Here is a 72089-nt window from a genome sequence, read left to right as displayed (position 1 = left end):
TGGATAGAATGTGGAGTGGGCTAGGCTGCTGGCAGGCTAGCTATAAACGACCTTGATGGTGAGAATGCCTTCCCCCTTTGTGTTCCTTAAAGATGACTGGCACTGCAGCTGCGAGATAAGAGGTAGGGAGGTTTTTGCTGACTGGGAAAGTGTTCTGGGAACCAACTAGCAGGAAAGTAAGAAGGTATTTAAAAACCAGGCTTTGTATTCATTAAAGAGCTGGCAGTGCTGGCAGTTGTTGGTGCAAATGCTCCTCGTCTGGGTGTGTTTATTGCAAGTGGCCGTGGGCACTGGGTTGGGGGGAGAAGCCTACAAAGAGCTCCCGAGAAGCCCAGCCGGATTTGTGGGGGTCGGCAACAGCCTACAACATATGGTGACCCTGACATGCACCGACTTGCCATTGAATATTACCCCTATGCGGCAGAAGACCCGCGGACCAGACCCTGACCGACAGCAGAACCCTGGGTGGAAAACGAGCTTTGGTGCTTTCGAAAGCAGACTCTTCTGCTCTGCAGTAAACTGATAACCCCTACGGGGTGTGACGACGGCAACACATGCAGTGGCTGGAGCTTGGTTTGGAACTCAGATTCCCCCCCCCCCCCCCCCCGCAGGGCGCTCCCAGGCCCTTCCTCTTTCGGGCCAAGGAGTAAGAATATTGTTTCAGTGGATCCATGCACCTGAGGAGCAGGTGTTAGCGACGGTTACAGTCACAGTGAATTCCACAGGAGTGAATTCAACAAATCCAGTGGTTTCAGTTGGCCATTAATATTAAAATGTGTTGGTGGCAGTGTCAGTCACAGTGAGTTCCATGGAATCTAGAGTTTTTCACTGGTCATTGATATTAAAATAGGTGTTGGCAGCGGTTCCAGTCGCAGTGAATGTCCCGGGATCCAGCGTTTTTTATCTGGTAATTAATATTAATACAGGTGTTCGCGGTGGTGTCAGTCACGGTGGAATTCACGGGGTCAGCGGTGTCAGCTGCCCATTACTATTAAGATAAGAAATTGATGTGAACAGTCAAAGTGAATCTCACAGATCTGTGCTTTCAGCCAAAAGAATCTGGATTCTAAAAGCCTCAGTACTCTGACAAGGTGAGCTGTCACGTATGGGATGATGGGGGCGCAGACCTCCGCAGGGGAGAAGTCAAGTCTGTCTGCATTCGTACACATACTCAAGAAGCGCAGCGTTAAGTTTGAGGAGCTGGCTTTACGTCTCTTGCTCATTTGGTGTAAGAAAAATGGGGTACCAGCCAATGCGTGGACTGCTTTTTTTGTGGAAACCTGGGAGGAAGCAGGAAAGGGTCTCTTTGATGCCGCAACGCAGGGAGATGTGCTTGCCACTTCAGCTCTTACACCTTGGCATTCAGTAATTGACTCATTATGGCAGCTTAAGGTGCATACAGCGGTCGCCGCATTGGCCGCAGCAGCAATAGAACCTTTGGAGGTGGTTCAAAAGGATCAATTACCCTTAGAGCCGCTGTCATCTCTTCTCTTTGAAGTTTGCCTGCTGTCTTCAAACAACAATTTCACAGACTTTAGCGACCCCGTACCACCCTCTGCACCTCCAATAGACCCTATGGTCAGCTCCTGCAAGCCTATAACACCTGCTGCCCCTCCGATGAACTCTCCGATTAGTCCCCACTAACCTATCACACCCCCCACACCCTCGCTAGACCCTACAGTTTGACCCCCAAGAGAGCAGTGCGGAGGCACTGCTCATTGATTTATTTTCCCCACAAACTGTAGGTGGCAGGTATGACCCATCTGGAACCGTTGCTCAGAATTTGTCACTTGTAGAACCTGCCACAGTATCGACCCAAGACCCCAGCCTAGCTAAAATTTGGAAAAAGATAAAGGATCAGGCACTCCAAGAAGGAGACATGGACTTATCCACATCTATCCTTGCCTGCCCAGTGATCCGGCACCCTGACCAGCCAGCTGAGTGGACTCCGATCCCATGGACTGTAATGCGTCATCTTAGAATGCAACATGGGTTCGGCTAGGCCCTGAAGTGGTGTTGCCAGTCACAGCAGTGGCGGGCAGGCAGCAGCTTTCTGTGGCTTTCCTACACCAAGCCACAGCAGTTTGCCAACCTTGGAGTTCTTCAAAGAAATGCCACTGTTTTTTCCTCACCAGGAAATTAGTGAAACAGCATGCAAACAAAACCTCCATTCTCAGACTTGAAAATCTGCACATTTCTGAAGACAACAGCTTGCGAACAACAGGAAAAAGTGCCTTTTCTACTGCTGTTTGCCTTTCCCCCCCTTTTTTTCTCAGTCCCTTGTTTGCAGCCATTTATGGTCTGTAAGAACCTGTGTTCCGCTTTTAGAGTAACAGTGTTATGTTTTGTTAGGAAAGGTATTTCACTGTCTTGTGAACGCAAACATATATATATATTGCTTTTGTCATTGTTTCTGATTGTGAGGGATTTTGGAAATTTATTGTTTTAATGTTTGCAATCGTGTTCTCACCGTAGGCATAATGATTGAGTGCTTGTAAGACGTGGTGTTTGCGGTAAGGTATGTTAGGTGACACGTAGGAATGTTAAGCTATAGGTAACATTGTAATAAATAAAAATGGAATTATTTGTTAATCATATGATGTTAAGTTTAAATGATGTTAGATTAATAATTATCTTTTATAAAAGCTTAATAGTGGAATGTAGGTTGCTTTGCTTATTTGCCAAGACCTTGTAACTAAACTACAATAGACAGCTTTGTGTATCTGTCAGGGTCCTGTATCTTAACCACAATATTCTGTTTTGAACGGTTCGTGCTGAACCTAAGCTTAACAGTTACTAGGCAGAAGATTGAGTAATTTGCCCTATATTAACTGAGCATGTGCAGAAGTCGGGGTCAGGTAAAAGACACCTGAGGAAGACTTTGAACCCTCATCCCAGAAGATTCCTAAGCCGGATCCATGACTCCTTACCGGATATCTACGCATATGCAGAATGATAAACTGGCTCCGAGTATGCAGAACAAGAGATAAGGAACTGAAACAATGCAAAGAGACTGAGATAATGCTGAGTGGCTAAACTCCTACCCTATAAAAGGAAGCTATAAGATCCTGTTAGTTGCGAGCCATTGATGGAACAGGAGATTCCCCGGCCGCCCAGCGCTGCTTTTGCTCACTTACCAAATAAAACTTTAAATTTAACCACATAGAATTGGAGTGGTCATTTTGTCAATTACAACATGACTGTTTATAAGTCTTTAGTGATTGTGTTAAGGTATGTTCCCTAATGCATGAGCAAAATACCGTGTGAGTGCTACTGAGTACTGGAATAAGCTGTTTCACGAATTCATAGATCAAGGCTTTTTCCTTCTTCTTTCTGGTTCTAACCTCCTTTTTTTTCTTTTTTTTTTTGATACAGAGGTTTACCCTAGGGAAAAGCAAAGGCTAGGAAAGGGATTCATCTTTTCCTCCTTACAGGTTTTCGTGATGCCAGCATGGCAGAGCCTACCCATGTCATGAGCTGACCATGCAGAAGTCAATGCACAGGCAGATCACCACACTCAAATGAAGGGAACAGCGCCCTTAGTTCATATCAATTAATTCCAAGGGATAGCAGAGTATCTGGTTAACACTGTTCCATGCATTAAATCAAACCCGGAACTTAAGTGCCTATCAGAATTGAATTATAGCATGATGGTAAGGTATTTCGGGAATTGGGATATATAAGATAATGATTTGCTGTTTGCTTTACCATAGCTTTAAGCATTGAATATTTAGGCTGATAAAGTTTTATAATCTTAGGTACACTCTGCTTTCAAGCCACATTAGCTTGCCTAACAGCTGAATGCAATAATGCTGTAGAATGGTGGAATAAAGCTGAATGAATAGCAATTAGTATAATCTTGCTTTACATTGCTACAATAAAGCATTAACTCTGCTAAGTGAGCTGACATGTTAAACGAGATAAGACATCCAAGAATCGTTTCGCTGTTAATTCATAGTCCTGGTTATAAAACACCATTGATGTAACTTGCAAACTTGAGTCACCATTTTGAGATCTATGTATGAGACTATTGCAAAGGGGCAGCTGTTGTTTATTGTAGAAATCTGGACCCTGACAGTGCAGCATCACCCTAACCGCGAAGGGCCCCCGCGGTGGAGATGACACTGTGTCTTGTTTTGAAAAGAAAAGGGGGAGGTGTGGATAGAATGTGGAGTGGGCTAGGCTGCTGGCAGGCTAGCTATAAACGACCTTGATGGTGAGAATGCCTCCCCCCTTCTTTGCAGCTGCGAGATAAGAGGTAAGAGGTTTTTTCTGACTGGGAAAGTGTTCTGGGAACCAACTAGCAGGAAAGTAAGAAGGCATTTAAAAACCAGGCTTTGTATTCACTAAAGAGCAGGCAGTTGCTAGCAGTTGTTGGTGCAAATGCTCCTCGTCTCGGTGTTTTTATTGCAAACGGTCGCGGGCACCGGCTTGGGGGGAGAAGCCTACGAAGAGCTCCCGAGAAACCCGGCCGGATTCTCGGGGGTCGGCAACAGCCTACAACAGTAGGGGTCAGCGAGCACCCATCCCTACATCTACGTCTGCATCCTCCTCTTCACCAGAATCAGCTCTCTGTCTTTTCCATGCATTATCCTTTCTCCTAGTGGTTGCGATGTGTACTATTTCAGGAGAAGCAGCCACGGCAGGAGCCACTGCCAAGCTAGTGCCGCTTGCACATGCTGCGGCCGGGCTGGGGCCGATCGCCGACGTCTAATCAGCAGGGGCATGAAAAACCGTGGCAGGACTGCTACGGCTTGCCCTTGCCACCATCGGGCTGGTGCCGCTTGCCCCAGGCTCACTGCCAACAGATACTGTGGGCGCACGTGCGACGCTTGCACGGGGGGGGGGGGGGAGCGACCGAACGAGGCATAGTCGCATCTGGTTGCATCATCAGCCCTGCGCCAGTAGGGGGAGTGGCTACGCAAAGCGCAGGTGCCCCGCAGTGGGCGCAAACCGCTTCCATAATCAGCGGCGTGCCGAGGGAGGGCTAATTTCACCGGGCACCATTGCAGAAATGATCAGGGCTGCTTCCGCTGCTTCTGGGACCACGCTGGGAGTGGTGGGAGCTGTTTCACTGCCAAAAATAGACGGTGTGGCAGACGCCGCTCTGCCTACAGCTACCACCTCAGCCCATGCTCGCTGCCACCACCCACTTCTGCGTGTAAAGCTGCTTTTCCAGCAGCAGCCGCCACCCCATCCCGGGACGCCCTAATCACAGCGCTGTTTCCCAAATCGGTAGGGATCGCCGCTCCAGCTTCCTCACCCACCCCCTCCTCTTCGCCCAAACTGCGGTGGCGGTGCCGCAGCCGTCACCAAGGGGACGGGGATGGATTTAAAGCAAATGTGCAGTGTTTCACTTTGTGCCAAGCAAATGCAAACGTACAAGTTGTCCCTATAAAACGCGTATGTAGGCATATCAAAACAAGTAAATAGCTCCAGCCTTCTCACCAATCAACTTCCCATGGGAGAGCAAGCTAGGAAGATATCTTATTGGAGAATGAAGTAAAATTCCCTTTCCCCTCGGGGCCAAAACCCATAAAATAGTCCAACACTCGTCCTGGTAAGTTTTCAAACCACTTAAGCACTGCATTCCACACCCGCTTAAGCAATACCTCCAACACGAGACAGAAGAGATGGTAAAACAACTAATTTGAGAGAATTACCCCCCAAAATAAAATTGCCAGACTAGCTCAGTGGAAGCAAATGAAGCTATATTTACAAGCAAACTAAAATCTACAATTATGAAATGCAATGAATATGTACAAAATATACAATATTTACATATATTGACAACTCATAAACAACACAAGAACCCCCCCCCCCCGGGCAAAACCAAGGGGGTTACCAACAGCTTCCCCCTCTCGACAGCCCCTCCCTAGCCTAGGTAGCCTAGGCGTTTGGCTCAGATCTGCCTTGCTCAGATCCGCCTCGCTCAGATCCGCCTCGCTCAAATCTGCTGCGGTACTTGGGTCCCTGATAGTCAAGGCACAGGACCAATTCGCAATTTATGAAAATAAAATTCAGATTCTGGAAAAGGAATTAAGAGACGAAAAGGCTTGAAACCAAAATCTGTGGGACAGTATGACCACGCAAATTAAAAGTCTTACAGAAGCCTTAAAAGCACAGGCAGAAGTGAGAGCCATGCTAGGATTAGCCCGGACAAACAACCGGCCATTGGCACCCCCCTCTGTGCACGAGTTTAGAGATTTGGAACTGCGGGAACAGGAACAGTTTTTCGCGTCAGATAATTCTGGGGAGGAGGACCCTGGTGAATCAGACTCTGTTGTTGTTACCAAGGTCCCTGCAGTGTCTGCCCCCACAATGCAGAAGCCTAGAAATAAGCCACGGAAGAAGTCCAAGTCCCAACCAGAGAGGAACTTCCCCCTTCCCGTGGCGTGCAGTGGGGAAAGTTCTGACGAGGAGGACTTTATTGGACACAAAAGCGTGTGCCCAGTGACCAAAACAGAGGTCACAGACTGCAGCAGCAAACGCGGTGCTGTGACTACCACACGGAGATACACCAGTGCACAGCTCGCTGACTTTCAAAACCAGTATGCGAGGGAGCCAGATGAATCCGTGGCAGATTACATCTATCAGGTGTCCCGTACTGGTGGGGATAAAATTTTTCTAGATTCGGAAGAAGCAGCCGGAGACTGGGGCGAGGACGTTTTCTTAACATGCGAGCCTGTGTCGGTGTGAGCTGAAATTCCCCCCCCACCAACAATAACCAGGCTAGCTCAGTCTGGAAGCAAATGAAAAGCTGTATTTACAAGCAGAGTCTAAAATCTACAATGAAATGCAATGAATATATACAAATATACAAAATTCACAACATTCACAAATATATACAATCAACAGAAAGAGCACAATCGATCTCCCTTTGCTTCCCCCCAAGGGGACCCTCCCAAAGGGGCCTCCCTCTCCCAGGAGCTTCCCCCCCAGACCCCCCTGGACAGAGAAGCAGAGTTAGTTAAGCAGAAAGTTGTTAACTTAGCTGCCAAGGTCAGTACGTGTTATCTTCAGCCAGAAGAGAAGAAGAAACAGCAGCCAGACAACCCAGCAACTGCCCCCACTGCCGAACGCAGAATGTGCAGAGTGCCTACTTTGTTTTGGGTAATAGTTCTTAAACATTTCTATCTATCCAATGGAAGTGTTTAGAACAATCGTTATTTTGCTTTCTTACACCCAATAGTGACTTATTTACATTCTTTCACTTTCTCTGTACTGAACTTTGCAAGGAAAAATTAAAAAGACAGTTTCAAACCATCACAGTCCACCCCTTCTAAACAATTCCATTGGCTGCTACTATCATTTATCTAATCTAAAATAATATCTACAACACTAGGTGAATAAAGACCATAGTCCATTCCGGCTATTTCAGATGTAGATGATTCAAAAGAGTCAAATCACAGGAAAAACAGCAAACAGCTTGTTTCCTCACAGATGGAGCGAAGAAAGGAACAGGGACTCTCAGGTGACTCAGGGCTCTCAGGGTTCGTGCACCGTAGATCTCATGAACTCTCCTCTTGGGCGCGATGCTGTATCTGCGCAACACTCTGAATTTAACCTCTCTCAGCCAAAGTTAGATTTCTTTGTGGAATACACTGAATTTCACCATTTTCTTGCATCACCCAATAGGTGTGACCAGGACCTTCAGCAGAAACGACCCCTCGGACAGGTTTGGCCTCTCCTGAAGGAGAAAATACCCAAACAGTTTTGCCTAACAGATTCTTTTCTCTGATAACAGGAACTCTATCACCTTCTTCCTTTCGCAACAAATCTGATTGGGCAGGTCCAGCTCAATTCACTGAACCTCTACTATTCACCAACCAGGTTGCTTGTGCTAAGTGCTTCTCCCAGTTTTTCAAAGATCCACCCCCCATGGCTTTGAGAGTGGTTTTCAGCAAACCGTTGTAGCGTTCGATCTTCCCTGCAGCTGGTGCCTAGTAGGGAATGTGGAATATCCACTCGATGCCGTGCTCTTTGGCCCAGTTTTTTACAAGATTGTTCTTGAAGTGAGTTCCGTTGTCTGACTCAATCCTCTCTGGAGTTCCGTGTCTCCACAGGATTTGTCTTTCCAGACCAAGAATGGTGTTACGTGCAGTTGCATGAGGAACTGGATAAGTTTCCAGCCATCCAGTGCTCGCCTCTACCATAGTCAGCACATACTGCTTATCAGATGGAGAAGGAGGTAGAGTGATGTAGTCAATCTGCCAGGCTTCACCATACTTGTACTTGGACCATTGGTCACCGTACCACAAGGGCTTGATCCGCTTTGCCTGCTTAATAGCAGCACAAATGTCACAGTCATGGATGACTTGTGTGATAGCATCCATGGAAATGTCAATGGATCTGTCACGAGCCCATCGGTAGGTTGCATCTCTGCCTTGATGTCCTGACGAGTCATGGGCCCACCGAGCTAAGAACAGCTCACCTCGGTGTTTCCAGTCAAGATCAGGATCAGGATCAGAGTTTGTGTCCACCTGGGAAACTCTTGCAGCTAGATCTGCCTGATGGTTGTGGTGTTGTTCCTCAGTAGCTTTGCTCTTAGGAATGTGAGCATCGATGTGTCTCACTTTCACTGGGATTCTCTCAATGCGAGCAGCAATGTCTTGCCACAGATCTGCAGCCCAGATTGGCTTTCCTTTCCTCTGCCAGCCATTCTTCTTCCAGTCTTTCAGCCAACCCCACAAGGCATTGGCTACCATCCACGAGTCGGTGTAGAGATAAAGCTTTGGCCATCTCTCACGTTCAGCTATGTTAAGAGCTAGCTGGACAGCTTTTACCTCTGCGAATTGACTGGATTCTCCCTCTCCATCTCTCGCTTCTGCAACTCTGCGCGTTGGGCTCCACACTGCAGATTTCCATCTCCGCTTGTTCCCAACCAGACGACAGGAACCGTCTGTGAACAAAGCATATCTCTTTTCATCATCAGACAGATCACTGTAAGGAGGAGCTTCCTCAGCACGAGTTACTCTCTCCTCTGGAGGTTTAGCACAGCTTGTGCCTTCTGGCCAGTTTGTGATCACCTCCACCAAACCAGGCCTTTCGAGATTTCCCATTCGAGCTCTCTGTGTTATCACAGCCATCCACTTAGACCAGGTAGCATCTGTTGCATGATGTGGTGAAGAACCTTTGCCTTTGAACATCCAATTCAGAACTGGCAATCTAGGAGCTAGAAGAAGTTGTGACTCAGTTCCGATCACTTCAGAAGCAGCTTTCACTCCTTCATAAGCAGCTAAAATCTCTTTCTCTGTTGGAGTGTAGTTTGCCTCTGAGCCTCTGTAGCCACGACCCCAGAAACCAAGAGGACGTCCTCGTGTCTCCCCTGGAGCTCTTTGCCATAAGCACCAGGTTGGACCATTGTCACTCGCGGCCGTGTACAGAATGTTCTTAATGTCTGGACCAGTTCGGACAGGTCCCAGACCCATCGCTTGGACTACCTCTCGCTTGATCTGGTCAAAGGCTGCTTGTTGCTCAGGACCCCATTGGAAACTGTTTCTCTTTCGAGTCACATCATAGAGAGGTTTCACAATCTGACTGTATCCAGGAATGTGCAGTCTCCAAAATCCCACTATGCCTAAGAAACGCAGAGTTTCTTTCTTGTTGATGGGATTTGCCATGGTGGAGACTCTGTTTATCACATCCATTGGGATGTGACGGCGACCGTCTTGCCACCGCACTCCCAGAAACTGGATTTCTCTGGCAGGTCCTTTCACCTTGTCTCGCTTGATAGCAAAACCAGCTTGCAAGAGAATGTCAAGGATTTTATTACCTTTCTCGAAGACTTCTTCAGCAGTCTCACCCCAGACGATGATGTCATCGATGAACTGAATGTGTTCTGGAGCTCCACCTTTCTCCAAAGCATCATGGACCACTGCATGGCAGATGGTTGAACTGTGAATCCACCCCTGGGGCAAACGATTGAATGTGTACTGAATGCCTCTCCAGGTGAAAGCAAACTGAGGCCTGCATTCCTCTGCTATGGGAATAGAGAAGAAAGCATTAGCAATGTCTATGGTAGCATACCATTTGGCCTGCTTGGATTCCAGCTCATATTGGAGTTCCATCATGTCTGGTACAGCTGCACTCATGGGTGGAGTTACTTCATTCAAGGCACGGAAATCAACTGTCAGACGCCACTCTCCATTCTGCTTTCGCACAGGCCAGATTGGACTGTTGAAAGGTGAATGAGTTTTGCTGATGACCTTCTGACTCTCCAACTGACGAATCAAGTTTTGAATGGGCACCAAAGAGTCACGGTTGGTTCTGTATTGTCTGTGATGCACAGTTTGAGAAGCAACCGGCAGCTTTACATCCTCTATCTCATGTTGTCCCACAACTGCAGATTCATCTGAAAGCTCAGGTCTGATAGACAACTTCAATTTTCCTCCATCAATTTCTACAGTTGCTATTCCAAAAGCCCATTTGTAACCCTTAGGGTCTTTAAAACGCCCTTCTCTCAGAAAGTCAATTCCCAAAATACAAGGTGCATTAGGTCCTGTTACAATAGTATGTTTCTTCCACTGCTTCCCAGTTAAACTTATATCAACCTCTATCTTAAACAACTCTTGAGATCCACCAGTGACTCCCTGAATAGTTATAGATTCTCCCCCTTGATAATTTGATGGTATTATGGTGCACTGAGCTCCTGTGTCAACCAAGGCCCTGTACTTCTGAAATTTTGAAGTGCCAGGCCACTGGATGTACACATCCCAATAGATTCTGTTATCTCCATTATCCCTTACCTCCCCCTGGCGGAAGGCAGGGCACCCCTAATGGTGGGGATTACCTCCACATGTACAGCTGGCACAACGTCCAGCACCAGAATTAGGATCACTGTTGGAGCTATCAGAGTTGTTCTGCGAAACTGAGGAAGCGACAGCTACCCTCCTGGTATTGCTACCTCGGGATCTGCCCCTCTGCAGCTCCCATAACCTCTTGAAAAGATCAGAAGTTGGTTGACCATCCCATCTGTTCATGTTCTCACCAAACTGATCACGCAGAGTTATCCAGATACTGCCACGTGATTGCCTCTGCTGTCTGTTTTGGTTTGGCCTGTTTTGGAATGGCCTTCTTGGAGCACGTCTGTTCCTAACAGCTGAAACTTGTATCCATCTGGAGGAAGAGGAATTAGAATCATCCCCCTTCATCAAGTTGGATATGGAGGTTTTAAGTTCCTCCTTCAGCTCTTTCATGCAATTCTCCATCTTTCCAGACAGAGTTTCAATGGCTGAAACCAAAGAAGTACGTGCAAGACTATCCTCCAATTGCCTCATTTGGTCAGTGAAATGGCCAACAGTAGGAGGTGCTCCACCATAATTTCTTGCCACAATCCTGCTTGCCAGAATAGTAGCATAATTAGGAGGAGCAAGCTTAATGAGCTTTTTGGCAAGGCCTGTTCCAACAGGAATTTCATCAGGATTCAGAGTCTTATGATCTCCATACATTACTTCTCTCACAGCAAACTCTCTCAGACGCTTGATTCCCTCAGCTATTGTGGTCCAAGGCTTAGGGTTCCATGGTAAATCATCTCTGCTGGGGTACCTCAGCGAGACTGCCAGTAGGAGGCGTGCCCACAGAGAAACTTTACCAATGCACTTGCCTAGGTGCCTGTCTATGCCTGTATCCTTTGAGAGCATCCCCAACTGAGAGGCCGACTTGTCGCCTACCACCAATGCTGGGGCTCCCATAACAAAACACCTGGCTAGCCAAGACAGGACTGGCTCATTATCTCCTCTGATGTAATCCTTCCTCACATGTCTAATTTCCTGTCTGGGTGCATTAGCTGACTGTATGTCATCCTCATCATCATCATCATCATCATCATCCTGAGGTCGCTGTCCCCATAATCCTATTTTAATCCTCCGTTGAATTTCTTTGAGTTCAGAGGCACTACCAGCAGTTGCTAATCTACCAGGGTCTACATCCTGACCTACATCTCCATCATCCATGTGGGGTCTCAAGAGGTCTACCAGAGTTTTAAGGCTAACCCTCTCTTCCTCATCAGAAGGATCTTTCTTAACAGAGGGACCCTGAGTAGAAGGACCCTCATCTCCATCTGCACCATCTCCTGCAGCATCTGCATCTCCTCCTGCAGCTCCTTTACGCTTTCTGGTTACAGTGGCCACCAAATTTACTGGCTTGGTTTTCACATTCACAGCAGAGTTGGAAGAGCAAGTAGCCTTATGTCTTTCTTGATACAGTGCTATCAGTAGCCATATGATTATTCCAAGAAGCAACAAAATTAAGATTAAGGCTAGTACAAGATATCTAGGGTACCACTGGTTACAAAGACCCTCTGTAGTTGTAAGAGGAGTAACAAACTCATATGTGTCTGCTAGCAGATCCATAGTTGAGTTACCATAGCTTCTTAGCCCAATAAGACCATAACAGAATTCACCAACATTCAGTAACTTGTTCTTAACCCAAAGAAACGACTTATATGCCACATATCTCACAATCTTGTCTATCATGCAAGAAATGGCCCATCTGTAAACAATCACACCAATAATAGATGAAATAAAATTACTCAAAATCCAAAACAGCTTCATTTTGCTTCCTAATCTGAGCAGAAATAAATCAAACAAGCAATCGAGCCCCACGTTGGGCGCCAAAAATAAAAAGTGTGTCGGTGTGAGCTGAAATTCCCCCCCCACCAACAATAAGAAGGTTCACACAGCCTGACCGCGCGGCTAGCATACTGGGCTAGCGGATTTCGTCTGGTTTACAGAGGAGGACCACTTGAATTGGAGGTCACCAGTTCCTCCGAACTCACCAGGGCACTCCGGAGGCTTGCCTGTGTGCAGGCAATTTATGATAAGGGGAAATACGAATCCCCATTAAGTGCACCAGTGGACCCTGATCGGCTATATCCTCTGATGCGTGGCCTTCCCCCAGTCTGCAGGGACGTGCCTCAGAAAGGATGGAGGCCACAATTTACCAGCCAGTTATAAAGCAATCTGGTGAGAAGCTGAAGCACCAAGGTCAAAAGCACCATTTTAACTTCCAATTCTGTATTTCTCCAATAATAAAAAAAATTAATTTGAAATTGCCCCATGCCTTCCTGGCCAATGCACCAATAATTTCTGTCTTGGTTTTGAGCGGACAGAAAGATATTCCCCACCCCCCACCCCCACCCCACCCCCCCAAAAAAAAAGAGTAAAATAAAAATGCTCTCACAGAATTGGAAATTTAAATGAAAATATTATTCACAAATATATACAAAATACACAAATTCATATTCAGCCTCGGCCCAGTTCTCCAACTGGCCATGCAATCAGTTTATATAGAAGATGCATTATTATGGGATGGAATATCGTAATTTCCTGTGTCCACCCACTGGGGATGGACTGTTTAGCTCTTTGTACCCTCTGGTACTCTGGAGGAACCATCTCTGTGGTTAGGATATATTCCTCAACCTATAACACATACCGTTTCACTGCCTTACATTCTAGCTGGTACTGGAGCTCCAGTACGGCAGCACTCATCACTGGTGTGACCTCGTTCAGAGCACAGTAGTCCACTGTCAGTCTCCATTCACCACTGGACTTCTGCACCAGTGTGGTGGTTTGGCCCTGGCCTGGAGGCCAGATGCCCACCAAAACCGCTCTATCACTCCCCCTCTTAAATGGACAGGGGGAGAGGGGAGGAAGAAGAAAAAAAAGAAATTGACCAAAGCTAATAGTAAGATAGAAGCGAATTTAATAACAATAATACGCAAAAGCAATAGACCGCGCGGAAGCAAGAGAGAGATGTTAGTCTCTACTTCCCATTAGCAGGACGATGGTCAGTCTCGGGAAGCAGGGCTCTCTAAGCTTGGTAGTTGCTTGGGAGGATAGACGCCATGGACCAATCCCCCCACTTCCTTCTTTTACTTCATTCTTATATCTGAGCTGACGTCATATGGCATGGAATTCCTCTTTGGCCAGTCCAGGTATGCCAGCTCAGCCATGTCCCCTCCCAAGATCCTGCCCATCCCTCAATGTACTCTTGGGGCAGGGAAACATTGAAAAGACATAGCCTGGGTACTTATTCAACAGTAGCCAAAACACTGCTATGTTATCAACTGCTGCAAAACACAGCACTGGAGAATTAACTCCAGCTTGGCCAAACCCAATACAACCGGCCATATGGGGCTGTTGAAGGGTGAATGAGTTTTAGGGATCACCTTTTGTTTCTCCAGTTGTCAAATTAGTTCATAGATGGAGATCAGAGTCCTGGCTGGTGTGATATTGCTGCCAGTGCACCGTTGCAGTGGCAATTGGTATTTGCTGGTTTTTAACATCTAACAGCCTCACCATGAAGGGGTCCTTTGAAACACCAAATAAGGCAGCTGTGATGGTTTTAAGGCTATGCCTTTAACTTTTCTTCACAAAGTTTGAGCAGAAAGGTGAAAGAATGTAAATAAATCACAATTGGGTGTAAGAAAGCAAAACAATTATTATTCTAAACACTTCCATTGGAGAGATAGAAATGTTTAAGAGTCAGTACTCAAAACAAAGTACAGGCAGTCTGTCTGGTGTTTCTCTGCTAGGCAGTCTGCGTTTTTCTTCTGCGCTTGGCTTCGCAGATAACATGCTGGCATACTGACCTTGAAAAGCTAAGTTTAACAACCTCTCTGCTGCTTGGCTTTCTTCCCCTTTGCCTGCTAGCTCTGGGAAGGGGGGGGAAGAAGCAGGGCCCCTCTGAGGCCAGGGGGCTTTGTTGTGTTTTTTTTGTTAATTGTACATATTTGTAAATGTTGTGAATAGTGTATATTTGTACATATTCATTGCATTTCATTATAGATTGTAGTTTTGCCTGTAAATACAGCTTCATTTGCTTCTGAACTGAGCTAGTTTGGAGTCCACCACACTACAACAGCAGTCGATAGTTTCCTCTATTCCAAAGGCAGCTATACCAAATGCCCATCAGTATTCTTTTGGATCCTTGAACTACTCTCTCCTAAGATAGTCTATATCAAGGATGCATATAGTCCCTTGGCCAGTCACAATGGGGTATTGTGGCAGTTTTAGGCTTATGCCTAGGAAATTTTTCACAAATCTTGAGTGAAAAGTGATAGAATGTAAATAAATTACCATAGGATGCAAAAGAAAAATAACGATAAGGTCTAAATAATCCCATTGGTCTGATAACTAACATAAAGTTAGATGTATAAAATAACTCTCTTTTCGGCTTCTTTGCACTAGCAGATACTAGCTGGTGCTTTTGCTTGGCTCTTGCTGACCTTGGCTGCGTTCTTGTTGTGGCTAAGTACTAACAAGCTACTCTCTGCTTTTCTCTGCTTTCTCTTGTCCCTTGTACAGGGGGGAAGGGCTGTCAAGAGGGGGAAGCTGTTGGTAAGCCCCTGGTTTTGTCCAGGGGGATTCTTGTGTTTAGAAATTGTAAATACATGTAAATATTGTATATTTTGTACATATTCATTGCATTTCATATTTGTAGATTTTGGTTTGCTTGTAAATATAGCTTCATTTGCTTCCATTTGAGCTGGTCTGGCAATTTTATTTTGGGGGGGGTAATTTCAACCCACCACAGGTGTTTGTGCCATTCACTCCCCATTAGGCTCAACTCAGCTTCTAATACACAGGAAATACGGATAAGTTCCACCCCCTGTTATGGGTTAAGGAATAGCTGTCTAACCATAGAGAGGTCCTCCCAGGGGACTGCACAGTCCATATGTCCCAAGGGGAATGGCACCAGAAATTATGTTATTCCATCTCATAATATTGCATCTTTATCTTCTATATAAACTGGTTGCACAGCACATATGGACTCTTATCTCTCTGGTTTGTGGGCAAGTGGGACCTGGTGTCAGCAAGCTGATTTTGTGGCTGGGCAATGGGGCCAGGGTTGGGGGGGAGGCTTTGGGGCTTTGAGACCTGGGACATTGAGGCCTGGTTGGTGGGGGGAGGTTTTGGAAGGTAATAGCTTGGTGAGGTTCTGGAGAAGCCCAGGCTGAAGAGCTGGGCCAAGGCTGAATATGAATTTTTGAGTATTTTTGTATGTTTTTATATTGTTGTATATAGTTGTGAATAGTACTTCCATTCAAATTTCTACTTCTTTCCAATCCTGTATGGAGCATTTTCTTTTACTCCTTTGGAGAGGGCTAAAGAGCTTCTGTCTGCTCCCTAAAACTACGTCACCCCTTCATAGCTTGATGGCATCAGAGTACATTGCACACCCATATCCACTAAAGATTTATACTGTCATGGTTTTGACGTACCAGGCTATGTCATCCACACAGTCCAATAGATCCAACTAGCCCTCTCCTCCACCTGGTTGGAGGCAGGGCCCCTCTAATCCTGATGGGAAGCACTTGCATATTATAAGAATGTCTTAGAGGTCTCTTCGAGAGGATCAGAGGCAGTATAAATTCACTTGCTCTTTTTGGAAGACTTCCTACTGGAAACTGGAGAAATGTTCTTCTGAGAAGGATTTCCTTGCAATTCACAGACTCACACAGCTTGGACCGAAGCGAACTTTCCATCCCACTTTTTCATGTCTTCCCCCAAGTCATGCAAGTAAAACCAGAGGATGCTGTGTGGTGTCTGCTTCAAAGATTTCCTCTTGGACAGGGAGATGCTTGCTTCTAACAGCTGAAACACTAGGCTGTGCAGGAGGGGAGTGGGACGAGTTCCCTCAGAATTGGTCAAACCTTCCGTGTCAGTTCCTCCACTGTGTTAGTGTGAGCTGAAATTCCCCCACACACACCGACAATAACCAGGCTAGCCCAGTCTGGAAGCGAATGAAAGCTGTAATTACAAGCAGAATCTACAATCTATGATGAAATGCAATGAATATGGACAAATATACAAAATTCACAACATTTACAAATATATACAATCAACAGAAAATCACAACCAATCTCCCTTTGCTTCCCCCCAAAGGGGACCTTTCCCAAGTGGCCTCTCTCCCGGGGCTTCCCCCCAGAACCCCCTGGACAGAAAACAGTGTTAGCTAAAGCAGAAAAGTTGTTAATTTAGCTTGCCAAGGTCAGCCAGAAGAGAAGAAACAGCAACCAGACACCCCAGCAAGCTGCCCTGACTGCAGACGACCCCACTTCGTTTTGAGTAATAGTTCTTAAACATTTCTATCTATCCAATGGAAGTGTTTAGAACAATCATTATTTTTGCTTTCTTACACCCAATAGTGACTTATTTACACTCTTTCACTTTCTCTGCTTGAACTTTGCAAAGAAAAATTAAAGAGACAGTTTCAAACCATCACATCCACAGATGAAACAGAGGCATGTACATTAGAAGACAGACTTCCCTCACATTGCCAGAGCAGGCTAACCAGTTTGTCCACTGTTTGTCCTTGGCCATCTCTCATGGCCCAAGACTTCAATCACCAGTGAGCTAGTATATGATAATGATGCAGCTCATAGGAACTTTTTCCACATAGCTGGCATGCATACTACTTCATCTGGGTCTACAGGCTGGGAATTGTCATTCGTGTCATCATTGAACATTTCCAGCACAGCCAGTTCCCTCAAGTATTGGATGCCTTCCTCCATGGCAATCCGTCTTCCAGCATGAACCTTCATACCTAACCCTCACACCTGCTAGAAGTTGCCTCCAGAGGCTGAGAGTTTGTACTGGTTTCCCAATAACCCTGTCAATGCCCGCTTCCCTAGACAGGGATCGCAACTGCTTGATTTCCCCGCCTTCCAATTCCAAACCATTGGCTCGCATATCCCAGCATCGGAGCAACCAGGTGACAATGGGCTCACCTGGATGGCAGCTGTAGTCATTCCATGTATGGCTGTAGCAGTTTAGGCTGGGTGCCTCCTGTTACTGCCACATAAGTTACACCTCTGGTGTCCCGAGCGTCCAACCCAGTAAGGTGGGCACTGGAAACTCTGTATTTCTACCCATAAATCCTGTGCCCCATAAATTCACCTGCAAAGTCATTCTCTTCCTCTTTCTTCCCTCTCTGCTCCCATGGAAGATGCTCCCTATCAAGTAACAGTGGGAGAGATAGGCCTCTTAGGCCTATCTAGGCCTAATGCCAGGAGGAGAAAGGGGGGGGAGGCAGTCTTAGACCTGGCCAGCCTGAGACCAGCCTAGCAGTGAAGGGGGAAGAAAGAGCCCTGGAGGTTTTTGGGTAGACCCTCAGGTGGGGAGAAGGGAAGTGTTGGGGGGGGCCTTTGGGTATGGTGTAAGGGACTCTGTACACTTTGGGATATTCTTGCCCCTATGCTTTATAGCTTCTGTAAAACACTAATTGCTTTTCCATTTAAACTTTCCATCACTCTCCAATCCATTTGTGTGAGCGTCATTCTCTTGGCCTTCTTGGGGCAAGGGAGGATCTGTCCAGCTCTAAACCAGCACAGATTAGTGGTAGCAGAGGATGGTTGCTGTGGGGAACTCTGCAAATTAGATTGGAGAAATGCAGAGATGGAAAAATTAAAATGGAAATCTGGGCATTGCTGATTTTGGTGGTTGAGCTCAAGGTTTTGCCAGGGCGACTGTGGGGGCCTTTTATGGGTTCCAAGGGGACAGCTGGGTGTGTAGCTGTGGCATGGAGTCCCTCCTGCTGTTTCAAGGCAGCAGCAGTGATTCTGTAGCCAGCAGCATCCGGGGAAAGCTTAAGAACGTGGTGTCTGCCCCTTTCCCCTTTGTTCCATGCAGCGGAGGAGTTGGCAGTTGTAAGCAGACCACAGCCAGCTTGTACCACGGTGGTGAGGGCTAGCCGCAGCAGGAAAGCGAGCGGTGGCTTTAGCTGGAAGCTGCTTCCGAGGCCCAGGGAACAAATAACAGCTTTAGCTAGAAAAGCTGCTTTTATGGCTCGAGGGGTGGCAGTGGCTTTGATCTGTATCGCGGCAGTAGAGGCAACAGTGCCTCTATCATTCCCGAATATCAGGCAGGAGCGGTGGCGGTTGTTACCTCTCCCCTTATTTTCAGATGCTTTCTGAAAACGGCACCCAGCACCTGGTTCCATCTGTCTTCTCAGTGGGTTGTAGTGTAGCCGCTCCCTCTTCCAGGGGAGGGCTGGTGTAGCTGGAGGCGGCCATGCCTCGGTATGCTATCTCACTCAGTAGCTAGTGTCGTGCCTGGATGTAGCCATGGCTAGACACGGTCAGCACTGGGCTTGGGAAAAGTCCATGAAGTTTTTGGAAGTCTCAGCGTGCTGTTTCCTAGAAAGGTGGAAGAAGTCGATGAACCTGATTGTTCTGGCTCAATTGCCCCAGGGGGTGGAAACATGCTGCTTGAAATGTAGATAGAGATTCTGTCAAGAAGTTATGAGGTTTTTTTCCAGATGACCAAATCATGAAACCATGAAGAGCTCACACTGCAGAAGAATGTCACTGAAGAGGTTCCATCAGATGAGGGGAAAGAACCTGGAATGAACTGTTACCTGAGCCTGAATGAAAGACTATTTGGAAGGATGCCCAGATGAAGACTTGGACTTTGCTCTCTCTCTCTATATATATAGAGAAGAGAAGAGAAGAGAAGAGAAGAGAAGAGAAGAGAAGAGAAGAGAAGAGAAGAGAAGAGAAGAGAAGAGAAGAGAAGAGAAGAGAAGAGAAGAGAAGAGAATCAAGAAGGTTGGAAGAGACCTCAAGGATCATCGAGTCCAACCTGTCACCCTACACCTCATGCCTATCTAAACCATGGCACCAAGTGCCACGTCCAATCCCCTCTTGAACACCTCCAGGGATGGTGACTCCACCACCTCCCTGGGCAGCACATTCCAATGGCCAACCACTCTCTCTGTGAAGAACTTTCTCCTCACCTCCAGCCTAAACCTCCCCTGGCGCAGCTTGAGACTGTGACCTCTTGTTCTGGTGCTGGTTGCCTGGGAGAAGAGACCAAACCCCTCCTGGCTACAACCTCCCTTCAGGTAGTTGTAGACAGCAATGAGGTCTCCCCTGAGCCTCCTCTTCTCCAGGCTAAACAGTCCCAGCTCCCTCAGCCTCTCCTCATAGGGCTTGTGCTCAAGGCCTCTCACCAGCCTCGTTGCCCTTCTCTGGACATGCTCCAGCAATTCAACATCTTTCCTAAACTGAGGGGCCCAGAACTGGACACAGTACTCAAGGTGTGGCCTAACCAGTGCTGTGTACAGGGGTACAATGACCTCCCTGCTCCTGCTGGCCAAACTATGCCTGATGCAGGCCAGGATGCCATTGGCTCTCTTGGCCACCTGGGCACACTGCTGGCTCATGTTCAGGCGCCTGTCAACCAGTACCCCCAGGTCCCTTTCCACCTGGCTGCTCTCCAGCCACTCTGACCCCAGCCTGTAGCTCTGCATGGGGTTGTTGTGGCCGAAGTGCAGCACCCGGCACTTGGACTTGTTGAATGCCATCCTGTTGGACTCTGCCCATCTGTCCAGCCTGTCAAGGTCCCTCTGCAGAGCCCTTCTACCTTCTAACAGATCAACACCTGCTCCCAGCTTGGTGTCATCTGCAAATTTACTGATGATGGACTCAATCCCCTCATCCAGATCATCAATAAAGATATTGAACAGGATGGGGCCCAGCACTGATCCCTGGGGGACACCACTAGTGACAGGCTGCCAGCTGGATGTGGCACCATTCACCACCACTCTCTGGGCTCGGCCCTCCAGCCAGTTCCTAACCCAGCGCAGAGTGCTGCTGTCCAAGCCACAAGCTGCCAGTTTGGCCAAGAGTTTGCTGTGGGGGACAGTGTCAAAGGCCTTGCTGAAGTCCAGGTAGACTACATCCACAGCCTTTCCCACGTCCACCAGGCGGGTCACCTGATCATAGAAGGAGATCAGGTTGGTGAGGCAGGACCTGCCCTTCCTAAATCCATGTTGGCTGGGCCTGATTCCTTGGCTATCCTTCAGGTATGCAGTGATTGCCCCCAAGACAATCTGCTCCATGATTTTCCCTGGCACTGAGGTCAGGCTGACAGGCCTGTAGTTCCCAGGTTCTTCTGTTCGTCCCTTCTTGTGGATGGGCGTCACATTGGCCAGTTTCCAGTCTTCTGGGACCTCTCCAGTGAGCCAGGACTGGTGGAAAATGATGGACAGAGGCTTGGCCAGCTCATCTGCCAGCTCTTTCAGCACCCTAGGATGAATCCCATCAGGTCCCATGGACTTGTGAATATCCAAGTGACTCAACAAGTCTCGAACTAATTCCACATGGATTTCAGGAGTACAACACTGCTCCTTGACCCCATCAACCAGCTCAGGAGGCCAGTTATCCTGAAGTCCTCCTGCCTTACTGTTGAAAATGGAGGCAAAGAAGGTATTTAGAATCTCAGCCTTCTCCTCATCCTTAGTTACAATGTTACCCTCCACGTCCAATAAAGAGTGGAGGCTCCTCTTGCCCCTCTTTTTAGCATTAATATATTTATAAAAATGCTTTTTGTTGTCTTTCACAGAAGCGGCCAGTTTAATTTCTAACTGTGCTTTTGCCTCTCTAATTTTTCTTCTACATGATCTAACAACATCCTTATAAACATATCACTAGTTGCCTCCCCCCCTTTCCAAAGGCGATAAACCCTCTTTTTTTCCCTTAAATCCTTCAGGAGCTCCTTGCTCATCCAGGCCGGTCGTCTTCCCCGCCGGCTCGTCTTACGGCATGTGGGAACTGCCAGTTCCTGTGCCTTTAGGAGCTCCTGTTTGAAGTAGGTCCAACCATCCTGGACCCCTTTCTTCTTAAGGGCTGTTACCCAGGGAACTTTCTGAATAAGTTGCCTGAACAACCTGAAGTTTGCCCTCCGAAAGTCCAAAGTGAGGGTTCTGTTACTGCTCCTCCCTATTTCCCTGCATATTGAAAACTCCACTATCTCATGGTCGCTGCACCCTAGACAGCCTCCAACCATCACATCTCCCACCAGCCCTTCTCTATTTGAGAACAGCAGATCAAGCAGAGCCTTGCCCCTGGTAGGTTCACCTAAGAGCTGCATCAGGAAGTTGTCATCCATGCACTCTAGGAACCTTCTGGACTGTCTCCTCTCTGCTGAATTAAGTTCCCAGCAGATGTCTGGTAGGTTAAAGTCCCCCACAAGGACAAGGTCTGATGATCTTGAGACAGCTTCCAGCTGCTTATAGAATATCTCATCGGCCTCCTCATCCTGGTTGGGTGGTCTATAACAGACTCCAACCAGGATGTCAGTTTTGTGTGGCCTCCCTCTGATTTTAACCCATAAGCATTCAATCCTTTCATCTGCAACCTCGAGTTCTGAGGCATCAAAAGATTCCCTAATATACAGGGCCACCCCTCCTCCTCTTCTCCCTTGCCTGTCTCTCCTAAAGAGCTTATAACCCCCCAGTGCAGTACTCCAATTGTGAGAATCGTCCCACCACGTTTCTGTAATGGCAACTACATCATAGTCTTCCTGGTGAACCAAGAGTTCCAGTTCCTCTTGTTTGTTGCCCATACTGCGTGCATTGGTGTACATGCACTTCAGCTGGGCTGCTGATTTCACCAGTTTGTGTGGTCCTCCCTCCTTTCCAGGGAGACTGGTTTCCACACCCACCCCCTTCAGACCTAGTTTAAAGCCCTCCCAATGAGTCCTGCCAACCCCAGTGCCAGCACCCTCTTACCCTTTCTAGATAAATTCAACCCATCTTGGTCCAGCAGGTCAGGTGCAGTAAGAGTTGCCCCGTGATCAAAGAAGCCAAAATTCCGCTGCTGGCACCATCTCCTAAGCCAACTGTTGATGGTGTGGGTTTTCCTGTTCCTCTCAGTGTACACCACAGCTGCTGAGGGAACTGAGCAGAACACCACTTGAGCTCCTGCCCCGTCAATTGATTTCCCAAGGGCCTTAATTTCCTTTTTAATCTTCCTGGTGCTGCTCTTTTCAATTTCTTCACTTCCAGCCTGGATTACCAGCAATGGGTAATAGTCAGAGGGCTGGATTAGTTTAGGTAACCTCTGGGTGATGTCCTTCACCCGGGCCCCAGGTAGGCAGCACACCTCCCTATGGGATGGGTCAGGACGGCATATGGGTCCCTCTGTTCCCCTCAAGAGAGAGTCTCCAATAACTATAGCCTTTCTCTTTTTCTTTGTAGCACTGGTCCTTAAGGTTTGGGGGGGCTGCTTCGTCTTTGGCTATCTCCTTGATCGGTTCCTCTACAATACTCTCATCCACATTGCCCTCAGCCTGCAGAGTCTCATAGTTATTGCTCAAGGGCAGCGGGGGAGGGGAAGAGGGTCGGGGTGCATTCCCTTTGCTTCCCCTGACAGGGACCCGTATCCACCCTCCACTGCTCCCCTCAACTGGAGAGGGTTTCAAAGCCTGTTCCCACATATCCAACTCCCTTTCACATTCTCGTATGGTCCTGAGCCTTGCTACTTCTGCTTTCAGCTCAGCCACTTCATCCTTCAGCTCAGCTACCAAATTTATGAGAAAATTCACCTGGTCACACCTGACACAGGTGTCTCCTTCACCCTCCACACCAAGTGCCAGGCTTGAACACTCACTGCAGCCAGAAGCCTGAACACCAGCATGCTTGCAGAGAAACTCAGTCATCTAAATATATCATCTAAAGATTGTTTCTAATTTGATGATGTGTTTTGGGTGCAGGAATTATGATATGAAATAAGGGGTGGCCTAGGGCAGTTTAAGCTGGGTGCCTCCTGTTACTGCCACATAAGTTACACCTCCAGTGTCCCGAGTGTCCAACCCAGTAAGGTGGGCACAGGAAACAGTGTATTTCTACCTATAAATCCTGCGCCCTAGAAATGTGCCTGCAACGTCATTCTCTTCCTCTTTCTTCCCTCTGCTCCCATGGGAGATGCTCCCTATCGGGTAATGGTGGGGGAGCATTTCAGGCTTCTTAAGCCTGTCTAGGCCTAATGCCGGGGGTGGGGGGGGGGAATATTCTTGCCCCTATGCTTTGTAGCTTCTGTAAAACACTAATTGCTTTTCCAGTTAAACTTTCCATCACTATCCACTCCCTTTGTGTGAGCGTCATTCTTTTGTCCCTCTCAGGGCAACAGAGGTTCTGTCTATCTCTGAACCAGCACAATACTGCAACTCACCCAAGGATGAAGATCGAATGATTACTTCTGACTCTTCCTCATGGCCCTGGTTCATGCTCATCTTCTGCAAAACGAGCTGTTTTCCTTATGTACTACTTTTTTTTTATAGGGGTGACTGATACCGGCACAAGCTGGCTCTCTGACGCTACTGCTATGTCTCTTGGTCTGTTTGCAGGCCCAGAGACCTCCTCTTCCTCTGCATACTGAACGGCACTGAGAAGAGCTCGATAGGCAGGGGCCAGACCCCAACATATCGCAGTGATTTGTGTCTCTCAGGAAGTTTCAGGCTGACAACATCCTTTTATGAAACATTTCACCAGCTTAGCAGGATTTTGCAATTGCTCAGGAGTGAAGTTTCAAAACACTGGAGGTGACCAGTGGGCCAAACCCTGGCCCAGACTTTCTCACATACCCTACCACTCATATTTATTCAATCTTGGAGCAGGTCTTCAAATGGTATTCTTGGAAGAAATTTGTCATACTATGACCAATACCAGGCACACATCTAAGCGACACTACATCAGAAGCAGTCTGGTGTTGGTGTCCCAAGGATAATCAAAACCCTCTAGAGGTGAATAAATACCCTCTTCTGTGCCATTCATCAGTTGGGCAAGACTACTGATACACCATTCACAAAAGCCATATTACCCCAAAAACTGGTGCAATAATCCATTTCTATTTGCATGCCTGATTGGTATAAGACACAGTAGCAGGGAAACCTTAAGCCATTTTATGAGGGTGACAAATACAAGCATTATGAAAGTTATTAGTTACCAAAGGGCATGCAAATAAAAATAATAATGCATGAGAGCTTATATGAGAGCTAATGTAACACCACCAAAAAAGGTAATTGTGGTAGTTTGAGCTCTGAGTTTAGGAGCTCAAATGATAATAGATTGAAATTCCTCCCCCTGCCCCTCTCCCTTTTCTCTCGGCAGGGTGGAGAGAGAGAAGAAAGGAAAAAAAAGGGGTAGGGGAAAGAAAAAAAAAAATCGTGAAAGAAATAGTCTGAAGTCAGTTTGGAAGTAGAAGTAAATTTTTTCCTTTTTTTTTTTTTTTTTTTTTTTTTACAAAAGGGAAAGGAAAAATAATTTTTGTATATATATATATATATATATAGCAGTAACGGGGGTTCACAGAGGTGAGGGATGAGGGTAAGTGGGAAAAAATATACAAAACCAAGCCTGGATGGCCTTGTGTTCCCCTGGATGTCAGTGGATTCAGTTGGGAGAGAGAGAGGGCCCCAGCCACGTGGTCCGGTGCAGGAGGCAGTGACAGCAACAGCAGCAGGAGATCTTCTCGAGCGGACGAGGCAGGAAAGAGAGAGTGAGCAGCAAGATGTCCGCCCTTTTTATAGGCTTGCTGGACAGGAAGGGGGAGTGGAATAGACCACCTTTGAGTCAGGGGACCACCTTCTCCCAGCAGGGGAGGGGCCAAGCCCTCCCCCAGATTAAGTTTCTTTTGTCCACCCGGGGCTGGGTTTTTCTCAGACCCATCCAGAATGGGTGTGCCCCAGCACAGTAATGCAGCCAGGAAAGTGAACATCTTAACATGAAGGGAAGCATATTAATGCAAACATAAGGCAAACAAATTTCCAGTAACAATTGAATTGTGTGTCTCAACTCAGCACTCTGAGCCCCATGCTGGGATACCAAAAAAGGAATGTCAAGGGTTAACTTTTCCCCCTTCCCTTTTCTCCCTCTCCCCCCCCTACAGGCAGGAGAGTGAAAAAAGTGGAGAGCTTTAGTAGTGTTACACAAAATTATTTACTACACTACTGTAAGAGATATCAGATTACACCAAGAGAGAAAAGGAAAAACAAAAAAGAAAATACCCAACCGACATCTGTACAGGACAACTGCATTGCACAAAACCTAAAGTGGAAAGACAGTGAGCTCAGCCCCCACCCCCACTGACTACAACATCTCTCAAGTGTTACAAATTTTAGCCAGCATTGCTCAGAACACTGTAGGGATATATATGATGCAGCTCAAACCACTACATCCTAGCACAGTCCTCCTGAGGGATCAGACAGCTTTTCAGCACAGGTAGAGAAATGAAGGGTGGAGACAAAGGCAACTATACAAGACCCAGACCCATGGCTCCTTTTACAGCAGGAATTCCTTCGGCTCATCTCAAATCATACACAGTCGGTTTTAAAGAAACCTTAAACACTTCTTCCAAATATTTTACTTGTTTAGCAGGATTCTGCACTTGTTCGGGGGAGAAATTCCAGAACATTGGCAGTGACCATTGTCCTAGGCACTTGCCCATACTTTCTCACACACCCTGCCTCATAACTATCCAGATCTCTGGGTAGCATTCTTGAAAAAGAGATTAGGTAACTCTAGACAAGACCTGGGACACATTCAGGAAACACAGCAACAAGAATGTGCTGGCTTGGATGTCCCAAGGATATTCACAATTATCAAAAGCTGAGCATGTGTCCTCCCGTATACTGGGTGAAATTACTAATAAAGAACACATCACATACAATTATCACCTCAACCTAGTGATGAGTGGTAAGCTCATAATTCAACATTACCCCAAAACAGCAACATGATAGTCCATTTCCCCAAGGTGATAATCATCACTACAGGAGGTAATGTTTTAAACATATCCCCTTACATGGTAACACAATCATGTATGCAAATGAACCAACATTATAAGCTAAATAGTGCATTTTTACAAAGAAAATGCACATGACACTTATTTTAGCATGCTTTGGTCAGATTTCTTGTTAACTCAACCCTTCATTCCCCATGTTTGACTTCAAAAAGGAATGTCCCTGTCCAGGCATACCAAGTAGCTGAGCCCCACACAGCCACTCACACAACTGCCCCCTGCTAGTGTGAGAGCTGAAATTCCCCCACACCGACAATAACCAGGCTAGCCCCGTCTGGAAGCAAATGAAAGCTGTATTTACAAGCAAATCTACAATCTATGATGAAATGCAATGAATATGTACAAATATACACAATTCACAACATTTACAAATATGTACAATCAACAGAAAAGCACAACCAAGCCCCCTTTGCTTCCCCCAAGGGGTCTTCCCTAAGGAGCCTCCCCCCCAACCAGAAGGAATCCCCCACAACCCTTCTGGCAGAAGGCAGAATCAAGAAGCAGAGAGGCTGTTAGACTTAACTCGTCAAGGTCAGTGTGTTATCTTAAGCCAGAAAATAAGTCACACAGAGGCCCAGCAAGCAAGCTCAGCACTGCCCAAACTCCCCAGACCTTGTTTTGAGTAGAGATTCTTAAACATTTCTATCTCTCCAATGGAAGTGTTTAGAATAATCATTATTTTTGCTTTCTTACACCCAATGGTGACTTATTTACATTCCTTCACCTTCTGTTTGAACTTTGTAAAGAAAAATTAAAAAGACAGTTTTAAAACCATCACACAGTGGGATGGGAAGAGGAATCCAGAGAAAAAGGCAAAGCCCTGTGGATAGAGATAAGGTGAGTTTAATAGAACAGTACATAACCAACAAGAATCAGGGAGAACAATACTACTAATGAAATAGTATGCAAAGTGATAACACAAAGCACAACACTGACCACGATCCCACCACCTCTGCCCACCTACAGCCTCCTGCTGGTGCAGCCTGCTCTAAGCAGCAGCCCTTGTCCCAGCCAGCTCTTCCCTTTATATGGCAAGCATGAGGTGTATGGTATCAAATATGTCATTGGCTGGTTCAGCTGCACTGTGGTCCCTTCTAGCAGGAAAAAAAAAAAAAAATTAACAGAAAGCCTTAACCCTATCCTAGCCAAACCCAGGACAGACAAGAGGAGGTTTTGTGTTCCCTAAGAATTTATTACAGCTCTGCTAAGAAGGCCACTTCTTCCCTCCTTGCCCTTTCACATTACACTAAAGTATAGGTTGGTATTGTGACAGGAATTATCCTCTATGGTTCAAAAATATGAGAGACGTAAATGTTCAAGACATCTCCAAAAAGTTAAGAATCCACTTCGTCTAGATCAATCACATTCAGATTTACAAAGTTCTTTTGCATTTTTAAAATTGTTTTTATTTAGGAAGTGAAATCAAAACTCTAATCTATAAATACAAATGTCAAGGTATTACATGAAATATCCAAAGCTACTTTTATCCTTTTAAATTTCTCACAGATTTCCTATGGAATCAACAGACAGGGAAACCAAACAAGTTTAAGTTCTGTATACAATGAAAATCAAGTTACATATTGCCAATTTGTCAATTAATAAAAGTTTCTACCTGACACTAATGAAAGCTCTGAAAACTACAATTGATTCATTAATGCTACACAAACTGTTATTTTTAACATCTGCATTAAGCTGTCTAGACTAGGTATATTTAAACCCACTGTTAACTCAGTGGCATAAACTTGAATTTTTTTATATACTGTCACAAATACATATGTATGGCAAAAAGGGCCAAGAACTTGCCAAGAAACTTCAAATTTCACAGCGTTTGCATTAAAATTTTTGTATCTTTTATCCCAAAATAGCAAAGCTGAGTCAGTTTTCACACCGTTTCTTTAATTTGCCAAAACCACATCATTCCATCTAGATAAAAGCAGCAGAAGAGCAAGTTTAACAGCAACTTTCATTTATGCATTTTCTTTGAGGGTGTAGGGGTGTGTGTAAAATCCATTTTATATATTGCCTCAGGTATATTTAAAAAAATGACCACCACTAATACATTCAGTAAATTTATTTAAAAGTCATAAAATAGGTTTTAAAAAAATGCATTACATCCTGTACACTGCTCTCAAAGTATGTCAGGGATATGTGTATGACCAGTCTTTTCCTCCTCTTTGTAAAAAAAATTTAAAAAAATTACAGTGTACATAAAGCAGGGTGTTCACAATAGTTATGAGAAAAACATTACAATTTACCACAAACAATGAATAAAAATAAAATCCACTCTGCTGCTGTTTCAAAACCTCAAATGTTATTTTTGTGTGGCTTTTCCCTTCCCCAAATGTTTGTAATGAAACTAAAACATTACATGTGGTGAACAGCAGATTCCACTACACCTCAAATTCAGAACACCTATGAAGCAAGCAGAGGAATGTTGGCTTTTTTTTTTTCCCAACAGAAGATATTTAAAAAGAAAAATTAAAACAAAAAACCCAAAAACAAAACCACAAAAAAACCCCACAACGTGCAGGACTCCTTCAGTTCTTCACTAGTCTTAGAAAAACTTTCCAGAATACTGCTTCACACTATAAAAAAGAAAAAATAATCTTGCATTAGAATCCTTCAACATCTGCATACTGCTTCACACTATAAAAGAAAAAGAAAAAAGCATGTATTAGAATGATTGACCATACATACAAAATCCCAATATATTTAAAAGCAACTAATTTTAAAGGACTAATGACTAATAATTATAAACATAATTATTTTAAGCACATTTAAATATATAGTAATCTAAAACCAAACATTCAAATTCAACAATAGTAAATACTATGATAGCAAACATTTTTCTTAGTTTTGCTTTAATAAGTGTGGAACTATTGATAATTTGGAAGAAAAAGTAATGCCAGTAAGCTGGGAAACACTGCATAACAGCACCAATTAATTTCAACTCTTGTCCTGTAGAGGCATGGTCTGTGCCATATGGCAGACTGTGATTTGTTGTCAGTTAAGTTATCTAAAAACAACAAAATCACTAGTCTTCCACACGGAACTAGACCAACATCCACTGAAATCTATATTTTCTACAGGTACTATGCAATTTATTACAAGTAGGTTTTTTTGCACCAATTTTCACTAGAGAAATAAGAGGACTACTTCTTTAAGGTGTCTTCAATCAAGATTAGCTTTGAGGGAATCTTCATTTTAGTTAGATCAGAGAAAAGGGAATCAAGGCAGAACTACCACTGGAGAAGTTCAATAGTCAAATCCTGCTTTCTAAGGACTGTATTGCAGAGAAGAGCTTTCAAATGTAATAGTAGGAAAGTAATTTCAAAATTGGCAGTAAGGACAGCATTAAGCTTCTACTTGCCTGTTCTGCAGTAAATACTGAGCATTTTGTATCTGGTCCTGTGTTCCTGTAATAGTTATTATTCGATCTTCTGAACCTTCTAGTGGTTCATCAATTTTGATTGAAGCCCCCGACTCATGACGTATTTGTTTGATTCTCTGTCCTCCCTTTCCGATAATAGATCCTGCCAACTAGGGGAAAAATATTGGATTAATTTCATGATATAACTTTCTCTGCAAAAACACAATACTGTTTAAGTAGCTTAGATCAATTTATTTTTAAGAGTTACAATGAAAGCATACTCTTTCACAGGCTCTAAAACATCTTCTGTAACACTTACTATATAAACAGAGGTGGGATAAAGTTGGAAGAACCAGATGCTTGTTTGTATAAACAAGTTACGTAGACTATATTTATTAACAACAATTTTTAAAAGTTCAGTGCATCTCTAAAAGGAGAAGAAAAGCTTTTGGTGATTTAGAAACACCTGCTTTATATTAAAAGTACTTGTCAAGCATCCCAAATAATTTTAAATTTATTTCCATATTCTGAGAAAAGGCTGTGGTTTTCTAGTTAAGCACCAAGCAAGTCAGCTTCACTTACATCTTTGGGAATTGTTACTTGTGTTGTGATGATGGGTCCACCAAGATCTCCATATGAACCACGGCCCCCTGTGTAAGAATAGTCTGATTTAAATGTATGCATCAAGCTTCTTGCTGGCTAAATGAAATACAATGTCAAAATTCTCTATAAAAACTTACCATATCCAGAGCCACCCTCAAACTACAGGAAAAAAGAAAAAGAACACACTTAAACAGCAAATAGCCATGATTCATTCACTTGTTTTCATCTCAATTATCATACTGTTAACTTTGAGTCTATTTCACACAAAAATCTTAACCTACAACCTTAATCTACATGCCATTAAAGGCAAACTGGGCAAAAGGGCATACCAGGAACAAAGAGAAAACGGTCTAATGAGAACTTCTTATCTTGCTCTATTAAAACATCTGAGAATTAAAATTCAGCCATACTTGGTTTATCAAGCAACCATATCAATTTAGCTGGCAAACAGCTCTTGATGCTGATCTACTCCTGACCCTCAGACTACACTTACAATTGAATGCTCAGAGTTCACCCTTATAAACTCAGGAGAAATTGACGTCTCAGTTTGGGACAAGATATTTACCTGGTTACTGTCAACTCTCCCATTCCATCTTGAGGAAAAAGTCAACACTAATAACTATAATTGGTCTCTCCATTCAGACTGTGCTGCAATTGTTTGCATCTTAGAAGGGACAATCACGACACTAATTACTGCTATTCTGCTAAAACTACCATACACCAAATCCAAATCACTGCAATGCAGCACTCCTGACTGCTTTTATTTTCAGGATTTGTATACTGGTACTTGATATCAAGTGCTTAATTTGATCTAATGTCTTCTAAATGTGCAAACACCCCATTTTAATATCTTCCTGTAGAAGCAGAGAATAGATACGCACCCCTCTCTAGAATTCAATTAGTATTGCTGAAATACAGGAATTTGTGTGAATTACTTGCTTGCAGAAGTCGTAATGCAACTACTTTTCCCAAAAAACTATTTACCTACTAGCTTTTTGGAATTACATCGAAATGGAAAATATTCAGAAAAAAAATTGTTTAATTGATCTGTTTCTAAGCAACCTGTGTTGTGTAATCACATTGCTTAACAACACAGACCATACTACAACATAATAGAGCTTATAGTGGAGTGCAAAATATGAAATAATGAAGAAGCAATGTTTAGAACTTAATTCAGAGGCTGACCAGAATTGCATATTCCACTCATACTCTTCCACCTATTTCTGCTGATATATTTCTGCACAGGGAAGCCTTTTCTCAGGCTAACTTGTTTTAATGAACAATCCTTTTCTTGACCCTTTCTGCTGCTTCTCCTCCCCAGAGTGCAAAAGAGCAAAATGAATTTGATGGGAGATAAGTGTTTATGTAAGCTAGGAACTAACATTTAATATTTGGCAGCACTTTGCCATCTTCTAGACAGCATAAACACTTGATGACACCCTTAAAACTTTGTTTCCTGAACCCCTTAAGAGAAAGAAGTTTGATAAACGCTAATCAAATGTAGTACTTTCAAATATATAGATACATAATGCATAACAGTTTACCCACAACTATAAGTAAAGAATTATTTTTAACATTCCTCATTTGAAATGGGAGAAAACAACAGGGTGAAGTTAACTCTCACCATCACATTAACATAAACCATATTCCTAAACAGATGCACCTACAGGGTGCTGAAAAACAAGAGTTAACAATGAAAGTTAGAATACTGAAGTAGGGTGCAAAAGATGCAACACAACAGAACAGCTTCTCTCTAGGCTCTGCTGCTGCATGCTTCACTAACTGCCTGTATAGGATTCACTGTTTAGGTCATAAATCGCCAATAACCTGAGGTAGGACTGCTCCAGGGATTTTTCAGTAGGTGCAAGAACATAGAATCAGTCAGGGTTGGAAGGGACCACAAGGATCATCTAGTTCCAACCCCCCTGCCATAGGCAGGGACACCACGCTAGATCAGGCTGACTAAAGCCTCATTCAGCCTGGCCTTAAACACCTCCAGGGATGGGGCCTCAACCACCTCCTTGGATAACCCATTCCAGGCTCTCACCACTCTCATGGTGAAGAACTTCCTCCTTACGTTCAGCCTGAATCTCCCTACTTCCAGCTTTGTTCCATTCCCCCTAGTCCTGTCACTACCTGATATCCTAAAAAGTTCCTCCCCAGCTTTCTTGTACGCCCCCTTAAGATACTGGAAGGCCACAATAAGGTCACCTCAGAGCCTTCTCTTCTCCAGACTGAACAGCCCCAACTCTCTCACTCTCTCCTCATAAGAGAGGTGCTCCAGCCCTCTGATCATCCTTGTGGCCCTTCTCTGGACACGTTCCAGCATGTCCATATCCCTCTTGTAATAGCGGCTCCAGAACTGGATGCAGTACTCCAGGTGGGGTCTCACCAGAGCTGAGTAGAGGGGAAGAATCACCTCCCTTGACCTGCTGGCCATGCTTCTCCTGATGCAGCCCAGGAACTAGTTGGTTTCCAGGCTGCAAGTGCACATTGACAGCTCATGTTGAGCTTCTCATCCACCAGCACCCCCAAGTCCCTCTCCTCAGGGCTGCTTTCCAGCCAGTCACTGCCCAGCCTGTATTTGTACTTAGGATTGCCTCAACCCAGATGCAAGACCTTGCACTTGGTCTTGTTGAACCTCATGAGGTTGGTTTGTGCCCACCTCTCCAGCCTGTCAAGGTCCCTCTGGATGGCATCCCTTCCCTCCAGCATGTCTGCTGTACCACACAGCTTGGTGTCATCAGCAAACTTGCTGAGGGTACACTCAATGCCACATAAAATGTCACTGACTACATCCAATCTCAAGAAATTCCAGTTGTCACTTCACCAATTTAATAGTTAATTTTTGAGAAAAATCATTTGAACAATCAAAAGCAGAAGCACACTCACCAACTCTGGTGGCTGCATGTCATCACAAGCATCCACATGACACGGCATCATCTTCCAGGCACGACAGGAAGAAAAAAATTAATCCAAATTAAGTCCACATCATGGAGACTTATAGGTAGCTTGGCAAGCAAACACATACATACCAACATCGAAACATTTTTCTGCACTGCTTAAACTACTACAAATATTTACTCTTATACTTTCACTGCAAGAGAACTGTAACTGGTCACACTTCTTCCTTTTCTCTGTGGCATAAACAGATTTTCCTCTTACAAACAATCACCAGCAGCTAAGGGGAAAGCAAAGCTCAAAGAGTTTGTTTCTTTAAAAACCTCTTTAAGTACTAAACCAGTACTACATACTAAAAGATGTTATTACCAGATACCAAACCCTTCTATTTCTCTCATGTATAAAAAACAACCTAGAAAGACATTTAATAACACAATGGTCTTTATATTTATGTCAACAGCAGGTCAAGCAGGAAATATATCCCTTTTCATATTTCAGTAATTCATTGCCATGTACCTCATATAGCCAATAGCTAAACTGAATATATTACTGCCTAATTGTATTTGTAATAATATTTTTATTCCCCCCCCCCAACCCAAATGTGTTCTATAGCATTTTTTTCTTTCAGAACTCAACAGCAAACAATTATAGAAGCGTATTTTTTTAGAATCCACTTTAAATTACTAATAAGGCAAAGGCCTTTGCTGGGTTAAAACATGCAACACATTAATAGAACATTAAAATATAAATGCCCATTTAAAAACAGTTCCTAAAACCCTAGGTGTAAGAGAACTTAAGATACAGAACTGAATTTTATTCTCTACAGACCCATCTGTGCTAGCTACTACTGGTAACCAACAGAAATTAAATTGAAACCAAATGAAACACTGGTTGGATAAAAAGTACATAGTATTAAATAAGAATTTGACTTTTAATAAGAATCTATTGACTATTGTCTTACAGAGATGTACCACAGGGATCAAGTAATAAGAAATCAGCACATACAGAGCTCATTGCTAAGTTGGTGGCCATGGAAGTGGCTGTGAATGGTCAGACTGCAAGAGTGAAAGTCAATAGATTAACTACCTCCCCAAAATGCTTATGTACCAACGCACAGAGAATAAGCAGGAGAAGCTGGAGATCTGTGTTAGGCTGAATGACTATGATATAATTGCCATCACTGAAACATGGTGGGTCAGCTCCCATAACTGGAATGTTGTCATGGATGGTTACGTACTGTTCAGGAAGGATACACCAGCAAGACGAGATGGTGGAGTTGCTCTCTATGTGTGAGAGCAACTGAAATGCGCTGAGTTCTACCTAAGAGGGAGGCAGAACAGGTTGAAAGCTTGTGGGTAAGAATTAAGGGATGTGGAAAAAGAGGCGAAATGGTTGTAGGCGTCTACTATAGACCACCAAACCAAGAGGAAGATGTTGATGAGGCCTTCTACAGTCAACAGGAGGTAGCCTCTAGAACAAACTCCTTGGTACTCATGGGTGACTTCAATCACACTGATATTTGCTGGGAAGCTCACATAGCCAGGCACAGTCACTCCAAAAGGCTCTTGCAGTGTATCAATAATAACTTCTTGATACAGGTAGTGAAGGAACCAACAAGGAGAGGTGCACTGCTGGACCTTGTATTAACTAATAAAGAAGGACTGGTTGAGGACATGAAGGTTGGGAACAGCCTTGGTAACAGTGATCATGACATGGAGCTTAGTATTATAGAAAGTAGAAGCAGACCAACAAGTAGAATTACAACCCTGGACTTCTGCAGAGCTAACGTTGTACTCTTCAGAAACATACTTGCAGAAATCCCATGGGCTACAACCCTGGAAGGTAAAGGAACCCAAGAAAGTTGGTCAATTTCTGAAGACCACTTCCTCCAAGCCCAAGATAGGTGTGTTCCCTTGAGTAGAAAAATCAGGTAGATGTGCTAGCAGATCTGCATGACTGAGCAAGGAGCTCCTGAAGGAAATTCTCAGGGAAGAAAGAAACTTTTAATTCATGGAAGAAGAGATTTGTCACTTGGGAGAATGATAGAGAAGTTGTCAGGGCATGTAGGAAGGCAACAAGGAAGGCCAAAGCCCTCTTAGAACTGAAACTGGCAAAGGAAGTGAAAGAGAACAAGAAGGGCTTCTTCAAATATATCAGTAGGAAAAGGAAGAAGAGAGAAGGTGTGGGGCCACTGCTCAATGAGAAGGCAGCCCTGATAACTGAGGATGCAGAGAAAGAGTTGCTGAATACCTTCTTTGCTTCAGTCTTTACTCCTAAGACTGAACTCCCCCATGTACTCCAGACTCTGGATGAAGGAGAGGAAGCCTGGAGGAGGGAATGCTCCCCCCTGGTCAGTGAAGACTGGGTTAAGGATCAGTTGCACCAATTGAATATTCTCAAGTCCATGGGCCCTGATGAGACACACCCAAGAGTGTTGAGAGAACTGGCTGATGTTATCACTCTGCCAATCTCCATCATTTTTGCCAAATCGTGGCAGACAGGAGAGGTGCCTGAGGACTGGAGAAGAGCCAATGTCATTCAAGTCTTCAAAAAGGGCAAGAAAGAGGTTCCAGGGAACTATCAACCAGTCAGCTTCACCTCCATTCCTGGGAAAATGGAGCAGCTCCTTCTGGAGGGCATCTCAAGGCACTTGGAAGAGAAGAAGGTTATCAGGAGTAGTCAGCAGGGATTTACCAAGGGGAAATCATGCATTCTATGATGCCATAACTGAATGGGTAGATTCAGGGAGGCCAATGGATGTTGTCTACCTTGACCTTAGCAAGGCTTTTGACACCATCTCCCATGACATCCTAGGAAGTGTGGGATGGAAGAGCAGACAGCGAGGTGGATTAGGAACTGGCTACAAGATAGAGTTCAAAGAGTGGTCATCAATGGTGCCAGGTCCAGCTGGAGAGCTGTAACTAGTGGAGTTCACCAGGGATCAGTGCTGGGTCCAGTCCTGTTTAACACCTTCATCAGTGACGTTGATAAGGGGACAGAGTGTCTGCTCAGCAAGTTTGCTAATGACACCAAACTGGGAGGCTTGGCTCTCTGCCCAGCGAGACCTGGACAGACTGGAGAGCTGGGCACAGAGGAACCAAATGAGGTTCAACAAGGACAAGTGCAGAGTCCTGCATCTGGGGAGGAATAATTAACTGCACCAGTACAGGTTGGGAGGTGATCTGCTGGAGAGCAGTCCTGTGGAGAGGGACCTGGGAGTCCTGGTAGAAAACAAGTTATCCATGGGACAGCAATGTGCCCTTGTGGCCAAAAGGCCAATAGGATCCTGGGATGTATTAAAAAGAGTGTATCCAGCAGATCGAGGGAGGTTCTCCTACCCCTCTACTCTGCCCTGGTGAGACCTCATCTTGAGTACTATGTTCAGTTTTGGGCTCCCCAGTTTAGGAGGGAAAGGGACCTGCTGGAGAGGGTCCAGCAGAGGGCTATGAGGATGATTAGGGGACTGGAGCACAGACCTTATGAGGAGAGGCCAAGGGACCTGGGGCTTTTTAGTCTGGAAAAGAGAAGACTTAGAGAGGATTTAATAAATATTTATAAATATCTGAGGGCTGGGTGTCAGGAGGGAGGGGACAGGCTCTTCTTACTTGCTCCCTGTAATAGGACAAGGAGCAATGGATGTAAGCTGCAGCACAGGAGGTTCCACCTCAACACAAGGGGGAACTTCTTTACTGTAAGGGTCACAGACCACTAGAACAGGCTCCCCAGAGAGACTGTAGAGTCTCCTTCTCTGGAGGCTTTCAAGGCCTGTCTGGATGTGTTCCTCTGTGACCTGAGCTAGATTGTATGGTCCTGCTCAGGCAGGGGGGTTGGACTCCATCTCTTTGGGTCCCTTCCAACCCTTTACACCCTGCGACTTTTACATCTAATAAAAGAATATACATGCAACCCTAATTGATGGCAAATTCCTTATTGCAACTTAACCTTAGTTTTAAAGGGAAATAAGGGGGAGGGTGAGAGAGAGTATTAAATGGCTTTATGTATACTTCTCATACTCCCACATGGGCTTGGCACAAAAATTCAAGGGAGGGAACACGCAAGGAAGGAGCACAATCTTGGCCAGCTCAACTTGGGAGTGATGGTATCCACCTGGCAAAAGGCCATGCCGTCCCCAAGCCCTGCACCCACCAGGTCTGATGCAGCTTCACAGACAGCTCTAGTGCAAACATGCTGCCACCCAACTATCAGGCTGCAGGGTGTGCCTGGCTCTTATACCAGTGTCTGAGGGCAACAGTAAGCAGACATGTTAGAAATGCGCTCAGGCAGAGGAGCTCCACTACTTAGTATTGGAGTTACAAGAGAAGATGGGGTGTGACTCCAAGAGTCTAACAGGCTCACAATACAGAAAATGCCACTTTCCATCATTTATCAGAAGTCCTAGCTAACCAGGGAGGTCCCAGCTGACTGGAAACTGACAAACATAATGCCCATCTACCAAAAGAGCCAGAAGGAGGACCCAAGGAACTACAGACCCATCAGTGTGACCTTGGTGCCAGGGAAGATCATAGAGCACAGCACCTTGAGTGCCATTATGCAGCATGGGCAAAGCAACCTGGTGATCATGCCCAGTCAGCATGGGTTCATAAAGGGCAGAACCTGCTGGACAAACCTGATCTCCTTCCATGTAAACAAGCATGCCACATAGTCATAGACTTCAGTAAAGCCTTTGACACCCTCTCCCACAGCACTCTCCTGGAGAAATTGGCTGCTCATGGCTTGGATGGGTGGACACTTTGCTGATTTAAAAAAATTGGCTGGATGGCCAGGCCCAAAGAGTAGTGGTAAACGAAATTAAATCCAGTTGGCAGCTGGTCACTAGTAGTGTTCCCCAGGGCTCAGTTTAATATCTTTATCAATGATCTGGATGAGGGAATTGAATGCACCCTCAGTAAGTTCATAGATGCCACTAAGTTGTGAGGGAGTGATGAACTGCTTGAAGGTAGAAAGACTGTACAGTGATATCTGGACAGGCTATATCAGTAGACAAGGCTAATTGTAAGAGGTTCAAACAAGGCTTAGTGCTGGGCCCTGCACTTGAGTCAACTCCATACAACACTACAGACTTGAGGCTGAGTGGCTAGAAAGCTGCCCAGAAGAGAAAAGATCTGAGGGTGTTGATTGGCAGCTGGCTGAATACAAGCCAGCACTGCTCAGGTGGTCACAAAGGCCAACAGCATCATGGCCTGTATAAGGAATAGTGTGATCAGCAGGACTAAAGAGATGATCGTCCCACTGCACTCAGCACTGGTGAGGCTGCACCTTGAGTACTGTGTTCAGATTTGGGCACCACAATATAAGAGAGACATTGAGTTGCTGGAGTGGGTCCAGAGAAGCACAACAAAGATGAAGGGCATTGAACACAAGTCTTATGAGAAATGGCTGAGGGAACTGGTATTGTTCAGTCTGAAGGAAAGGAAGCTGATGAGAGACTTTTTCTTTACAACTATCTGAAATGAGGTGTCCAGGGAGATGTTAGAATCACCATCTCTGGAGATGTTTAAAAGACACATAGATGTGGTGCTAAATGACACAGTTTAGCACCAGTTTTGGTAGAGTCAGGTAATGGTTGGATGATCTTAAAAGGTCTTTTCCAACCAAAATGATTCTATGATTCTCCACTATTTTTTTCCTCCAGTCTCTTTTTGTGTATTTCTAGATCTGAAGCACCCAGGGGATGGGGACATTAAAGAAAAAGAATAGTGCAAAATCATTCATGTTTTCTCAGCTATCAAAGTAGCCATTATGGTTCATGGGCATTTGATTTGGAGTAGTTAGTCTAATATATATGTACATCTCTGTACTAAGGAGCAATGTCTTTCAGTAAAATGTATCAAGATGGGGTTTTTTTACATATAATCTGTAAATACGTCTTTCCTCCAGTCTTAGAATTTACAAGGCTGTCCACATTGTCGCATCTCAGAAAATTCAACTTCCAGCCATAGTTCACCATTTTACAAGTCTTGAACTACTGAGCTTTTCCACCTTTACTGGAGAAAAGAACCGGCAGAAAAAAAAGAGGATTTCTGTAGATAACATCTCCAAAATGTTGGACTGGAAAAAGAATCTCTTCTTGCATTTATTTAAAAAGACATTCCTATTCTCTGAAAGTAGCCTCTCTCATGCATTACTTCACAAACAACATTGGTCTATTCTAAGTTTAAATGTTTTGCTAGAAAATTGTTTCAACAAGAAATGCATAACCTCAGAAAGACCTTACATTTCTTACATGACACTCCCAGCTTCAACCTCATAACCCATAGACATTTGCTTATACAATTAAAGATATTTGTATTACGGCTAGCTAAAACTAGAAATTAGTCTGTGTCAGAAAGCAGTCCCCATTTTAAGTAGGCTATGAAACTCATGCATAAAGCCACCAAAGCCATAAGCAGCTCCACTCTGAAGAGAAAGTAAAATTGGAACATGGAAAATGAGCAGAGGTGATGCCCACTTATTTGTAGAAACTTATGTCAAGCAAGCCAAGCAACCTAATCAGTCAAACTATATAGAGTTCAAATAGATTTTCTGTTCCATTCAATTTGGAATGGAATTACAATACACTAGTGACCAATCTGAAGATTGCACTCAACTAGATACCCCAGGAAAGGCAGGCTGCTTTGTTTATATGCCCTGACACTGGTTTTACCAGCAGCAAATACAAAAAAAAAGTTTTGAAAACATCAGAATATGAATAAGGCATCATAGAGGTAAACTAGTAACAATGGATGAGAAGGCTGAGATGATCAACTTTTTTGCCTCAGTCTTCATTGGCAACCCCTCTCTCATGGCTCTCATGTTAATGGCCCACAATATGGAGATTAGGGAGACAAAGTCCCTCCCACTCTAAGTGAAGACAAGGTGTGTGTGATCAACTGAGGAATGTGAAGATATACAAGTCCATGGGACCTGATGAGATGCATCCCAGAGTCCTGAGGGAATTAGCTGATGTCGTTTCCAAGCCACTCCCCATAATATTTTAAAAAGTCATGGCAGTCAGGTGAAGTCCCTGGTGAGCGGAAGAAAGGAAATATTACACCCGCTTTTAAAAAGGGTAGAAGGGAGGACCCTGGGAACTATCAATCTGTCAGCCTCACCTCTGTGCCTGGAAACATCATGGAACAGATCTTCCTAGATGCCATGCTAAGGCACACGGAGGACAGGGAGGTAATTCAAGACATCCAGCATGGCTTTACTAGGGGCAAGTCTTAACTGACCAATTTAGTCACTTTATAGAAAGACACTGTCAGTAGATAAGGGAAAACTTATGGATATGATCTATATGGACTTCTGTAAGGCCTTTGACATGGTCCCCCACAACATCCTGCTTGCCAAGTTGGAGAAATACGGATTTGATGGGTGGACTGTTCAGAGGATAAGAAATTGCCTGGATGGTCACATGCAGAGGATAGCGCTCAATGTCTCAAAGTCCAGATGGAGAACAGTGACAAGTGACGTCTCTCAGGGATGCGCACTGGGATCTGTGCTCTTCAATATTTTCATCAATGATACAAACAATGGGATCAAGCGCACCATCAGCAAGTTTGCAAATGACACCAAGATGAGTGGTGCTGTCGATATGCAAGAGGGATAGGATGTCATCCAGAGGGATCTGGCCAAGCTGGAGAAGTGGGCCCACATGACCCTCATGAGGTTCAACAAGAGCAAGTGCAGGGTTCTGCACTTGGGCCAGAACAATCCTCACTATCAATACAGATTAGGGGATGAGGTGACAAATCAGCCCTGTGAGAAAAGAATTGGGGGTGCTGACGGGGAAGAAGCTGGACATGAGCAGTCAGTGTGCGCTTGCATCCCAGAAGGCAAATCACATCCTGGGCGGCATCAAAAGATGCATTGCCAGCAGATCGAGTGAGGTGATTCTGCCACTTCGCTCTGGTGAGATCTCACCTGGAGTACTGTGTACAGGTCTGGAGCCCTCAATATAGGAAGGACATGGACCTGATAGAGCAGGTCCAGAGGAGGGCCACAAAAACGATCAGGGGGTTGGAGCACCTCTGCTACAAAAACAGGCTGAGGAAGCTGGGGTTGTTCAGCCTGGAGAAGAGAAGGCTCCAGGGAGACCTAATAGCGACCTTCTGATACCTGAAGTGGGCTTACAAGAAGGATGGAGGGAGAATGTTTACAAAGGCCTGTAGTGATAGGATGAGGGGCAATGGCTTCAAACTAAAGAATGGATTTAGATTGGATGTTAGGAATGAGTTCTTTATCATGAGGGTAATGGAACACTGGAATGGATTGCCCAAGGAGGTGGTTGGGGACCCATCCCTGCAGATATTCAAGGTGAGGCTTGATAGGGCTCTGGGCAACTTGATCTAGTTGAGGATGTCCCTGCTTACTGCAGAGGAGTTTGGACTAAATGACCTTTAGAGGTCCCTTCCAACCCAGACCACTCTGGGATTCCGTAAATTCTGTGCGATTCTAGTTTAAGATCCAGAGTAGCCTACTAGACAATCTGGCGTTTTGGTGAATCTTTTGACAAGTGGGTGTTGTTTATTTTTTTTCCTTTTAAGTCCAAATCTTTCCTTTTGATATTTCTGCAAGGCTTCTGGCACCCCAATTTTGACATTCTTGTAGTATATATTTCTAGTATACATTACAGGAAGTAACTACCTCTTCCTCTCATAAAGGGGCAATGCTCATTTAGGTAGCCATTTCATAGCTCCTCTCCTCCTTTCTCTTCCGTTCATTTAAATAAGATAAACCTCATCTGTCATCTCAAGCAATGTGCCAAACAGAAAAGATTGTTAACCACAGGTGCCTATGATTTCTCTTCCCAGGAAAGAGGATACAACAGTGAGCAATTCCCAGAAAGTGAATTTTAGAATACAACATGGAAGAATATCTTTAAGCATTTTTTAATTCTCTCCCAACACAGTCAAATATACCCAAATCTCACTTAAAATTCAACTTATCAGTGGTTCTGGCTCCAAAACATTTGGAATTACAGTATGTGTTTGGGGTTTTTTTAGCATTTTTTGTAAAAGCAATAATCTGCCAGACCAACTAGAGATCTTTATAGATATTATTCACAATCTCAAATTCTACTAAGATCTGTTGAAAAGCATTGTTCTGACATGCTTTCTTGATCTGAAAAAGCCTCCTAATTCCCATTGATCTCATCCTGATCAAAATGCTGAAGTCTAAAAGAAGGCCCATGTAATAAAACCTGCAGGGACTGTGCCCTACCAACTTTTGATTCCAACCAAAAGCACCCCACAAACCAAAACCACACAGGTCACATCCCAAATACCCTTTACACCCCAAACAGTCATCATCTTGCAGGTACCATTTGTACGGCCAAAATATTTCAGTGGTATCAAAGTTTAATCAGAAGCACACATACTTCACACAATGTAAACGTATGTATTTGAGAATAGTTTCCCCAGATATTGGAGGTGCTAACTCTTTACTGAACAAAACAATATCAATTTTAACTCCTACCATTCCATCATAACGGTCTCCAGGTCTACCTCTTCGGTCATAAGACATAAGATCCCTAAAACGAGAAAAAGCAGCAGCACGTTACTCATGTTATGAACTAGTTTATATATTCTCCTGCAAATTTTCATGATTTGCACACAACTATGAATTTCTGAATGCTTTAATCAAGTTCTTCAGAACATAAAAGTTACAGAACTACTGACGACAGGCCTAGTAGCCTCCTACATTACAGAAATAATTCAATTCAAATACTTCTCAAAATTCGCTGGTGTAATGAAGCCTGCATAATCATGTGGCAGTTTGGTCCTGTCTGGGGGCCAGATACCCACCAAAGCCACTCTATCGTTCCCATTCTTAGATGGACAGGAGAGAGGGAAAAATATAACAAGAAGCCCATAGGTCAAGATTGAACCAGTTTAATAAGACAAAAAGCAAAAGCCACATGTGGAAACAAGAGCAAACAACAATATTATTCTCTGCTTCCCATCAGCAGATGATGTCTGGCCACTTCCGAAGAAGCAGGGCTGGAATACACATAGCAGTTGCTCCAGAGGACAGATGCCATCAATAAGAGTCCCCACACTTCCTTCTTTCCCTTAGCTTTTATATCTGAGCTAAAGTCATATAGCATGGAATACCCCTTTGGTCAGTTTGGGTCAGCTGGCCTGACTGCATCCCTTCCCAAGATCTTGCCCACCCCTCAGCCTACTGCTGGGAAGGGAGGGGATGTTGTAAAAGCACAGCCTTAGTGCTTAGCAGTAACCAAAACACTGGTGTGTTACTAACACCCTTTCCAGCTACCACTACAAAACAGCACTACAAAAGATGCTCTGGGGACAACTAACTCCCTCTCAGCCAAACCCAATACAAATCACTACCAACATGGAACATGAAACAAGTCCTACAAATATAGCATAATTCAGCACATTTTACTCAACTTGAGTTTTGTACAACGCATTTATGCAACAGCTTACCCGCCACGAGGAGGTGGCGGAGGAGGAAGAGGAAGATTACGAGCTCTACTGCCACCTCTGCCACCACGACCCGGTGGAGGTGGTGGAGGTCCTCTGCGAGGGCTCATATCATCATAATCTCTTCTTGATGGAGGTATAGGTCGTCCACCACGACCAGGAGGCATTCTATCAAAGCCTCCTCTTCCACGAATTGGAAAGCCTACTGGACGTCCCCTTCTCTCGTCAAACATCATTGTGAAGCCACCATAATCATACGTTTCATCATAGAAATTGGGATCATAAGGCTGTGCCCGTCCTTTAATTGGAGACTACAACACACAGAGAAAACAAACCCACCCACAAAAATAAAAAAGGCAAAACAAAAATCAAACATCAAGACAACAAACCAAAGAAAAAAAACAACACCCCCCCCTCCCCCCCGTTTAGCATTGACTGTTACAATTACTATATTTCATTAAATCACTATATTAATTACTATATTAAAATGTAAATTAACTTTGGTCACAACACCATGCAACACTACAGGCTTGGGGACGAGTGGCTGGAAAGCTGCCTGGCAGAAAGGGACCCAAGGGTGTTAGCTGACAGCTGGCTAAACATGAGCCAACAGTGCACCCAGGTAGCCAGGAAGACCAACAGCATCCTAGCCTGTATCAGAAACGGCATGGACAGAAGGAGTAAGGAAGTGATCTCCAGAACTACTTGAAAGAAGGTGGTGAGGCCAGTGTTGGACTCTTCTCCCAAGTAACCAATGATAGGACAAGAGGTAATAGACTCAAGCTGCACATGGGGAGATTTAGATTGGATTTTATAAAGAATTTCTTTACTGAAAGAGTGGGCAGTCATTGGAATAAGCTGCCCAGTAAAGTGGTGGAATCACCAAGAAGAGCAGATGTGGCACTTCAGGACATGGTCTATTGGTCATGGAGGTGTTGGGTAGAAGGGTGGACTTGATGATCTTAGATATCTTTTCAAACCTTAATGATTCTATTTAATATGATTTACACATTCTGAATAAGTTGCTGATTTCACAGTGCTGATAAGGACAGGAATAGTGATATGCTTCCTGAGAACTTAACTATGATAGCGAAGTTGTTGTTACTGATGAGTGGCACACGCATTTGTCTCACTTCCTCCACAATTTAAAATTTCTTATTTTGCTAGTCCATTGGTACAAAAAATGTCTTCCCTGTCCAATAAGGTACATTTCAATTCTAGAAAACAGAAATAATTTCAAAGGGTGCTAACAACCCAACACTTATTTTATTATTGGAAAAGTAAGAGGCACTAAATTCGTCATAGAAATAGAAAGATAATTTTTCCATCCAAATAATCTCAACTTTCATGAATATCAATGAAAAAATAGTAAGTTTAAGACATTACCTCAGAGATAAGATCCAAGATGATCTTGATACATTCCACAACTCTATCAGGTTTTCCACCTATAAGCACCACTCTATCAGTGGAATGAGGACAACACTCTTGGAAGAGCTTAATGGTGGTCTGAGTGTTCTGTTGAAGACAAGAAAATCCTAAATCTTAAAATAATTTTATTTTTAACAATTGTATAAACTTATTGAAAACAAATTGTGTTAAGACACACCACAACATTTCTAAAGAAACAATCAAACCAGACCATTAAGCTTCCAGTCATTTTAAGCGAATACTTGCTTCTGAGTTTTTACCAAAAATTTTAGGATATTATATTTAAGACATGCAGTGACATGAGTTCGTGTGAAACGCTAGTGAATAGGAAAAAAGTTCAACTAAAAAAAAAAAATCTTTCAATTATGGCTCATCTACACAGTCACTTCAAATATTAGCAAAAGGACCACATACTCATTTTAAGCTATAAACCTTCATGTCATAAAAACATGCTTTAGATACAAAACAGCAATGCAGCCAAGATTATGTCTAGCCATCTTGCTTTCCTCAGTGCAAACACAGTAGCATACGCCTAAACTGATCTGGAATTGCCTTTAACACAATGCCAGAGGAAAAGAAAAAAAAAAAAAAGAATAAAAGAATAATACTCCTGATTCAGAAATCACTAGCTTTTTAGAACAAAACACTCCTTCACAAGGAAAGGTCCTTCAAAGAATATAGTGGAAGTTTAAAAAAAAGGCAAAAAAAAAAAAAAATCAACCCACCCAAACAATTTCCCAACAAAAACCAAACCCCATACTACGCTTTTTATTGATATTCAAACACATAAATCCAACACCACCAACATAATCTGTATAGCAGTTCATTCCAGAAGAAATGATGAATGACATTTTAATTTTTAAATAAGTAACCTTTTTTATGAAGATTACTGCTAATATGCTTAAAAGCTTTATAAGAAATCCCAGGCACCAACACCAACAGCCACTTCATTTCTGACTTTTTGCAAGAAAGTTGTAATAAGTAACTTACGGATTATTGCACAGATGATGCATATACTCCCTGTTCAAGAACACAAAAATCTGATTTGTTTATAGAATAAAAGGAGAATCTGAAAAGAATAGGAAACAGTACCTCTCTGAGTTCTTTGATTTTAGCACCCTTGACACCAATAATTCCTCCTGCTAGACTTTGGTGAATTAGAAGTCTTAATTCACAGTCAAAATCGCTACTTTTGTAGTGTTGATACTGTAAACAAGATGCATACAAGGAAAGAATAAAATATTAGTCAGGGGAAAAATAATGGGGGGGGAAGAGGAATTAAAATACTAATTTGGGTGGGGTTTTTTTTGTTAAGATTTTTCTCCAAACACCCTGGTACGGCTTAATTTGCTGCTGAACTGCAATACTTTATTTGCTACAAGAAAATTATACCTATTTAAGTACTTGCCTTTTGAGGTCAAATTAGTTTTTCTTATTTATTATTGGCTAAAATTTTAAGATATCATACAACACAACACAGGATGGAAGTTACAACTACCCCAAATTGGGGACTAAAGTCGGGAAACATATTTTGAAAGGAGGGAGGCCATTCCAAATACTCATTTTCTCAGTCCTCTACTAAAATAAGTGTACCTTGAGAGCTATAGGCCTCCTTCCAGAAAAGGATGGGTTTATATTTCCTAATTTAATATGTTAAAAATAGCACACAATCGTCTACAGTTATCTTGGCTTAATCAAAATTTATAACTCTGAAGAAACAAACCTGAGACATACCTCTTCTAAAGTAGGGATAATCTTCTTCAAGATTTCTCCAATTGTCTCGGTGTCTGCACTTATACTCAAGATGCTGTTTAAGATGCCATAGTGTCAGAAAATATGAAGAAGTTGGAAAAGTAGTAGAATTAAGTTTAATATTCATAACCATACACAGAATTGGCTATACAGAAGAACTGACAATTAATATTCCCCATTTAAAATAAACCTATTCACTGGATTTACAACACATGCATATTTATGCCCAATACATATGCATGATGAATTTAAGACTAGGTAAATCTTGGAGAGAGAGCAAGTGAGAGCTTTTGAAAGGGCTCAGATTAAGTGGGCAAGAAATCAATGCAGAACTGAAAGTAGAAGTGAATATTTGCATTTACCACCACCACTAATTTAATATATCCTTGCCATTACACTGGTAAAACTGGCACACCTTGTGGAAAAAAGTGGGGTTATGCAGGTGGTCAACATTATGTCCAGTTAGGTTGAAAGACCAGATAGAAATTAGATTACTAATGGGCTCTACAAAAAAGAAATATAAATACAAGGAAAACCAACCAAATAACACCACCACCACAAAAAAAAAAAAAACACACACACAAACCCCAAAAAACAACCCCATCCCCCCCAAAAAAAAACAAAAAAAAACCCCAACAAACCAAAAATGTAACACAAACAAGAAGCAAAAAGGAAAGTGAACTAGAGTCAGTATTTCATCAGAAATAATTAGGAACAGACAATGTTGGGGGGATCAAGGTGGGCCACAGATATCAGGCAAGAGACTCTCGAAACAATTTGATCTATAACGCAGTGAATATGCAACACTTGAAGCTGTACTACTTCCATTGAAGTAAAGTTAGTGGATTGTTTGGGTGGCCAACTCACGTAGTTTGGTGACAAGAAGACTTAATGCGGAAAATAAGACAAAGCTTTTAGAAAACACAATACATGGTCCATAAGGGGATACTATTTAATTATATAAAAGGCAGGTAATAAAATACATTTCTCTCTTTCTAATCAGGCAGTGAGGCATAAACTGTTGGGACATACCGCTCAGGGCCACTGCTGTCTGGGACTGAAACACTTGCATTGTACTGCATTGGTCATTGGCGTTCGTGGATGTTGGCATTGGGCATGGGTATTCAATCAGAAGTTGTCAAGTATGGTACCCGTTTGGCAACAAACACATTTTTGGGCATAGCCAACCAGGGTTTTCACATGGGCGTTCAGGGGCGGATGGGCCAACGTCATGGTGGGCAACGCAGGGGCAAGACGATCCAGTACATGGGTAACGGAGATATATGGCCAAAAAAAAAAAAAAAGGAGAGGGAAAAGGGGGAAAAGCAATACATTTTAATTTAATACAAACTATACTCATTACTCTCAGTTAATGAAGCAAGTTTAAGTTGTTCTGAAAACTAACACAATAATGGATTGCTACATCAACTGTGGCTTAACAGTATGGATCTTAATGAGTTACTTTATCTGACTAAACTATTTTACTTTTAACATAATGTTTCAGTAGCAGGTCAGCTCATGAACATAGACAAACTGTTGAGAACTGCGTTACTGAAACCTTGGGCAAGTTGGGAAAGTCAGCATTTCAGACCAATTAAATTATCTGGACTTAAGTGATGTATTTACTTAAAGCAAACAAAAATATTAGCTGCCAAAGTTAGTGAGTGTATGTATGATTCCTGATCACTTCAACTTAATCCTCAATTCTAGTTACTACAGTTTGTGAACTTCGATGGAACTGGTTCTGTAATGATATATTGGCAAATATTGCGTTAAAGTCTTGCTTGAAAGAACTGCTGAAATAGTTGATGCTAAGTACAGGAATGTAAACAAATGAAACTTAGAAAGCATTTCCAAGTTTGATAAACACGTAACATTTACAGCAAGCATGTCTAATCACAAGAGTCAATCCGCTATAAGTAAACAAGCAATGACAAAAAAGCGTTTCCAAGTAATAGAATGTTTCTTTCCTATTCTATACCTGTATTTAAATTGCACAACCTTAATATGAATGTTTTTCTGCTTTATGTCCAAACTGTTAAAAGTAAGAACAGATGGATCATTATGAAGGCTTTTTTTTTTTTTAAAGCAAGTAAAGTAATTCTTCTGTCACTGGGCGAAGCCAGCCACCTCAGAGCTTTCACTAGTACTGTAACTGATTCACACATACGGAAAATGGCAGTTAAAGGTTTTACACTTTGCCACAATATTTCTAATTAAAGATATTAACCCATTTAAAATGTGTAATTTAGAGAAACCCTGTTTGAATGCAGAGGTTCAATATAAACCTCTCCTCCCACATAACTTGAGTCGAGTTTCAATTACAACACAAGCTGAAAAACTTATCTCCTCTAACAATCATTAATTATAAGCCATTGATAAATTGTTTTTTTAGATTTGTATTGATCAATTCCTATAAACATATACAATCAAGTTTTCAATGGAGCACTCAAAAAAATTGGTATTTAATTAACGTAAACTTGTATATACTCACATCTGTACGAAGTGCCTTAATATTTTTGCCACCTTTCCCAATCACTGCTCCAGCATTCTGGAAAATAGTTTTCAGAAGTCACATTACGCTAATACAGCACAAATTACATTTAACTGAAGACGAAGAAAAACGTATCTATTTCTGCATTACCTTGTGGGATGCATTCAGGGGCAATTGTAAAACTACATTTTTAGTAGGCTATTTCAAGAACTATATGCAAATTTATTGTTATTACGCAGTTCATACATGATGCTAACAGGACCACAAATATTTTGCAGCACTCCGTGTAACTTGACTACTCATCAGAAATGCCATGCAGAGTTAAGGTAACACTCCCCTGCCCCTACACAAGCCTGAGTTACTTCAAACAGCACAAACATCTGTAACAACTGGAAACACTAAAGGAGACTAATAAATAGCAATTTTACTGTAACAATTTATACTAGTCAATGAAGCAATTGTAATCCCTGAAACATCACTCCCGCATTTCTTCCTCAGGATTGTATTAGTTTTCCTGGATTTAATAAATCTAGGAAGTCCTCATCTTGCCTCTCACATTTAATTTACAATTATAAGATGATCATTCTCTAAACTGCTTACTTTCTAAAGGCTAATACTCAGTCATTCCCATGGAAACAATTATGCTCCACTCCGACATAAGAAAGTGACTCATAACTGCTATTGCTTTAATTTTTTTTTAAAGTACTCATTTAAAAAAATGAGTCCCACAGATTATTGAAGACTTACCCCTGAAAAAAATTTGAGATAATACCATTGCAATACACTTGTACCATCATTCATGCACACTTACAAACATTCCTAATATTTAATTATTTTAAATAAAGGACATGTTCTTTATAAACATACAGTTTGTTACCGCTCTTAAGCGATGGTATAAGCAGAAACAATGATACTGAAAAAGCATACTTTGCTTTGAAGCAAGATGCGTAACTCAACCATCTCATCTGTATTCCGAGACCTTTTGAAGGCCTGTTCTTCTTCCATATCTTCTGCAGGACGTTTGCCTGTAGATAAGTCCATAAGGGAGAAAAACACAAACATAGATTTAACAAAGCAACAATAAAATTGTATATCAATTTAACACACTGTATTCCCAATGAAGCATTCCCTCCAACTAGCCCAACGCTAACTTCTGACATCTGCTCTGATTATCTATAACACAGTGTTGGAGAATGGCTCGAATCTAAGGGACATGGTTCTATGGAACAACTATTTGAGCAAAATGTGTAGGCCGTACTCCATCTTTTTGCTTATTGCTCACAGATAGCTTTTAGGCTGATGTGCTGCAGCTGTGTTATCGAACTACAGGATGTGCCAAGGTTACTATGGCCTTGTGGTTGTCCCTGCAGCTGTGTTTAACAGGATGAAAACAAGTACCTAATTAGAGAGAAGTTTGTGGAACTGCACGCAGGATTAATTGCAAGTAAGCGTGACATTATAATCGAGCTTTTTACCTTAAACCAATTAAATGATGACACTTGGTATATTCAATTAAGATGTACCAATAGAATTATGCCATTTGTGCATATTTAGCCAAAGATGCTATATAAGCTGTGCTTTTGAACAATAAAGTTGAGACTTGATTATCAATCATATTGATTGTGCGGGTCTTCCCTCACCGCGGGTTCTCCCTTACAAGTTCCTGACAAGCAAGCTCCCCAACAACACAGAAGCAGGTTTTTACTTCATCAGCCTACATATCTGTGGCAGTTTAGGCTGGGTGCCCCCTGCCACTGCTGCATGAGATACACCTCTGGTGTCCTGGGTGCCCACCCAAAGGGGTGGACACAGGAAATGGCATATTTCTACCCATAAATCCTGCACCCTATAAAGTCATCTGCAGAGTCATCCTCTTCCTCTTTCTTCCCTCTCTGCTCCCATGGGAGATGTCTTCTCTTATCGGGTAATGCCGGGGGAGTATCTCAGGCCTCTTAGGCCTGACTAGGCCTAATGCCAGGAGGAGAATGGAGGGGGGGGCAGTCTCAGACCTGGCCAGCCTGAGACTTGCCTAGCAGTGGCGGGGGGGGGGGGGGGAAGGAAGAGCCCTGGGGGATTGGGTAGACCCTCAGGTGGGAGGAGGGAAGGATTGGGAAACCTCTGGGTACTGTGTGGGGGACTCTGTATGCTTTGGGATGTTCTTTTCCACTATGCTTTGTAGTTTGTAGTTTTTCTGTATTTTCACCAATCGCTTTTTTTTCCACTTAAACTTTCCATCACTCTCCAATCCGTTTGCGTGTGTCATTGTTTTGTCCCTTTCGGGGCAAGAGATGTTCTGGCTGGCCTCAAACCAGCACAATATCAATTATTGAAGACTCATTCCAAATCAATGAACTACAGCTGAAATGAGAATTTTGCAAATTTAACAGCATCACCTACCTAGTATTTCTTTTACTATTAGGAAAACCTTAAAGACCAAAAGTAGCTTGTCCAGCACCAAAATATTGATTGAACAACAGGAAAATAGTATTTTAAATAGCTTTGAAAAGCTGATATGAATCACTTCAATGCTAATACCCTAACTCTTCACTAATTTTCACAAATTTTCAGTTCTTCCATATTTTTTCATGTAGCTGATATTTAGATACTTCACATATATATTTACATTCCTTCAAAATAACAAACTGCAATAAATAAATGGATATGCCTGACAAAATTTTACATGATCACATTGTCCACACAAGTACTGAGTATTTAGCTATCAAATATTTTCAAATTCTTAGTTATAACTTTGTTACTTATGCCACATCAAAAATGCTCCCAAAGAAAAATTCTGTATTCATGATACAAAAACCCCCCAACATATAAAACCATGTGGAATGCATGGAAATATTATAAAAATACTGTAAATACAAACATTTGATACACAAATTATTGAAACAGTGAGAGTTAAAAAGGTTCTTCCCCCCCAAATAAAATAGCCCCTAAAAAGACTTACCATTTGTCTCTGTGTTGGTAAAGGTCTCCTCCTGTTGTTCAGTCTCCATTACCTTTTATTCTCAAGTGTGCAGATAAAACCTGTTGCAGAATAAAAAAAAAAAAGCTAGCGTATCTATTGGGGGGGAAGGGATAAACAAAGAGATTACTGCTTTTAGAACTTACCAGTTTTATATATGCTTGCAGAGCAAGAATAAAGCGTTCTGGGTGGGATGAAAACCCAACAAGCCTATGAAAACAGCATAGATCAGGCTCTGTTTACTTACAGGCTTGATTCTCACAACTCAAAATGGGGTTTTGACCAGAGGGTTTGCTGCAAAGCCTTTCTTTATAAGTGAGAAAACATAACAAGGCTAAGCACATCACTAAGGGGAGAAGTAATAATCAAGTCTGCAAACTCAGAGATAAACAATTATAGTCTGAACAATTCTGGACATGATCTGTCTTCAAGCATTTGCTAGCTTTAAGCAATCAGATATGTAAAGTGAACGATTACCTAGGTCCTATTCTTAGCATATTCTATAAGTATTTTGATTTTCCTTTTTAAAAAAGGCTATAACAAAAATCAGTAGATTGAGACATAAATAACTTAGAATAAAAACTCGTTACTATAACTTATAAAATGCTAGTGTTTATCAACTTACTAGCAGGCATTGTATCATGCATACCATTCAATATCACAGATGAACAAAAGAAATTACACACAAGCCACACTAGAAAAATTCTATTAAAAAAATAAAAGTAACCACTGTAGTTACGTATAACCTTTGCATACATGTACAAAGAAGCTCAAAAGCAGCTGAGCTTCGAATCAGGTGCTAAAAAAAAAAAATCTTTAAAAAGGTAAGTCCACGTGAGAACACATATAAAGTACAATAGAAAACCAGGCAAAACAACTTTGCACTTTATTCTCTTAAAAAGTTAATTTGTACAGATAACAGCCAAAGAATGCTATTTTTCCCCTCAGATTTTATTGCTCAACTTCCATAGCCTGAGCAAATGATTCACACTTATGTATTCAGCAAGAAAAAAAATGAGGTACTTCGGAAAACATCCTTTCAATTATCTGTTCGTTTGCAACAGTTACTCTGTTTCTGCAGGCTAGCAGCAGGCGTTGGCGGGGGATGGGGGGGGGGGGAAAGAAGGCAGGAAGAGAAATTTCACCAGGTTCAAATGGCTAGCCCTCCCAGACCCTCTTCTATTTACGAACTTCCCAAAAAAGGTAGAGTTATAAGTGGACAACGTAAAATAGTGTTCAGGACAAGATGTTCTCAATTAGCTACTGTGTGCTGTTGTATAAAACGAGACTTTGCGGGATTAAATTGAATAACGCAATATTTTTTAAAACATCGGAGGGGTAAAGCGGCCACGGAGAACGAGTAGAGGGCTACGAGACGCTGGCGCGTTTCTACCCCGCTCCCTCCGGAACGAACTACCCCCTTCTCACCCAGACGCCTCCCCTTTCGCAGCAGGGTCTAGCCTGGCTGACGTTCACCCTCGCAGGACCTCCACAACCAGCCAACCCACCGCAGAGCGCGCTGAAGCCCAGCTCACTCCCTAGGTGGGGATGGAGGAGGAGACTGCATTACATAACCCCCACAGCCCCAGACCTACCTCCGCTGTAACAGTGACCAGCAGAAATGGCGGCCACTATAATGGCGCCTACCCACTGGTAGGCGGAGCCGGGAGCAAAAAACCCCCCCCCACCACGCGGTCACAACGTTTCCCCCACTCTACCCAGGGAAGACACAAAGGAGACATTCGGCGGCCCTTACCCGATCTCAAGCGGGTGCGACAGAGTGCAATGATCCTACTACAAGAAAAATTCCGCCATCGCCCCTAAAAGCAGGCCCTGCCGTAGAGCGCTCCCAAATCGGTTTGGCACGACCGCATTAGCACAGGCCACAGCCGAGAGCGTTCTTTCTCTCTGCCTACCATAAATTCTCAAACGTTCGCCCCATGCAGTTACCCTAGATAGGCGCAGGAAGGTGGTGGCGGCCACTCCTCCAGCCTTAGCGCGCATCCGCTAGTGCAGCCAGCTTCCACCACATTGCTACTCTGCGAGCCGCACCGATTCGGCCACCGCGTCCGCACAAAGGTCACCGAGGCGCAATGGCTGCCAGCAGAAACACAGATGACTCTATTCGCCTTTCCCTCAGCATAGGTTAGGCCCTTTGAGCCCGCAGGTTGCGCCAAGCTACTCCACATTAGCAAAGGAGTCACTCCTAGTTACCTCCTCCCTGCAGCAGCTCCCGGACCTACTCGATTCCACCGCCCCACCAGCGGAGAGGTGCACTGCCCCTGCGAGAACCCACAAAAATCTGTGGTGACGACTTAGGCCTCCCACGCTACTATATCACACAGCAGCATCGACAGGAGCACAATCAACAGCTCCAGTTCCCTCGACGCGTGCGCGACACCCCTTCATCAGCTACGTGCGCAAGCTACGCTTACCTACACCCACCACGTACAAGAGAGAAAGACGAACAACTCCCACCACCACGCACATCCACCAGTACTGCCAGGCAATTAATACAGCCGCCCTCTCTCCACACACACACACACACACACACCCCCCATGGGGACCCACTGCGGTCCCATTGTGTAAGGCAGCTGCCTATCAGGACAGAAATGGTTTCTACTTCACCCCGCCCTCCGTGCGGACCGCGGTGATGCAGGCCTGGGTATTACGAGAAGAGGAGCGCGAACCACCCTAGCCCGCCGCAGTGTGCCTGAGTTGGTTTGTTGTTTGTTTTTTACCTGCCTGACAGGAGCCACGAGAAGAATGCAACAACAGTTGAAACAATGGAAGGCTGTAAAGGAGAGCAAGAACAGGGTTTCTTAGGGAAAAAATGGCGTCTGTGAAAACTCCGCCTTGTGCTTGTCCCCTAGCATCAGAGGGGGCGGGGCAGAGTTCTTGTGATGCTTTAAAGGCGCGTGTGGCTCCACACCTCCTATTGGCTGTTGGGTTGCGCGGGGTTTTGGGGGACTGTACATAGAGAGCAGGTGTGTTCTCTCCTTCCTTCCTACTCGCAACTTGGGCGATGAGAAATGGTCTACCCTGCTGGTTTTGCCCGCTTTCAGCACCACCCCTGCCCTGGATAAGTATGGGGTGACTCGGCTGAGGGTAGGGTGCAGGGGAAGGGGCTTGGGCTCTATTCAATACGTTTGAAGAGTAGGTAGGTAGGTATGTGTCCCATTCCCGAGATAATTCTGTGATGGGGCAAAAAGGACTTTAAAAAGCATATACTATTTCTCATTTATTATCCAATTCTATTCATTATTGTCCTAAAAGGAAGAGAGTGTTAGAATGACAGCAAACTGGAGGTTAAGGGTAACCTGACATTACAACTCTTTTAATCCCATGTAAGAGAGAGAAGTTTCCTACAACTCTTTCTCATATATATGTTTGTGTAGCAGATATTTCTACCAGTGTGTCACTTTTTTATTTTATTTTTGAGGACTTTTTTTCCCTGTTCATATAGTGTTTTCTAACATGGCAAATTGCAATGCATTCCTGTCAGAATTTGACCTGGTTTGGCTTCTTAGCCTTCTCTCATGGCTGAACAAACCCAGTTCTTTCATCCTCTCCATGGAATGACATATGCTTCAGTCCCATGACAGTTTTGGCATCCATCTACTGGACCTGCTTCACTATGTTAGTGGCTTTCTTGTAGTGGGGAGTCCAAAATCACAGAATCACAGAAACATTCAGATTGGAAAAGATCCTTGGGATCATCAAGTCCAACCGTTGACCTAACTCTACAAAGTTCACCCCTAAACCATATCCCCAAGCACCACATCTAAATGACCTTTAAACACATCTAGGGTTGGTGACTCAACCACCTCCCTGGACAGCCCGTTCCAATGCCTGACCACTCTTTCCATGAAAAAAAATTCCCAATGTCCAGTCTAAACCTACCTTCTTGCAGTTAGAGCCCATTCCCTCTTGTTCTATCGCTAATTACCTGTGAGAAGAGAAAAGCACCAACCTCTCCCCAGCATCCTTTCAGGTAGTTGTAGAGAGTGATGAGGTCTCCCCTCAGCATTCTCTTTTTCAAAATAAACAGTCCCAGCTCCTTCAGTCGTTCTTCATAAGATTTATTTTCCAGTCCCTTCACCTGCTCCAGCACCTCAACATCTCTCTTGTATTGAGGTGCCCAAAACTGAACACAATACTCAAGGTGTGGCCTCACCAGTGCTGAGTACAAGGGGACAATCACCTCCCTACTCCTGCTGGCCACGGCATTTTTGATACAATCCTGGATGCCATTGACGTTCTTGGCCACCTGGGCACACTGCTGGCTCATATTCAGCTGCTTGTCAATTAGAACCCCCAGGTCCCTTTCTGCTAGACAGCTTTCCAGCCACACTTCCCCAAGCCTGTAGCATTGCTTGGGGTTGTTGTGACCCAAGTGCAGGACCTGGCATTTGGCCTTGTTGAAGCTCATCCCATTAATGGCCCATCGATCCAATCTATCCAAGTCCCTCTGTAGAGCCTCCCTACCCTGGTCCAGATCAACAGTCCCACTTAACTTATTGTCATCTCTGAATTCACTGATGATACACTCTATGTCTTCATCAAGGTCATCAATAAAGATGTTAAACAGAAGTGGTCCCAACACTGAGCCCTGAGGAACACCACTTGTGACCGGCTGCCAGCTGGATTTAACTCCATTTACTACCACTCTTTGGGCCTGTCTGTCCAGCCAGTGCTTTATCCAGCAGAGTGTGTGCTCATCCAAGCCATGAGCAGCCACTTTTTCCATGAGAATTCTGTGGGAAACAGTGTCAAAGGCTTTTTGAAAGCCTAGGTAGACAATATCCACAGCCTTTCCCTCATCCAATAGTCAAGTCATCAGGTTTGTCAGGCAGGACCTGCCTTTCATAAAGCCAATCTGACTGGGCCTGATCCTCTGGTTGTCCTCTATATGGCGTGTAATGGCATTTGAGATGACCTGCTCCATGACCTTCCCTGGTACCAAGGTCAGACTGACAGGTCTATATTTTCCCAGATCCTCCTTTCCTCCTTTCTTGTCGATTGGTGTTATATTTGCTACCCTCCAGTCCATTGGGATCTCCCAGTTAGCCAGGACTTCAGGTAAATAATGGAAAGTGGCTTGGCAAGCACATCTGTGAACTCCTTCAGCACCCTTGGATGTAGTCCATCCAGCCCCATACACTTGTGTGCGTCTAAGTGGTGTAGCAGATCACTGACCACTTCCTCTACAATCTATGATGAAATGCAATGAATATGTACAAATATACAAAATTCACAACATTTACAAATATATACAATCAACAGAAAAGCACAACCAAGCCCCCTTTGCTAACCCCCAAAGGGGACCTTTCCCAAGGGGCCTCTCTCCCAGGGGCTTCCCCCCAGACCCCCCTGGACAGAAAGCAGAGTTAGTTAAAGCAGAGAAATTGTTAACTTAGCTCGCCAAGGTCAGAGTGTTATCTTCAGCTAGAAGAGAAGAAGAAACAGCAGCCAAACAGCCCAGCAACTGCCCTGACTGCAGAATGCAGAGTGCCCCACTTTGTTTTGAGTAATAGTTCTTAAACATTTCTATCTATCCAATGGAAGTGTTTAGAACAATCATTATTTTGCTTTCTTATACCCAATGATGACTTATTTACACTCTTTCACTTTCTCTGCTTGAACTTTGCAAGGAAAAATTAAAAAGACAGTTTCAAACCATCACATGACCTCACTCTACTTCCCCTCCCTGTCCCCTAGTTCATGAGGCTAAGTGTCCAGGGAACAGCTAGTTCCATTGCTAAAGACTGTGGCAAAGTAGGCATTGAGCACCTCAGCCTTCTCCTCATCCTTAGTCACTATGTTTCCCTCTGCATCCAATAAATGATGGAGATTTTCCCTAGTCCTCCTTTTGTTGTTAATGAATTTATAGAAATATTTTTTATTATCCTTAATGGCTGTAACTATGTTGAGCTCTAGCTGTGCTTTGGCTCTCCTAATTTTCTCCCTGCATAGCTTCACTACATCTTTATAGTCGTCGTGAGAGATCTGTCCCCTCTTCCAAAGGCCATAGACTCTCCTTTTGTTCTTGAGGTCCAGCCAAAGGTCCCTATTCAGTCAGGCTGGATGCCTTCCCCGCTGAAAATGGGACAGAGTAATCCACATGCAGTCTCATAAATCATGAATACAAAAGGATCACTTTCCTGGACCTGTCTGATATTCTAATAGATCCTGGTATGTGGTTGGTCATCTTCATTGCAAGAGCACACTACTGGCCCATGTTCAACTTGTCCACCAGGGCACACAAATTTTATTCTGTAAAGATGCCTTCTGACTAGTCAGCCCGCGGCCTACCCTTTATCCACACAGTCAGTAATCTCTTCATAGAAGGTAATCTGATTGGTCAGGCATGACTTGCCCTTGGTAAACCCATACTGGCTGTTAATCACTACCTTCTCTTTCATGTGACTAGATAGGGCTTTAAGGAGGATTTGCTCTAACCTGAGGTTAGGTTGCCCAGTCTGTAGTTCCCCAAATCCTCCTTCTTGCCACTCTTGAAGATGGGTGTAACATTTGCCTTTTTCCAGTCATCAGGAACACCTCTCCAATTGCCATGACCTTTCCAATATGATAGAGTGTTGCTCTCGTGGTGGACTAGTGCAACATGTACACACACAGATCGAGTAGAGTATCAAACACAGAGCACTTTATTATTATTATAGCACATATTTATATGTTTTCTATACTACTGTGGCCACTTCTAATTGGTTAACAAGTTGTTTTTAACACTTATATTGGTTATTACTATATCACTATGGTAGTAGCTATTCTTGCTAACTTTCACACGGGATGATTCAAACCTTTTATCTTCCAGTTTCCCAGGCACTCTTTGTCCTTGCAAGCCACCTGCACCTCTGGGGCCTCCCATATCCTTACTGATACACAGTAATCTGCTCAAGGCCAAGTTCTTCTTTCCCAGGCAAGGAATCTGTGGACTGGCCGCAGTCCCCCACAATTCCCCCTCTCTGTAACTGTGCCGAAAATGCTGCGTTGGCTGCTAGCTGCAGGGCCTTTTGCAACAGGCTAGCCAGACAAGGCAACATTAACAGCACCACCATCATAATCACCAAAATCAATAACCCTGTCTTGATGATCAAAAGGAACAATCCTGTTATTCCCCATCCTTTAAGCAATCCCTCAAACCATCCCTCATTATCTACTTGCAAATGTGTTATCCCCTGTTCCAATTCTTGAATTCGCTTATGTATAGATACTGAATGATCTGACAGGTTCATACAACACATCCCTTCAAAATCCTCACACCCATGCCCATGTGCTAACAATAAAAAATCTACCACTGCTCTATTTTGCAAAGAATCATGCTGGACAGAATTCACATCCAACAGGAGTTCCTTCAGAGCCAGGGAGGAGGCATTATTCTGTTTTGCTAACCAACACCCCGATGTATTCAGGCTTGCTAAAGCATGTGCCGTTCCAATTCCAGAAAATATACTTGGTACGATGCGCTTCTCTATCCTCCAAAATTCTACCATATCATCACAATCCACTTCAAAGGCATGAGTGTTACGCTTTTGCCTTTTCTTAAGATGATCAAGAGTCATAGAAGTGTTCGGCGTCAGCATGGTTAAACGACCGAGACTGCAAGGTCTTCCCCTGATTTGTGAGGGCAGAGCTGGCCAGGCTCTATCCCCACAAATAAGGAAAACACCTGCAGGCAAATGACGAGGATGGGAATGCCTCTTCACTTCTATGAATTCAGTTCAATTGCACCATGCAGCATGATTTCTGTACCCCCTCCCTGCTGGAGTAACATCCGGGATATCTGCGGCTTTGTCCAATGTAGAATTAAACACAACACAGTAATCCATTCTTACCGATCCTAACATAACTATCTCTTGAGGTTCTAGTTCAGCTAAAGGAAGACACTGAGTCCAATTGTTCCAACCCTTGGCCATATATTCTAATGTCAGATTTGCCTTTTCAAATCCTTCCCACCCAAAACCATGAAAGCTTTTAAGTCCCCCATGTGTCTTATTGAAGTGTATCAAGAAGCACATGTAAAATGATCTTTTCAAGTTCAGTGTCTCGATTTTTTCAGTGATGTCCTTCCACCCATTCACCGGTACGCCCACCAGACAGGTGCTGAAGGGATTGGTGGGTGTTGATACGGAGAGGCACAGCGTGTCTTGTCCTATGGCCTTGGCAAGCGTGACCCACACATTTTGCTGTGGCTGCTCCAGGACCTGCAAGGCCCCTTGCTGTGGTCAGCATCCAGAGGGCGACGAAAGCACCGGTCGAACACATCTTGCTGGGACCCAGTGTGGCCCAGAACCTGTTGAGACACAAGCATATCCTCTACCCCAGGTTATTAATTCACAAGGATCAGACCACTGACCTGTTTCTAGATCCCGAACTTTTACTTTGACACCTGATGGCACTGTACTGGTGGTGGTCAAAGAATTGAAATGATGGATCATTGGTGTTTCCTGGGGATCATTCGAAAACTGCAAAAGGTTTAAAGCATACATAGCTTTGTTTAACCGGGCCTCTGGAGAATCTCCTGCCATTCCCCCTCTTTGTTTTGCAAAAGTTGCTTCAGTGTGCCATGTGGGGGAATGGGGAATACTGGGAAAATGAGTGATAGCCCACAACTGCAATAATGAATTAACTTTACCAGATAGGTAGGGTGGACCATTTGTCTGTTCCTGGCTAAACATTGCTTAACTATAACATTTTGGTGACTTAACATATAAATGCACATAAACATATTCCCTAATTACATGACATTAATGCATTGAGGCATTCAGTCCCAAATGAGATGTTTCCTCAGGGGACACTCGTGCGGTCAGCTTCAGATCGACGCTTCTGATCTCAGTTAAACAGGCACTGTGGTCAGACTCAGTGGTCAGCTGATTGTCAGCTTCACGGGCACTGCTGTTTGTCCCATCCTTTGAGTCTTGCACTGGGCCTTGTCATGGTGGCATCAGGAAAACCTGTAGGTGGGAAAAGATGAATCCCTTTCCTAGCCCTGAGTTTTCCCTAGGGTAAACCTCTGTACCAGAAAAGGAAAAGAATTTTTTTTTGTCACTTTTCATATTCCCTTATCTTAAAACCTTTATAAACACAAAAACCAAAACAACACTCTTTAATGTTCCTAAAATAAAGTCTTATGTTCTGCTAATATCAAAAAGGTCCTAAAAACTCAAAAAAAAACCCCAACTACGTGAGAATTAAACCATCAATGTAATGTGCAAGAAAACAACAAATTAAATAATAATGCGTGCTTTTCAAAGTGAAAGCTTATTTACCATATATAGAGAGCTCTTTCTGAAATTTGCTGGCAGACTCAAAAAAAAAAAAAAGGAAGGTTCGAACCAGAAAAAAGAAAAGAAAAACCTTAACCTATAAACTTATAAACCCAGTAGCACTTATACAGTGTTATGGTTATTGATTAGGAAAAATACTTTATCACAATAACTAAAAACTTATAAGCAAATGTCATTTTCTATAACACTTCACATACCTTATTACCAAAGTACCAAATTTGTCATATGAGTGCTCATTGTGAGAACACAACAATTGCAAACACTAAAATAATAAATTTCCCAAATGCCTTAAAATCAGAAATAATGATAAAAACAATACATATATATCAAGTTTGCATAAAATGGCGAGATACCTTTCTTAAGAAAAGTTAACACTATTACTTTAAAATCAGAACACAGGTTTCTGCAGACCTTCAACAGCTGCAGAACAAGGGATGAGATAAGGAGGGAGAAGGAAGGAGGAGGGAAGGAGGGGGGAAAGAGGAGGGGAAGGAGGGAGGAGGGAGGGAAGGAGGGAGGGAGGGGGGGAAGGAGGGAGGCACTTTTTTTTTTCCTGACTCTGTAGAATTCCTTTAATTGCTGCTAACTACAAGTCTGTAAAAAGTTTGAAAAAACCACAAAACTACCAGCTGCTAGAATTGTTCCTGGTTTTCACCCCAGCTAGAAAAGGCTCAGGGAGGTGCAGTGTAGATCAGAACAGGGAATATTGCACAGACAACCAAATGATTAATTTGACTTCTAAAGGGAGAGAAAAAGAAAAACCCTAAAAGTGACATAGATGAGAGCACTGCACCCTGGGAGCTCTGCTGCAGATTCAGGGATCTCAACCATCACCCCAGAGGGAATACAGGCCCTCCAGTGTCACCCCTATACTGGTGTCACCTCCCACAATAGGTTTTCCAGCTACAGCTATATTTGAACTGCATCTCAGTCCTTGTGGGCTTTGCAGGACAGAAATGCTCTCATGTAAGTGCCTGAAGCCACTGCTGCCACCAATTCACCTCTGTGGGCAGCTGCAGCTGAGTCCTCACTGATGTCAGTGCTGGAACTTTTCTTGCCGTTGTTGGAGGGGGTGTACTTCCCATATCCGAGTTCAGCTCAAAGACTCGGAGATCCGTTGGTCCTTCCTCTTTCACAGTCTCTGTCCTGCCCTGCACTCTGCTCTCCACCTCTTTGAGCTCTGTAGCTCTGCTGGCTCTGAGGATGCTGCTGACTGCCGTGCAGTTGCAGAAGGATATGCAGATTCTGAGGGCTTTGGCATAGTTTGCAATCTGAGTCACAAAGGAGACGCTCTCACTGGTCTCAGAGGGGCTCCCCTCTGCTGGGGCTGGCTCCGGAGGGAGGACAGCCCAGCTCTCCTCTGAGGGTCTCTTGGGAGCAGTGGGGTAGCATCCCTCCAGGTCTGCAGGGGCAGATTCGTTCTCTGCTGCTTCTAGAAATTTGATGTTTGCACAAGGCAGGGGTGACATCCCCAAGAATTCCTCTTCATCCTCTTCTCAGCCTGGCTCCTCTTGGTGAATGCTCTGCTCTGCTCGCTGCTTCAGAGCCTTAGAGTAGGGGTCGCAGTGACTCTAAATCTGATCCACTGCAAATCTCCCATAAGGGTCTGGATATCAGCAAGAGTTTTTAACTCAGTTTTAAACATAGTTTTCTGGGGGACAATGATGCTGTCGTTAATAGACCACTCAAGATATTTCCAAGGCGCTGATCGATGCACCTTTTCCGGGGCTACTTGCAGTCCCGCTTGCCCCAGTACTTGATTACGGCGACGTTGACCGGGGCTGTAGGGTGACGATAGCGAGCGGCCGTTCCTCTGCCATCGCGCTGCCGCCGCTCCCACGGTGTTCCCGGGTTCAGGCCTAAGGGCAGGCTGGCATCATGGCTCTGAGGCTCCTAATGGCCCAATCAGGGGCCATTCTGGTTTAAAGGAGCACTAGCCTGGTTTTTTTCAGCACCAAGAAGCTAGTGAAAAGGGAGCTTTGGAACCAAAAGCAGTATTCACGTAGTCAGAACCTTAGTTCTAATGCTTGAAAACATTTCTGAAGACAACAGCTTGTGAACAATGGAAGAAGGTTGCTGTGTCCACCATTGTCTGTTCGCATCCCCCCTCTTCTCTCCATCTTATCTCCGTCTCTCTCCCCCTTACTTGCAGTTTTTTCGCAGTTTGCAGAAGCTGTTTTGGGTTTTAAAGTTAACATGGCTGAATTTGTTTGCTAGTTATGAAAGATATTTTAACATTTTGTAGGTGCAGACCTGGTATGGCTAATGACTTCAGAGTTGGTTTTTAATTATAATGGATCTTGGAGATTTGCTTTTTCAATGTCTATAGTAATTAAGTTTTAACAGTAGGAATAATAAATAATGAGTAATTATGATAAGTATTCAGTAATTATAGTATTTTAAGTAATAGGTAATTAGAACATTATAAGTAGTTATAATAAGATGCTATAAGCACCTGGTAAATATCATAGAATATGATAATTCATAATTAATTATAATAAATTATGGTAATTAACAATAAAATATAAATAGCAGTAAATAAGTAATAGAAATATATGGGATGAAGTAGAATAATACAGGATAAATGATTTTAAAAACTAAAAATGAATAATAGCAATAGTAATAGGAGTGATATTGATAACAATGAAGGTGATAGCAACTGATATTAGTAAAATAGTGGTAATGGTGGTAATAAAAAAATACAAAGTTTTATAGTTGGAGAAATTAAATAAATTTGGAGTATTTTTAAATGGAATAAGTTCTTTATAAGTTCATAGGTTAATAGTTCCTTTTTGCTATATACCATGTTATTTCAAAAGAGCGCTCTATGACATGTAATATCTTTTTTGTCTTTTTTCAGAAATTAATTCAATGGTTTAACTTTAACATAGTCTTTTAGTTTATCATAGATTTCTAGTATTAGCATAAGTCAAGAGTTTAGAATAAGGATATTACAGAAATGTTTTTGTCTTTTTTTATATTCATGGTTGTAATATGGTGGGTTGAAATTCCCCTCTGAACATTAACTTCACCAGACTAGCTCAGTTTGGAAGCAAATGGAGCTATATTTTACAAGCAAAACTACAGTCTACAATGGAATGCAATGAATATATACAAATATACAGTATTTACAATATTTACAGGTATTTACAATTAACAAAAACAGCACAAAAACCTTCCTGGCCAAAGCCAGGAAAGCTGGCTCTCTGCCTTCCCCCCCTCCCTGTCCAAAGGGAAAAAAAAAAAAGAGAAAAGCAGAGATTGTTAGAACTTGCCAAGGTCAGTATGCAGCTGTTATCTCCCCCAGCGAAGGAAGCAAGAAGAGAAAATGCAGAAAAACCCTGCTAGACTGCTGCAACAAAACTGAACTGAACATTGTTTTGAGAACTAAATCTTAAGGGAGCTATCCCTCCAATGGAATAGTTTAGAATACTCATTATTTCTCCTTTTTACACCCAATAGTGATTTCTTTACATTCTTACTACTTTCTGCTCAAGATCTGTGAAAAATTTTAAAGGTGTAGCCCTAAACCCAGTACAATAGTGCCTTAAAATAAGGATTATGTTGAGATTAAATTAGAAAAAAATAGAGGAATTTTCTGATACATCACATAGAGATTTAGCCTAGAAAAGCCAGTAGATTGGTTAGTGTAGGAAAGGGATGTGTGTGTATTTTATCATCTACAGGTTTTCAGTGATACCAGCAAGAAAAATCAAGCCATGTCATGAACCAGAAAGATCAGGTCTACAACTTGGTACTGAAAATATCTCAGCTGACAATGCAGAAATCAACACATGGGCAGAACACCACAGCCGAATGAAAGCTAACTGCAATGACAGCAGTACCCACAAAGCCGAAAGTCAACTGACCTAAGACTGATCACAATGACTGTCATGCTGGATTGAAATTGATGGCATCGATCTGAGGCTGATCGCATGTGAACGGAACCAGAAAACATATGAATTAGGACTGAATACCATGATTGCTTAGTTGTTGTGTGATTAGGGAACATGTTCACATGGGTTTGTGTGTTAACTCACCAGAATATCGTAGTTAAGTAATAATATCAAATGGTTAGATCTAAAAAAATGGTTTAGTGGCTTAAATTTAAGAGTGTGGGTAGGTCCACTCAGGAAAGAGTAATTGTGGCAGTTTTAGGCTGTGCCTAGGAAAATTTTCCACAGATTGAGTAGGAAAGTGATAGAATGTAAATAAATTACCATTGGATGTAAAAGGGGAAATAATGTACATATTCCTTGGGTGCCAATGAATAAAAATGTGGTGAGTTGAAATTACCCCCCCAAAATATAATTGCCAGACTAGCTCAGACTGAAGCAAAAGAAACTATATTGACAAGCAAAACTACAATCTAAAATATGGAATGCAATGAATATATGCAAAATAAACAGTATTTACATGTATGTACAATTTATTAACAACACAAGAACCCCCCCGGACAAAACCAGGGGGTTACCAACAGCTTCCCCCTCCCTGCTTCCTTTCCCCCTGTACAAGGTAAAAGAGAGAAGAGCAGAGAGTAGCTGTTAGTACTTAACCACAACAAAGAAACCACAGCCAAGGTCAGCAAGCCAGCAGACGCACCAGCTAGTATCTGCCAGAGCGAAGAAACCGAAAAGAGAGTTAGTTTACACAACTAACTTTATGTTGGTTTTCAGACCAATGGGATTATTTAGACCTTATCATTATTTTCCCTTTTACATCCAATGGTAATTTCTCTACATTCTATCACTTTCTTACTCAGTATGTGGAAATTTTTCCTAGGCATAGCATGAAATTACCACAGTAGCAAAAGCATGGTATGTTGTCAAGTTTTTAAATCGTTGGACAGATGTTGGATCCCCAATTAAAAAATGCTAGATAGAAGGATGGGACATAATGGGCAAGGGGGAACGGAAAGCGGTCCCACCTCAGAGAGGCAAGCGAGAACCTCCACAGCCCCCCTCACCTACCCAGCTGCCATTGCACAATAGATATAGGGCTTTGAGACTTGACAGCCAGGAGAATGAAGATGGAGACAAGAACAGGTACAGTGCTCTGCAAGGGGAACTGGATGATGGTTCTTCCTGCTTAGAGATGTCACCAAAGCCTACTCGAACGCCCCATGCATTGAAAACTCCTCAGTAAAGAGTAAACAATGGGTCATTGTCACTGGTGACTCACTGCAGGTATATTAATGGTAAAAAGAAGACTAGGGAAGGTGTGGGCCTCCTCAGAAAGGAAACAGGTGAAATGGTCACAAGTGACCTGGAAAAGGCTGAGGTTCTCAGTGACTTCTTTACCTCAGTCTTCACTGCAAGGGCCTCCAGCCACACTCCTGGAATAGTCATGGAAGATAATGGCAGGGACCGGGAGGAAGAACTGCCCATCTGTCGTGGAGAGGGGAATAGGGATGGAGGATGGTGATTATTAATTATGAATTATGAATTATGAAAATATGAATTATGAAATTATTGTTTATTATTATTAATATTAGATTAATTACTTTATATATATTGATTCGGATGCACGGTTGTAATAATATAGACCATAACTGATTTAGTATTTACAATTATACCCAATTATAATATTTACGGACAATTTCTAATTAAGGGAATGAAAGGGTGCACTTCCGCCGCTTGTCCACTAGATGGAGACTCGACAAGGTGCTTGCGGCTGCTAGCTAGGTATAGAGATATTTATAATGTTGTCACGAGGCAGGTTAAGCTGGAAATATCACGCGGCTATGCGTGGGCGCTTTGAATAGAACGTTACTAAATGTTATACACATGAAAGATACATGCAGCAAGACAAATTGCCGGATCATGCGGGCTCGCTGGGTGTCTGCTTCTGCCCGAGATTGGCCCCGTTCAGGCAGCGCTTTCTTTCTCCCTCCCGGCTCTGTGGGGGGGGCAAGGTTGGCTTTCTCTTTCCCATGGTCTGCGGGAAGGGCAGTTCGCTTCTTTGTTCTCCTGCAGTCTGCGGGGAGGAGCTGGCTCCCTGACCGGAGGATGGCTCAGGAGGGCCAGGTCTTTTCGGTGCTGGGCCTACGATCGAGGATGGTTTTCCCGTAGGCAGGTCTCCGGTGGGGGGTGCAGTGACGCAATGCTTCCCCCCTCGGCTCAGCTCGAGGTGAGCTGACTGCCGCTTCTCTGGGTGACTGCTTCCATTTAAATTATAGTGGTACAGTCATTGCCTTGACTTCAAAGGAGAGGCTAATTTTTTACTCTCTCTTTTCCCTCGGGGAAAATCCCAGGTGTTTCACCCTGATACGGGCTGCGGAGCGGATACAGGGGGCGGCTCCCTTTCACTCTCCCGCGGTCGGCGTGGTCACGCAAGATGCGTTTCTGCTTATTTGGCTGCTTATGGCTACTTAATTAGCTTGCAGCGTTTCTGGACTGCCAGGCTTGGGCTAGTCCTTCCCCGTTTCGGTTACAGCTTACCCTCTCTGGGGGCTTCCCTCAGTCCCTTTCGACTGGGTCTACGGCGCCTCTCGCGACGTGGTCATCCTTTGCAGGTCCTCGATGCACACTCAGTGGGCTGGCTTCCATGTTCGCAGAGGCTTCCATTATGCTTGCATGTGGAAAGGCTCAGCTTACGCAATCGCGAGTTGCAGGATGAGTGAAAGCAAAAGGAGAGAGCAATGTGGCAGACAAATGGAGTGATACTTACAGACACTCGAGGCTGGACTTAGCCAATGGGCACATTTGCCAACAACCTGCTTCCACCTATAGAAAGATAAAGCTAGAATTGTGCCCTTAGATGGACAGATCATAGGCATCCCATTGAGATGGGTGCCTGCAGTTGTTTATTCCCTTAGGAGAAAGGCAGGCGCCTGAGCCTTTTGTCTTCCCCTCCTGAAAGGAAGGTGGAAGGCGGCACTTCCCAGACCATGTTGGGACAAGTTAGCTGGTATCTGGGGGCATAATTCTGGGCATGTGATGCTTTCACGACACCATCATAAGTGAAGATCAGGATCGTGATCACCTGAAGAACCTGAAAGTGTTCAAGTCCATGGGACGCAAAGGGATACACCCACGCGTACTGAGAGAACTGGCAGATGAGTTTGCTAAACCCCTCTCTATTATATTCCAAAAGTCCTGGCAGTCTGGGGAATTCCCCACTGACTGGAAAAGGGGAAATATTACTCCCATTTTCAAAAAGGGTAAGAAGGAAGAACCAGGGAACTACAGGCCAGTCAGTCTCACCTTTGTGCCTGGTAAGATCATGGAGCAGATCCTCCTGGAGGCACTACTGAGACAGAAGAATAGTGAAGAGGTGATTTGGTACAGTCAGCATGGTTTCACCAAGGGCAAATCCTGCCTGACAAACCTGGTGGCCTTCTATGACAAGGTCACAACATTAATAGATGAGGGGCGAGAAACTGATGCCATTTACCTGGACCTGAGCAAAGTCTTCGACACTGTCCTGCACCACATCCTAGTCTCCAAACTGGGGACACATGGGTTTGATGGGTGGACCATGAGACGGATAAAGAACTGGCTTGATGGCCGCACCCAAAGAGTGGCTGTCAATGGCTCCATGTCCCAGTGGAGGCCAGTGATAAGTGGAGTCCCTCAGGGATCAGTCCTGGGACCAGTCTTGTTCAACATCTTTGTTGGAGACATGGACAGTGGCATTGAGTGCACCCTCAGCAAGTTTGCTGATGACACCAAGCTGTGTGGTACAGCAGAAACGCTGGAGGGAAGGGATGCCATCCAGAGGGACCTTGACAGGCTGGAGAGGTGGGCACAAGCCAACCTCATGAGGTTCAACAAGACAAAGTGCAAGGTCCTGCATCTGGGTCGAGGCAATCCCAAGCACAATTACAGGCTGGGCAGTGATTGACTAGAAAACAGCCCTGCGGAGAGGGACTTGGGGGTGCTGGTGGACGAGAAGCTCAACATGAGCTGTCAATGTGCACTTGCAGCCCAGAAAACCAACCAGATCCTGAGCTGCATATGGAGAAGTGTGGCCAGCAGGTCAAGGGAGGTGATTCTCCCCCTCTACTCAGCTCTGGTGAGACCCCACCTGGAGTACTGCATCCAGTCTGGAGCCCCTATTACAAGAGGGATATGGACATGCTGGAACGTGTCCAGAGAAGGGCCACCCGGATGATCAGAGGGCTGGAGCACCTCTCCTATGAGGAGAGACTGAAAGAGTTGGGGCTGTTCAGTCTGGAGAAGAGAAGGCTCCGAGGTGACTTTATTGTGGCCTTCCAGTATCTGAAGGGGGCCTCCGAGAAAGCTGGGGAGGGACTTTTTAGGATATCAGGTAGTGACTGAACTAGGGGGAATGGAATAAATCTGGAAGTGGGGAGATTCATGCTGGAAGTGAGGAAGAAGTTCTTCACCATGAGAGTGGTGAGAGCCTGGAATGGGTTGTCCAGGGAGGTGGTTGGGGCCCCATCCCTGGAGGTGTTTAAGGCCAGGCTGGATGAGGCTTTGGCCAGCCTGATCTAGTGTGCGGTGTCCCTGCCCATGGCAGGGGGGTAGGAACTAGATGATCCTTGTGGTCCCTTCCAACCCTGACTGATTATATGATTCTATGATTCTTGGTTGTCTTCAGAACAACTGGCCTCCGGAGCTGGCAGATGGAGTCAGGGAGAAGTAGAGTACCCCTGTAATCCAGGAGGAAGCAGTCAGAGACCTGCTGATCTACTTGGATCCCCATAAGTCTATGGGATCAGATGGGATCCATCCTAGGGTAATGAGGGAAGTGGCAGATGAACTTGCCAAGCTGCTCTCCATCATTTTTCAACAGTCTTGGCTCACTGGAGAGGTCCCAGATGACTGGAAGCTGGCCAATGTGATGCCCATCCACAAGAAGGGCCGGAAGGAGGAACCAGGGAATTACAGGCCTTTCAGCCTGACCTCAGTGCCAGGCAAGATTATGGAAAAGGTCATCTTGAGTGCAATCACACAGCACCTACAGGATGGCCAAGGGATCAGGCCCATCCAGCACGGATTTAGGAGGGGCAGGTCCTGCTCGACTAACATGATCTCCTTCTATGATCAGGTGACCCACCTGGTGGATGTGGGGAAGGCTGTGGATGTAGTCTACCTGGACTTTAGCAATGCCTTTGACACCATCCCCCATAGCAAACTCCCTGCCAAGCTGGCAGCCCACGGCTTGGATGGGTGCACTCTGCGCTGGGTTAAGAACTGGCTGGAGGGCTGGGCCCAGAGAGTGGTGGTGAATGGTGCCACTTCCAGTTGGCAGCCAGTCACTAGTGGTGTCCCCCAGGTATCAGTGTTGGGCCCAATCAAATTCAGTATTCTTTTTGATGATTGTGCTGGTTTGAGCTCTGACTGGAGTTTAGGAGCTCAAATGATAACATATTGAGATTCCTGCCCCCTCCCTTTTTCCCAGCAAGGCAGAGAGGGAGGAAAGAATAAAAAGGGGTAGATGAGAGGAGAAATAAATTCATGAAAGAAATAGTCTGGAATCGTTTTTTTACCCCCCAAAAAATATATATTATATATATATATATAGCAGTAATGGGGAAGGTTCACAAAGGTAAGGAATGAGGGTAAATGGGAAAATATACAAAACCATGCCTGGATGGCCTTGCATTCCCCTGGATGTGAGTGGATTCAGTTGGAAGAAGTAGGCCCTGGCCACGTGGTCAGAGCAGGAGGCAGCAGCAGCAGCCGATGTTCTTTCGGGCGGACGAGGCAGGAAAGAGAGGCAAGCAGCGAGATGTCTGCACTTTTTATAGGCTTGCTAGACAGGAAGGGGGAGTGGAATAGACCACCTTTCAGCCAGGGGGCACCTTCTCCTGGGGGGGGGGAAGGAACCAAGTCCCACCTGGATTAAGTTTCTTTTGTCCACCTGGGGGGGCTGGGTACTTTCAGCCCATTCCAGGATGGGTGTAACCCAGCACAATGACCTGGACGAGGCGATTGAGTCCATCAAGTTTGCAGATGACACCAAGATGGGGGCAGGTGTTGATTTGCTAGAGGGTAGGAGGGCTCTGCAGAGGCACCTTGACAGGCTCGTTAGATGGGCAGAGTCCATCGGCATGAGATTTAACACCTCTAAGTGCTGGATTCTACACATTGGCCACAACAACCTCATGCAGCTCTACAGTCTGGGAGCAGAGTGGCTGGATGGCAGCCAGACAGAAAGGGACCTGGGGATACTAGTTGACAGTAGGCTGAACATGAGCCAGCAGTGTGCCCAGGTGGCCAAGAAGGCCAATGGCATCCTGGCCTGTATCAGGAATAG

General features: G+C 44.0%; 1 protein-coding gene across 4 annotated transcripts; it reads right to left on the bottom strand.

Moving 5' to 3' along the window:
- Positions 1-29138: 29138 nt before the first annotated feature.
- Positions 29139-52585, bottom strand: LOC128979120 (heterogeneous nuclear ribonucleoprotein K). 4 transcript variants are annotated; one of them, XM_054397222.1, is made up of 14 exons: positions 52537-52585; positions 50508-50605; positions 49581-49637; positions 48119-48162; positions 47069-47141; positions 46427-46540; positions 45293-45421; positions 43910-44217; positions 42936-42990; positions 33450-33500; positions 30695-30716; positions 30537-30619; positions 29955-30124; positions 29139-29169 (listed from the first exon to the last, which is right to left on the bottom strand). In XM_054397222.1, exons 1-14 carry the CDS (start codon positions 52583-52585, stop codon positions 29139-29141), a joined length of 1284 nt encoding a protein of 427 aa, XP_054253197.1. The 4 variants fall into 4 exon arrangements, with proteins under 4 accessions (XP_054253197.1, XP_054253196.1, XP_054253193.1 ...); XM_054397221.1 differs by lacking the exon at positions 29139-29169 and adding an exon at positions 29197-29230; XM_054397218.1 differs by lacking the exon at positions 29139-29169 and adding an exon at positions 29197-29230 and having other exon boundaries at positions 46427-46555; positions 50508-50618; positions 52538-52585.
- Between the last annotated feature and the right edge of the window lie 19504 nt (positions 52586-72089).

Source organism: Indicator indicator, chromosome W (assembly GCF_027791375.1).
Source record: "Indicator indicator isolate 239-I01 chromosome W, UM_Iind_1.1, whole genome shotgun sequence".
NCBI classification, from domain to species: Eukaryota; Metazoa; Chordata; class Aves; order Piciformes; family Indicatoridae; genus Indicator; species Indicator indicator.
Note: the sequence above shows the minus strand (reverse complement) of the source record. Positions and strands in the feature narration are given on the sequence as shown.

Excerpts from the sequence above, each read along its gene's own strand:
- LOC128979120 (XM_054397218.1), bottom strand. The coding sequence starts at position 52,585 with ATGGAGACTGAACAACAGGAGGAGACCTTTACCAACACAGAGACAAAT. Across the intron at positions 45,422-46,426 it reads AAATCAAAGAACTCAGAGAG|AACACTCAGACCACCATTAA; the intron begins GTACTGTTTCCT and ends TGTCTTCAACAG. Across the intron at positions 44,218-45,292 it reads TCTTGGATCTTATCTCTGAG|TCTCCAATTAAAGGACGGGC; the intron begins GTAATGTCTTAA and ends TGTGTGTTGTAG.